The sequence below is a fragment of the Saccostrea cucullata genome, unplaced genomic scaffold, assembly GCF_032062105.1.
Source record: "Saccostrea cucullata isolate Sc308-1 unplaced genomic scaffold, CSIRO_AGI_Scuc_v1 ctg1603, whole genome shotgun sequence".
NCBI lineage: Eukaryota > Metazoa > Mollusca > Bivalvia > Ostreida > Ostreidae > Saccostrea > Saccostrea cuccullata.
The window spans coordinates 246,015-318,103 of NW_026928907.1; the positions used below are offsets into that span (position 1 = coordinate 246,015).

Genomic DNA, 72,089 nt, shown 5'->3' on the forward strand with positions numbered 1-72,089 from the left:
ACTCTTCCCCTCTCGATCATGTCGATTTCACTTGTCGACTTCCTTATGCCTATGTCGTAAATATCGTATTTTTCCACACGTCTTGGTCATCAATACAAATTAGAAAGATTTTTTATTTAAAAATAAGTATAGTTAAACATGTAAATCATAAAAAATTTAAAAACTTGTTTGTAAATTGTTGTCAGTTTGAATTTTACGACACGTTTAAGTACGAAGACCCACTTGTGGTAAAATGATAAGCAGAATTCATCCTTAAAAGGAAACCGCTCGGGTCTAGCAAGATACATACCCATTCATTACACAATTTCATACATCTTCAAGATCATCGAGTTCTTGATCTTTATTTTTATGTAGATTTTCGTAAAATTTTCTAACTTCTTCCTAGTTAGAATAATCTAACTGTGTCTCGGTACAGGCCCTCACCACAGTTAGAATACGTCCCATATACTTGCAATGTAGCAAATCGGAGCGGATCCGCTCCGAAACGATTTTGAAGAATATAAAATGATTTGCACTGGGAATAACTACCAAAATAATCAAAACAAACCTTTTTGAGATTGCTTTTGCCTTTTATCCCATAAAATAATCCATATAAATACGAAAATCCAATTAATTTTCTCAACGTTTTTCTCTCGATTCAAATTACTACATTCGGAACTCTTTAGATTGTTCCTAGTAAATGCACTATGCGAGTTGTCGCCCGTGTTTCTTTCTGCTACATTACGAATACACGGAACGAATTCTATCGTTAAACCGGGTCCGTAGGACAATATCATTTTAACGATAGAACATTCTATCTAACTTCTTCCAAGATCTCTTGTTGTTAGTTTACATATTTGCCATCATTATTAATCAAGTTGTTGATATTCTTATTTACGTTATTTCGTTTTTCTAGGGCACAAAATATGTTGTAGGTTTCCTAATAGAGGAAATACATAAAAATTAAGTTTTCAATTAATTATTTTGGTCTAAGGCTTTGATAACTTGAATTAATTAAAAATCATAGATACAATACAGACTGGAATTTATTTTATTTTATATCGAATAGTAGATGAGTCTAGTTAAGCTGCAAGAACTGTGGCGTTATTGTTTTATATTTTAGTCTCTCACCATAGTGTTATGGTCAAACTCTCAAATATACTAGTAAAACCATAATGCTCATATCATTGGGGGGGGGGGGGGGGGGGAGGGGGGCACAGCCACACATTTTCAGTTTTCAACAACCAAAAATTTCTTGACAACCAAAAACAAAGCAAAAAAAGTCATCAGATGTTTTTAATGAGGGGGCACAAAATTGAGGGGGCACAAGCATATGGTAGTTGTGCTTTCTATAGTATTTTATATACGGCAAAATTATTGGGGGGGGGGGGCACAATATAACGAAAGGTACCCTCATTAGTATTTCATATAAATAATAATTTTCTCCCTCATCAATGCTCTTATTAAAAAAAGGTCAACCGAAGAATTCCGCAATTGAACGATAAGACCATATAATATTCTATATACGTATCTATTGTTTTGTTTAATGAGGAAAAATAAGAATGTATATATATATTTTCCAAAATGTAACCTAAAATTCCTTTTCATTTCGTTTTAATACATATATCTTTTTTTCTTGCATTATCATTTAAGCAAATGACCCATTTCATATGAATATATTCAACGATTTCTTGATAGTAAAACATAATAAAGGGGAGTAATCAAAGTTTACCTTGCCTTTTGATTGGTTAATTTGGATCTTGAATCTCGAAACTCGAATTTCGAATCTCGAATTTCGAATCTCGTATTTCGAATCTCGAATCTCGAATGAGCCTTCTGGGCTTTCGTATGTAACAGATATGTTTGCATCACTGAAGATATTCATAGTAATGATTTGAGGCGACTGTTGTTGAAATCTGAAAATCATGTAATAATTATCAAAGTATGCAATTATGAAAGGCGGTATCTAATATGTTGATGAGACCTTTCAATATAACATCAATAGCAACCAGAAGTAGTTTGCTTAAAATATAAAGCTATATATTCTAAATACACACAATTCTTTCAGTTTCAACCACGCCAAAGAGACAGCCAGCCACAGACGAAACCCCGAGGAGGGGAAAGAAAAGAAAAAACCAAAGTGAAGTTTCAAAACCGGCGGAGCATCCAACCGTGCAGATCGATGATGAAAAACTTGCGGCTGAAATTATAAAGCAACAGGGTAGTAGCCAATCTCCCATCACTAGCGCTGAACAAGTGGCTGCTCAGGACGTGCAAGTTTCAGATAATGCTCCTTCCACCGAATCCAGTGTGCATGATGCTGGTCCTTCTTCAGATGCTACAAGCAACATATCAGCATTACTTAATCAGCTATTGAGTTCAGGTGAGCCAGCAACCCCAAAAGTGGCGAATAGCATATATATCCATCACTGATGGGATTCCCCTTGGTGCAACAGTACATGTAGCACAACGCATAAAACAAAAAATCTGGGAAGATCAGTATTTAGATTTGCGTGTGCTGCTGCAGCAGCGAGATGATCCAGTATCTTTAAATATTGCTACCGGATCAGTTACTATACAACAAAATGCAACAAAGCCAAAAATGCCTCTGTCCATGAATCAGTGGACAGATGCGTTTTTGATATTCACAGCAATCTACTTGGAAAAGTCCCCAAGTGAAGCCCCGCATTTGTTAAAACGTTGCTTTTTCATGAGGGAAATGCACAAAATGCTAGGAGAAAAGGCTTGGAGAGTCTATGATGAAAATTTTAGACAATAAAAAGAAACAGTTAATGTCCCCTGGCAAAAACCCATTCAAGAACTTAGAGTAAAAGATGCTACAGGCACCTATGTTAATAATACTGCCCAACAGCCCTTTCGAAAAATGGCAAGCAGATCGCAAGTCCGTTTCTGCTATCCTTTAACAATGGGGATAAATGCTCGAATGACCAGTGCCTCTTCTCTCATACATGCCAAACATGCAACGGAAACCACGCAAAAACAAGTTGTCAAGGGGGTAAAAGAAATCAATCATCAAATTTTAAACCCAGAGCTTCAACAACCACAGGGGGGCTTCAACTTCCAACACCAGTCAACCCAAACAAATTAAGTGAATTTCTAGCCCATTATGATAGATCTCTTTCAAATTATTTGGTGCAAGGTTTTAAACAAGGTTTTCGCCTGGGTTGTGTCACAGATCCTATCATATCCCATATGTCGAGAAATCATAAATCAACAATGGAGCATCCTAATATTATCAATAAATATATAGAAACAGGTCTAGAAAAAGGTAGAATTGCTGGACCATTCCTTACACCCCCATTAGATCGCTTTATTGTATCACCTCTCGGTTTAGTGCCAAAAGGTAATTCAGGTAATTTCAGAATAATTCATGACCTGTCTTTTCCTAAAGACCAATCCGTGAATACCAACATTCCAATAGAGCTCTCTGCTGTGCACTATGATTCAATTGATAATGTTGTAGGTTTGGTTCAAAAATTTGGTAAAAATAGTTTAATGGCAAAGTCTGACATCGAAGATGCCTTTAGAATAGTTCCAATTCACCCTCTAGATCACCATCTGTTAGGATTTCATTGAAAAAATTCATTCTATTATGACATGTGTAACTTACCAATGGGGGCTAGTAGCAGTTGTCAAATTTTTGAACCATTAAGCTGTGCACTACAATGGATAATGGAAAACGTATTTAAAGCAGCGGGGGTTTCTCATATCCTATACGATTTTTTCTTTGTGGGCCCACCAAATTCATCAAAGTGTAAGGATGATCTAGTTAGTTTCTTTTTCTTGTGTAAGGAAATTGGGATTCCTATTAAGATGCAAAAAACGCAGACACCAACAACTAAAATAATTATCTATGGGATAGAAGTAAATACAGGGACAATGGAATACAGACTTCCATATGAAAAAGTAGTCAAGATTAGAGAAATGTTAGATCACTTAAAAAAGTGCAAAAAAGTCTCGTTGAAAGAATTACAGTCAGCCATAGGTCTTCTTAACTTTGCGTGTGGGGTAGTAGTACCTGGTAGGGTTTTCTAAAGGCGTTTAATCAATCTCACATGTGGTTTCGATGATTGTAAACGATATGTTAAGCTAGAAAAGGAAGCGAGAGCTGACTTAGCTACCTGGTCATATTTCATAGACCACTTTAATGGAAAGTCTGTTTTCCTAAATAAAGAATGGATGTCTTCAGAACACCTAAATCTCCAAACTGATGCGTCAGGGTCTCATGGTCTTGCTGCAGTTTTAGGTTCAAAATGGTTTGCGGATACATGGCCTGATGCCCTTATACAATATCAAATTTGCATCAAAGAACCTTTTCCGATTGTTATTGCATAAGAATTATGGGAGCATGAACTTCAAAACAAAAAAAATACTGTTTTTATCTGACAACATGGCAGTTGTAGAGATCATAAATAAACAGACATCTAAAGAACATAACCTCATAAAATTGCTACGTCGGCTTGTATTAGTAGCAATGCAGTGCAATATACACTTTAGAGCAAAACATGTTTCAGGAAAATCCAATGTACTTGACAGACTCTCTCGTTTAAAATTTCAGGAGGCTTTCAGGGAAGCTCCATTCTTAGACAAACATCCAACCCATGTTCCTTGCCAGCTTTTGCACATTTAACACCAATGGCCCGGAATCTAATACAGGCGTCTATCAACCCTGCAACAAAAAACATACCTACCTACATGGAACATGTTGCAGCATTGGTCACCAACAACACTTGATCTTCCATTAAAGACAAGCACCATTTGTAATTTTTTGGCTCATCTTTATGAAAACAAATATTCACCAAGCACATTGTCATCACGTGTTTCAGCCATTTCATTTGTTCATAAAATTTTGAATTTGCCAGACCCATCTCAGAATTTTCAAAATTGTTAAAAGGGTGTCAAAAATCTGGCCATGGAGCAGACTCGAGGCTCCCTATAACCGGGGAAATTCTTGTAAAACTTATACAGGCTATATGTCATACAAGCGCCACTTGGAGTCACCGAATTCTGTTAAGAGCATTGTTTCTTACAGCATTTTTAGGGTTTTTAGATTGGGAGAGTTAATTGTTAGGACACCGCAATCTATGAATCAAGTGTTGCAAAGGTCAGACATTTATTTTGAAACTGAAAAAGGGATATTAAAAACGTAAGTTTAATTTTGCGTCAAAATTATGCAATCTGGTCGGGCAGTTACCATCTGCCTAGAGGCCTAGTCTGAAAAAGAACTCTGTCCTGTGTTTGCCCTTTTTGATTACCTGCGACAATTCAAACATTCAAAAGGGCCCCCTTTTTCAATTCATTGATGGTACTCCAGTTTCAAATTCATTTGTTTCAAAACATTTAGAAGCAAGTATTACATTCATCGGTTTGAATCCAAAATTGTACAAAGGTCATAGTTTTTGCATTGGGGCAGCAACTCATGCAGCCAGGTTAGGTTTTTCTGAAAATGCAATTCAACGTATGGGTAGATGGAAATCCGATGCAGTCATGAGATACATAAGGACAGGGTCTTTTATACTTTCTATTCAATAGTTTTCTTTTCCCACCTTTGATTGAATTGATATCGGTACAAAATTAAACACCTGCTGATATAGGTTTTTCTGAAATTAATTTTGGATAAACCGGTTTATTCTTGTCATCTTCATGTAGGTTGTCCCTTAATTAGCTTTAAATGGGTCATATTATGTCTGCCATCTTTCTGTTGATTGCCCCGTGATAAGTGGTAAATGGGTCAGATTAGGTCAGTTATGTCCATGTAGGTTGTCCATAGATACACACAGGTCAGATTATGTCTGCCATGTTCATGGGATTGTCCCTAGGTCAGCTAACACTCAGCTTTAGATGGTTCAGATCATGTCTGCCATCCGCCCAGGTTAGATTCTGATGGTTCAGATTAGGTCTGTCATCCCCTCTCCCCCTAACTTTATTACATCTGAGTTATTTTTAGACATGTGCAAGGGATTATAAGAGTGTAAATAACAATTCTGAGTATGGAATAAAGGACTCAGACATTTGGAATGTGTACTGTGAAGTATTTGTATATTATATAAAAAAATACTCTCTGTAATGTAATTAACTGTAATTAACATTTGTTGATATGTTGTTCTGTTACAGTTGTGCAAATATTTCAAACCCATGTTCTGAAAATATTGTTTATCATTTTTGCAATTTAAATGTTAAAAAGGGGTTGCCTTTTTCAGGTATATAGATCTATCATCTGTTCTTACAAAACACAGGTATTAAGGTGTTACTAATATTTTGTCCATGTGTGTCCATGAGTTGTTTCCCTTGTGTGGCGGAAAATCCAATGTAGTTGGATTTTTGTTGGCCTATTATTTGTTGCAACCTTATTTTTCAGCTTAAATGTTTGATAAATTTGTGTTTTTGAGTATTGTCATGATGTTATTTTAACTTTTGGGAGATCCATAACATGGTGTAGATACTAATTGTAGAGAGTCATAGGATCTCCAAAATTTCATGTGTTTCATTTATGTCACCAATAAATGACATATCTTCAACAATACTCATACTTGTTTCTTCATTCAATCTGAACAATAACAGAGCTGCGGGAAAATCAGTTTTAAATTTGCTTTATTATCATATGGAAAGCATAAAATTTTTTTTAGTCTTTTTGATCACAAAGGTTTAAGTTACATACACATCTATCACAATAACAAATAATAACAACAAAATAAAATTTTCAAATACTAAGTACGAGCTCATATTGCTATCATAACCGGGTCAACCTCATTCTGGACTCCAGCCTTAATTGATGTTAAATCCTAACCAGCAAAGGTTTAGGAAGGCAGAGTCCCGAATGACATTGGGCCGATCATGCATATATTTGATATCCACTAGTATCTTATTACGCAGTGAGAGGTTAACCAACTGAATCACTCTTTTACTCCTCTGTTGACCAGTGACCAATTTTTTACGAAAGCTTTTATTTCTCTCCTCTTGGAAACTGGTTTGCCCTCATGTTCTGAGTAATGGCCTGTATAAATACAACAGAGAAGACACAGCTCGTCGGAATTTCTTTTTATTTTTACAATCCATTTTATATTTTAAACAACTTCATTCAACACAATAAATAGTACAAGAAATATTAAACATTATAAAATATCTTTTCCTGTAAAGAAAATGAGCCAACTGAAACTTAACAATCTGAAACTTAGCTTTTATTAGAATTATTTACTATAGCTTGTAAAAAATCTCTTACCTGTATAAATATAACAGAGAAGACACAACTCGTCGGAATTTCTGACGAGGAATCTTTCCCTTTCGCATTTATACTACTCATGTGTAAGAGCTCCGCTCTGACCATATTTGTTATTTTATCAAAATTTTTAAATACAAACATCAATTTGCGACTTGAATTTTTACTTACATTTCTGTACCTCTTTATCCTTTTGAAATACAATTTAAAATTCATGTTAAACGTCTTGCAAAATCTTTACTTTCTTCTCATTTTGTTGATAATTTATTCCAATGGTTGACCTTTCGACTGTTACGAAGGATTGGCTGTCCCTTTCCCTATGACCAAAAATGACCTGACGAAATCAAGTTTCATCACACTCATGCAAACACCCTCACTGCATTTCTCAGGTGATAAGTTCACTCAGCATCTTTGAGTATTTTTATCTGATACTAGGAAATATCGATCCCCTCGTGTCCTATCGTTCTCACACACACTAATTTCTGTTATTTACATGTTTCTAATTCTAAGCAGTTCTTTTTATGATACTAGGAAGTGAATGTCCTCTCGTTTCTCTCACACACTAATCTCTGTTAGGTATCTATTTTTATGCAATGTTTGTTATGATATTGCTTTAAAGGATATTTTTATTTAAATTCATTACCACATGAAAATGTCTAGTTGACTGTCAATTAGTTGTTAATGAGCAATAAGTATAAACTAGTCGTCTGCTCGGTAATATTTGATGGTGGACGGCGGTTTTTAACGATTAACTATTTTGCGTGAAATGGTTAGTTGACTGTGAACTGATTGCTTTTAGATACGTAAATGATTTTTGAATACTAATACTTTGAGTTTGGAACCAATTAAGTATTTTTTTAAATTCTAAATACAGAACCGAGTTCTGTCTTTTCCTAACATGTTGATCATTTGAGCAGATTAAGTACATCACTGAAAGGATCTACTTTCCTTTTTTCCTCTCGATAGAGTAGTAAAAGTTGATGAAACATTGATGTGAACAATTAAAAGATAAGTCAAAATGACCTTCAAATGGACGGGAAAATAAACGGCAGTTGACATTACAAAGCAATTGATCGAAAATCTCGTAACTGTATTTCTTCTGTTACAATACAATTGACCAATACTTCAATAAAAGGGACGGTTTTAGTTACTTTAAGACAAATCAGGATTCGAAATATCAAATGCGCTTAACAAAAATTAAAAATATTAAATAGGGAACGATTTCTGGAACGATCTCTTTTGAAATAAGAAATGCTCTTATGGTGCTAGACGTTCATTAAAAATAAGACCTACAGAATTACTTTTACTTGAAATGAACTTGATTGTCTTTCACCTTTTAAAGTCATAGCTAGTTAATAAAGGATACGAATGTTCAGTAGGTAAAAAAAAGTATTTTGGTATATTTTATACATTTTATAAATACATTACTTATTTCACTTACAATGTTTTTGTTTTTGAAAGAATGGTACATTTAAGAAATGTCAGTTTGGATTGCATATACTTTATTGTTTACAAAATAAAAACTAAGGAAAGGCTGGTGTTCTCTAAATATGTTACTTCCTCTTTTATATGGCAATAATAAGTTCATCTAGTAAGTATTCCAAGAACAAAAGAATGTTTAAAAAATGGGACGAAAGGTCAGTAAGATCATCTGCTTACATACACATGTCAAACTTTTCAAACGAAACATAGGTTAATTATCCATGACTGTCTTCTATCACAGAATGTCATGGTGTGTCAATGTTAAAACTAAAAAGACTTTTCCTTTCCTTCCTTACAGCATATTTATGCGTAAGCAATTGATTAAGATAATAAAATCAACGGCTATATTGGGAACATTTTATCTGTTTCAAATCCATGTGAATTAATTTAAGCATGTCTTTTCAGTGGATATTACGTTACTTTTTAATTTCAAATGTGTACAAAAAGCGTTAAAACAGACAAATTCAGACACTTAATTTTACGATGATATAGTTTTAAACACATTGCCAAGTACGTAGTACCTGTACATGCTTAATCTATTCATGATACAATACGAAATTTTAGTGGACAGAAAGATATCCTCATTATGTTTTTACGTTAACAAAACGAAATCTGTTGTGTTTGCCATGGTACTATTTCTTTCTGATACTTTCTTGTCCGTGTGGGATCCTGTAAACTACTCTTTCGATTGAAGTGAAACCTTTCAGGAGTTGTTAGGATATGCCTGCTGTTTTACGGAAAAATACATTTTTTTTACGCACAGGCATGCATGCAGTTGCGTGTGCGCGAGATGACTAAATAAAGAAATACACTTAGCGTATCTTTTACATTTTCGTTTTTTATGTATTGATATTCATGAAAAGATGGGAAGATTAACATGCACATATACTGACACGTGACCGTGCGTATAACTGAGAGGGCATTTAAAAGAAGCATTTAAAACATTTATATTAATTCTCGGGAACTTTATACTTCTTTCTCGGAAATTTTCATATGATCATATTAATATGACTAAATAATTATCTATTTTTTCCTATCGCCATTACTTTTTTGATATGATTCAATATCTTACTTTGATCAATAGTTTAGAATAGATGTTTTAAGGTTTATAATACTTATAGCAATAAAAACAATTTAAGAAAATAAGCTACATAACATAATGTTAAAACTTTTTAATACAATTCAAAATATGTATATAAATAAAGAGTTATAAGACTTAATATGTTGAAAAGACAAAAAAATGTAAGAAAATATAAAAGTTAAAACAAAACTAGTGTAGAGATTTTCATGCTTCCATTCTTTCACGAATATTTTCAAGTATTCTCTTACTACATGTTTCAAACTTCATTACAAATCATGACCAATTATGAAGTTATTTGTTGAACAATTAAGAGATAATTGGTTTGACATATCAATCTAGTTGACAGATACAGCATAACAGAAACAATAATCCCATGGGTCTTATATACTAGTCAAAATTTCTTAGTCCCCATGCAAGTTTTTGCTTTACTACGCTCTTATACTGAATTATTTTAACAATATAATTTAATAGAAAAAAGTAGCAAAATAATTTTTCTCACTGAATTTATTTTATTGAAGCACTTTAACACAATATGCAGAAACGTTAAGGAACCCTTGAATTAAAAATTCACAACGTTAAATACTAGGGATGTCAACAAATATTCGAGTACTCGACTATCGTTCGATCATACCGATTATCGACTAAAATTTCTTTAGTAGATTATTCGTAAAAAATGTGTTTCATCAAGGTAATTTTGAATTCAAGGCAATAAACTTATATTTGCTCATTTCATTTATTTACAGATCAATATTTTCATATGTAAAATTAAGGGTATGGTATAATTGTTCAACGGAAATTATTTGTACGTCGATGTATGTTCGGCAAACATATCTTCAAAATCTACAGTTTTTGTATAGCTTAGAAATGGTAAACAGTGTTATCACACATATGTGAAATTGAACTGTATTCTGCAGTGTAACATCAAACATGATGTATCATATGCCGATCAGTCAAACAAATACACAGTCTTCAAGTGAAACTTTCCTATAGTAAGTTATCCGCATAAATGACAAAAAAGCAGAATGGGAAAGAAAAACAAACATGTTTATTCATAATTGTCTATCTCTGACTGTTTTAAATGGAGAGGGCAATTGTTTCGTTTTTGAAGATTCAACTAAGATCTGACGTGATACAACTATTAAGAAAGACTATTAATTACTAGTAAACAGCCATAATATTACAAAATTGTAAATGCATGCAAATCGGAGTCAATTAATATGAGAGTAATTAAACCCTGTTTTCTTTTTCTGATATTAATCATTGATTGTTTGCACAAAATTTCATAATTTAAATTTATCCCAAGCTCTCGCTTTCTCTTTGTTTTTATAAGAAACACGCTTTAATTTTTTTCCTGTGAAAGATCTTTGATGGACACGTAATAATTGGCTTCAATTATGGGGTACATGTAATACCGTTATGTAAAGAAAGCCAGAACAAATACGGGCGTTTGATACCCTGCATTTAGATAAAACGTGCACCTAAGATTTTAATTTTGAAATGAAATACATCGGATACAATATTGATGTACAATTTTAATTGCACTACGTACATGTTTACAATTCAGAAATTCGTTATATAATGGTGATAGCGTAGGTTCAATATTGTAAACCAGTCCGTAAAAACAATCAGTGAAACTGGTACAAAAAAATAATTAAAATTAAACGAATATTCGACTATCCTTCGACTAAAGCATCCGACTATTTGACTAAGCTGTCCAAGTAAAATTGATATCCCTATTATATACTGCATTATCCTCCATTCAAACGAATTCACAGCAAGACAACCGTTTCTCAAAGAGTTCACACAATTTAAGAAAAAATCTTTTATTCAATGTTTTTCCATTTGGAGACTAGGTCGTCCTCTTGTTCCGCTTGATTCTGCTGCTGGAAAAGCGGTCTCACACTCCAGTCTATCTTCTTCTATACATGTAAGTTAGGGTTGAGATAAGGATGACAAGTAGGCTTACCAAAAGTGCCTGTGCCTTGCAGACAATAGTTACATAATGTCTCATTGCATGTATTACCCACTCCTCCAGATTGACATTGGGGGAGGGCACTTCCGGTTCCGGTTCCATTGATTTTTCCGGATAAACTCTACGAAGATTTTGTTGTGTTTATTGAAAATCTAGCGATTTCTAATGATTAAAAGGAATTTAGGTATGCTTAGTATGTTTTTCTAGCGGTAATTATAAAGATTTGAAGTAAAATAAAGTCACATAGTGAAAGGAAACAGAATTCTAGTAAGTACGACCAGTTTGGGCCATTTTAACTTCACTTTCACATTGTTGTGTGGACATACACCGCATTTTAATCAAACTTTTTTTCTGTTTTTCGTTATCAATTAAAGATGGAGAACACATGAAAGTAAAAAATATGAAGAATACATTCGAAACACATATGGAACTAGAACTTCATGCTTTTTAACAAAAACGGTCAAAGGTCGAGTAATTTCACATTCGATTACATTTTCTTTGGCCTTGAAAGGTAAGTATTGAAAATTAAAGGAAAAATTGTAAGCAACTAGTACATTGATGTCAGGGTTTTGAACTTTTTGAAAAAATAAAAGTGGGGACTTAGAAATTTTGACAAGTATATATGAGCCTCATATATCACATGGTCACCTGAAAATTTTATGCTTAATTTGACGAATACATGTACGGTGATAATTATAGAGTTTTTTGACTTTTCCTTGGAAAGCCCAATATGAAGGAGTGTGTATTTAGAGGCAAACACATTAGTGCGGGTATTACTGTCTCATGACAGCATCTAGTTTTTTTTATGTCACACTGCAGAACATTTCATTTTATGTACATTTACCATGTGATTTTCAAAACTAATTATATGTGTATTTAACTTCTGATTTGAAAACATTTAAATGGTTGTTTCATTTAAATATAAAATGTGTTATTTTCTTTTGATAGTTCTAATATATATAATGTTTTGAAATAATGCTTACGCCGATAGAAAAGAAAATCATTTTTTGTAAGAAAAGAGGTGATTAATGAATTGATTTACTGTTACATGTAATTGGTATATAATAAGATTTAAGTACATGTGATAGACAGAGAAGTTACTGTAGTAAAATTGCGCTTCCCAAAATTCATATTAATTTTCTGAGGCTTATGACTTTCCTATACAAAAAAACTCCTTCTTGTGTGCTACGTTACATGTTCAATAAAAAGAAAACAACAAAAACTGATTAAAAGTTATTTAACTGTTTGGAGGCCTTTATATAATCCTGAGCTTTGTATTTGTAAGATTTTCTTTGTACGTTGAAATACAAAGTATAATTGGAGCTTGGATAAGTTTTGATCAGATAATGTAATCACAACAGACTTTTACTTTTTTTTTAAATCATCCAGCGAGATACATGTAGGAATCCCCTACATAGACAATTCTTTTGCTTGAATGTGTGTACCTGGGAGATAACTCTTATCTAATATATCTTTAGTTTTCATTCATCTTTCAAAACATTTGACATAGTTTTTTACACCTAAGGATGCTTGGCATGATGTACATTGCATAGATAATACATGACAAATTTTGAAATTATGTTTATTGAAGATTATTATGTTAGTACATTATGTTTTCTTTTCTTTTTGTGGGTATATGTATTTTGGTGAATAAAGCAATATACTTGTATGGTTAAAAGAAAAGTAAAGTTATATATTACTAAAAACCCTCATTGATATATTTATAAGTTAAAAATCTTCACTGATTTGCTGTACATAAGATTACTATTAGAATATACTTTTCCAGTCTATGGATCATTAACTTTATATTTCACATTCATCATTTAATTCAGCTCGGGCAAGATATTATTATATAAACATCAATAATGATTGAATTCAACCATAAATTACCATTTAAAATTGCTAAACTACAGTACAGCAGCAAAATTCACTTCAGATATTTGATTTTCTTCACTTGATTGTTTCCAAATTGAGCAACAAACAGATTGTCATTTGTATCTGTACACAGTCCCCAAGGTTGACTCAGTCCACCGTCTATGTAACAGAGGAACTGTCCATCCTGGTCTATGATGTGAACACAGTCATTGTTATTATCCGCTGTAAGGATGTGACTCTGACTGTCTGTGGTGATTCCTCGCGCATAGAATGGTCTGTTCTTTCGAGGAGGAGTATATCCATTGTACCTGAATCTCAGTTCCCCAGCCTGATTGACCACCACTACTGCATTAGCTCTACAGTCAGACACACAGATGTCCAGGTTCCTGTTTTCAGTTATGTATCTAGAATAATCACCAGGTGAATAGAGAGGTTTGCCTTTATCATCAAACTGAATGGATTGTTTCTCTTTGGAGCCAGAGTAACGGACAACTTTTGTTAGTTTATCATCCCTTTTCATGATAACCAGGAGGTCACCAGAGGAGGTACTACAGACATTGTAAGGGCACCAGTTCTGCAGTCTGATCACCTCCATCCTCTCATTCTTCACAATGTTCAAAGTTCTATCACTGGTATCGGTATAAACTAGATCTCCACTTCTTGTCACTGCTATGTCCCATGGAATGTTCCCTGACTTGGTTATGATTGACTTGAGTAGTAATCCCTGATTGATGCTGTAGAGTTTCATGGTGTAGTCATTTCCTCTTGTCCAGATTTCTTTATCACTCAGACAGACCACATTGCAAAGGTATTTATACCCAGTGTCTATGGTAGTGACAGTCTCTGGTTCATCAAGCAGCTGTCTGACTGGAGGAGAGGGTCCAGCTTTTGATGATTTCTGTGTTGTCTTCATGCTGTAGCCATGTTTAACTGAAGTTAAAGAACTTGATAATAAAGTTTCAAACAGATTACTGAGTTCTTTTCATTGAATTTTACCAGGCAAGAATTGAAGATTTGAAGGCACAATCTTTTGTGGAAGCTTTCTATATCTGTCTAAATTGGATTTAACAGCGAACAGTTTTGACATGTCATTTGTGTCTAAAGCCATTTCAACTGAATTGATTACATCCTTGATTTCAGAGAGGCTGTCGTTTATTTCAACCAAATGTTTTTGTAGAGTTTGTAACTCAAATATGTTGCTTCCCAAAGTAAGGCCTTCCCACAAGAAATACAATTGTAAATATGAATTTTAAAACATGAAAGCCCTTTTACAACCTGTTCAAAAATTATGACCAAGGTTAAAGTTTTTAAAAAGTAGGTGAAACTCCTAAGTCAAAGTCAAGGGGTCAAAGTTGGCGGTATCTTTCAAGTTGTCACAAGGATTGCATATGTAAAGTATGAAAGCCCTTGACCTTACCGTTAAAAGGTGTTGTTGGAATCCAATGAAAGGTATTCTCACACTGATTATATCCGTACTTTCTAAAGAAAGTTCGGGTATATTGTTACTTATGTCCGCCCGTCCGTCTGTCACACTTTTCTTTCTCGAACTCCTACATTTTACACAATAACCTAATCATTATTTGTGAGTTGGTTGGTGATGTCATTTACATGTGCACTAAGGTTTTGGAATTTTGCTTTTGCCCCTGGGGGTAAAATGGGGGTCGAAAAATGAAAAAAATTTATGTAAAAAGCTCCGTCTTCCCTGAACTCCTCCTACATTTTACACAGTAACCCAATCATCTTCTAGGAGATGGGTACATCCCACTAATTATTTTTAGAATTAGCAGGAGAAGAATGTAGTGCAACCTTGCATAAAAAAAATTGTGCAGATGTACTAAACTGAGCCTCACACTTGTTGATAACGAGGATCTTTCCTACCAAAAAAGTTTAGCAAATGTAATTTATCAAGAAGATCAGCCGAATTATTTTTTGTATTATAACTCCAGTGAGAACTCTGAAATTCTCTTACTTTCACTTTCAGTTTTAGAGATTCCCGCAGACAGAGGCATTTTGCCGGAAAACAAATCTGACATGCCACCTCGAGATTTTAACCAAGGAAAGACAACTTGATGTGCTTTGATTTGAGGGGTCACTCACTGCTGAACGAAAATTGGGGACATCGCTGTGAGAAGAAACGTTAAAATTGTCGCAAATGGGAAAACAATTAGTGGACTGTACCCAGATGGTTGGTGGTGTCATGTAGATGTACAGTAAGGTTTCGGAATTTTGATTTTGCCCCAGGGGATCAAATGGGGCTCGAAAAATGACGTTTTACGTGCAAAAACCTCGTCTACCCTGAACCCCTCCTACATTTTACACAGTAGCCTAATCATCTTTTGGGAGATGGTTGGTGGTGTCATGTAGATGTGCATTAAGGTAGGATTCTTCTCATATTTCTAATATTTAAAAATTGATGAAATTTTCACAGAATCAAGAAGACAATATCAGTAAGTGATAGTATCAGTGAAATTAAATTTGTCCGTTTTATATTAGAGGAAAGGTCAGGTCAAGGTCATTATCTTTTTTCCTTGACATAAGAATAAAAAATAACTGTTGCCAATCATGTGATACGTACTTCTATTTCAAACGTTTAATGATTTTTCTTTTGCATAAAAACATATTACTATATCGGGTCTATAGCATGATATCATCAAATTTACATAAATGATTTAACTTAACTGGATATTGGCTAATCCGAATTTTCTCCGTTTTTCTTAATTTTTTAGGATATATTAGTTATTTTCATATGCTTCCTATATTTAACTTTTTCTTATTTTCACATATAATAAAATAGGCTTATAAATGTACAAAATGATACAAAAACAAAAAGTTTTGATCGTTTACTAAGAGAGGAAAAAATACTTTTTATGGTTTTTTGGCTCAGATCTGCACTGTGATAGGAAGCGTTTAAAAGCTAATAAAGTTTTAGTTTGTTTGAAAAATCATATTTATTTCATATATTTTGAAAGTTTAGTCCCTCATTATTAATCTAACTTACATTTGAAAATTTCTCCAAGTCTTCGATTGTGTAAAAATTATAACTTAATTCATTGTTCTATTATAATTTTGAGATGCAGAAAAGAAGATATTTTCATACGCCACCATTCCGCCAAAAATATAGTCCCTGGTAGTTTTCAAACGCAGTTTACCATTTCTATTTAAAGTTGTACAATTGTGATGAGGAAAGAAAAATATGGTCTTTTAAATTCCTTACACTTCAATATATAAAACATATAAGCAAATATACTCTGAATGTTTCATCTAGTCAGAAACCAGAGAAGAATCCTACCTTAAGGTATTGGAATTTTGATTTTGCCCCGGGGGTCAAATGAGGCTCGAAAAATGACGTTTTTAATGCAAAATCTTCGTCTTCCCTGAACCCCTCCTATAGTGTACATTTTACACAGTAGCCTAATCATCTTTTGGGAGAGTTAATTTTTTTTTAAAATAAATTAGATAAAACATCAACATCAAGGGGTAAAAATCATAGCATGCTTGGAAACATCTTTAATTCTTAAGAATAATGTACATGTCAAATGTGAAAGTCATACCGGGTATCTCTCTCAGTCAAAAGTTATAAGCAAATGAAAGATTTTTGAAAAGTAGGTTAAGCTTCAAGGTCACTGAGTTAAAAGTCATGATTATTTGAAAAGATCTTATCACAGGTAATAATATATGCATGTATAATATGAACGCCCTAACCTACACACGGAAATCTCGAAACCGGAAGTGATGTCATCAAAGCAAAAAAATATATATCTAGTTTTTTTCATGCTCCAATGGAAACGGAAGACCTTAGTAAAAATAGTGGAAAAGAAACCTAAGAATAACAGCAAGGTCTTCCAATGAAGACGAAAGACCTTAATAACAAGAGCAAAGCTCGTTGCAAAGCAACGAGTAGGTTTCTGTCCTGTTTGACCGGAAGTAACTTTAATTTGAAAAATAAAGTGAAATGACCTTTCCAATGATTTACATCTTCAGAATCTATGTTGATTATTGCAAAATTAAGCCATTTCTTGCTACTTCCGGTTCCCACCAGAAGTGATCTCGACGGACGGAAAATTAAGTTTTATGCTCCCATTGACAAATATTTCCCTAAAACATGTCAATATGGACAGAAATATGCATTTTCTGACTACTTCCTCTTTGACCAGAAGTGACGGTACCGGACGTATTTTGATGATGTCAGTAGATTCTACCTGAAATTTTGAACAATTTTGCTTTTTTGCTATATCACAAATTTTCAATACCTTTTTGAGATATCGGGGAAATTGTTTTGGCCCTTCTAGACCCTTAAGATTAGGGGCCAGCCCTTTTTTCGACATATCATTTGCAAGATCCCTTAATTCTGCACAAGTTTTGTTCAATATATTTAAACAAAATATTTACAAGTAAAAAGATATAAAAGAGAAAGTGTTAGAAATTTTGAAAATCTCAGTATGACTTTTTTCAGACCATACCGAGCGTTGACGTGCAGTACTTTCGGTAAAAGTTAACAACACAATGCAAATCTTTATATGTTGTTCTATCTTCCCTAGAAGTTCCATCTTCCTGTAATGAGTCGTTTTAAAGAATAGTGACGGACAAACTGACCCTATAAAATCACTAAATCTTCGAACCGGATGTGAGGTCATCAAAATAAAAAAAAAAGTATCAAGATTTTTATCAGACAAGTTTCATAAAAATTTACCGAGCCGTTTTCGAGAAATCGCATGCACAAAATCGGTAAGAAAAAAAAAAGAACTAGATGAGATCTCATTGCGAGCAACAAGTAGGTCATTCGTCCGATTCTTGATGAGATGAGATGAGATTTTGATTGAGATCTTTTTTACAATGATAATAGTGTTAAGAAAAGCAATTTTGCTGCCGTTATGTTTAAAAAATATATTGAACGTTAAATAGTCATAAATTCGAATTCTAGCCCCTCTCGGCCCTTGATATGAAGGCCCAGAACTTTTTTTATCAGATCATCTTATTGATCTCATGCTTTTAAACACTTTTTGTCTGACAAGTGTTCAGAGATTTTTTTTTGTTTTCGAGTTATTTGCAAAGAAATATTTAGGGGCCAGCCCTTCAACTCGTTAATGGGAACGTTTAGCGAAAAATGAAAGGTTGTGTATTGTTCAGAACATTATTTTGAACATCTTTTATTCAATGTTACTTATCAAAATATTTCTCACTTTCAAGATATAAAGCGTCAAAGATTGAGCATTCTTGCCCCTTATGGCCCCTAATTATGTACCATACGACATAAGAATCATAATATATAGTTGTAAATGGTTGAGATAAACATCTTTGCTTCAGTAATGTATTACAAAATATTAACTGAAAAAGAGTTATCGATTGTAGACTTTTGGCCCCTTTCGGCCCCTGATTTGAGTGTCTAAACCCTTTTTCTTTAGTTTACCTGCAAGCTCTTAGGATTTTGAACACTTTTTGTTCAACAACTATTCAGAGATTCTTCTTCGTTTTCGAGTTATTTGCAAAAGAAATATTTAGGGGCCAACCCTTCAACTCCCTAATGGGGGCGTTTAGCGAAAAACAAAAGGTTGCATGTTGTTCAGAACATGATTTTGAACATCTTTTGTTCAATATTACTTATGAAAATTTTTCTCACTTTCGAGATATAAAGCGTCAAAGATTTAGTATTCTGGCCCCTTGTGATCCCTAATTATGTACCATACGACATAAAAATTATAATATGTAGTTGTAGATTGTTGAGATAAATTTTTTGCTTCAGTAATGTATACAAAATATTGACCGTTAAAGAGTTATCGAATAAAGACTTTTGGCCCCTCTCGCCCCCTAATCTAATGAGTCAGCACTTTTTTCTTGAGGTCATATTAAAGAGCAAAAATATTGCTCAAAATGTTTTAACAAAATTATTATACTTTAAAAGAAATGACGCAAATTGTCTCAAAAAATCACTCATAAATCGTATGCTTAATTTTGACCCCTACCGAACTTCCGTACTAGGCGCTTCCGGAAAATAACCTGACCATGTTGCAACATGACAAAATGTCCTCTATCATCATTGAAAATTTCAACGTATTAGCTCAAGCCGTTTATTAGTTCCATCACAGATATGGAGGTCCTCTGAATTTCAATAAAAGCTTTATAACTCTCGATCAAAAGGAAATATCCCTAAAAGGACTTGCCGGAATTAACTTCACATATCAACGCATAAACTATGAAAAATTGGATAAAATTGAACGAGCCATCTCGGAGAAATCGCCTGCACAAATTTTGTAAGAAGAAAAAAGTTAAAAAAATAAAGATGAGATCTCGTTGAGAGCAACAAGTGGGCCTTCCGTCCGATTCTTGATGAGATGAGATAAGATTTTGATTGAGATTTTCATTCTAAAATAATGATAAAGATTGTGAAGAAGAACAATTTTGCCTCCATAATCTGTAAAAGACATTGAACATTAAGGACTTAAAAATTCGACTTTTGGCCCCTCACGGCCCCTAATATTAGGGATCAGCCCTTTTTTCTTCATATTATCTTAAAGGTCTCAGGATTTTGATCACTTTTTGTTCAACAATTATTCAGAGATTCTCTTTCGTTTTCGAGTTATTTGCATAAGTAATATATAGGAGCCAACCCATCAACTCTTTAATTGGGATGTTTAGAGAAAAATGAAAGGTTGCATATTGTTCAGAATATTATTTTAAACATCTTTTCTTCAATATTACTTTTCAAAATATTTCTCACTTTTGAGATATAAAGCGCCAAAGATTGAGCATCTTAGGCCTCTTATGGCTCCTTATTATGTATCATACGACATGAAAATCATAATGTATAACAAAATATTGACTGCTATAGAGTTATCGAGTTTTGACCCCTCTCAGCCCCTAATGTGAGTGTCAGCCCCTTTTTCTGAATTTTACCTGAAAGCATTTAGGATTTTCAACATTTTGTTTTCAACAAATGTTCAAAGATTCATTTTTGTTTTCATGTTATTTGCAAAAGAAGTATTTAGGGGTCAACCCTTCAACTCCTTAATGGTGACGTTTAGCGAAAAATGAAAGGTTGCATATTGTTTAGAACATTATTTTAAACATCTTTTCTTCAATATTACTTATCAAAATATTTCTCACTTTTGAGATATAAAGCGTCAAAGATTGAGCATCTTGGCCCCTTGTGGCCCCTAACTATCTACCATACGACAGAAAAATCATAATATATAGTTGTAGATTGTTGAGATTAACATTTTTGCTTCAGTAATGTACAACAAAATATTGACTGTGAAAGAGTTATCAATTAAAGACTTTTGGTCCCTTTTTGTCCCTAATTTGATGAGTAGGCGCTTTTTTCTTGGTATTATATGAAAGATCTTGTTGTTCTGCTAAAATGGTGTTCAGTATGTTTTAACAAAATAATTATACTTTAAAAGATATGATACAAAATGTTTCTAAAATTCACTTTTGATTTGTGCCCTAAATTTCGACCCCTACCGAGCTTCCATACTAGACACTTCCGGAAGATTTGAAAGTATAGGTACAAAACTGCAACTTGCCAACTATATTCGCTGAAAATTCCGGCACTAACTTTTGCCGTTTTTGAGTTTTTGTCCGGACAAAATGGTCACTAAAATGCTATTAAAGGGCGATAATTCCCGACTGGAAGTGAACTTCCAAAGAAAATGTATCAAGTTCAGATCATGATACATCATCCCTGAAAATTTCATATAAATCCGTCCAAGCATCTCTGAGAAATCGTCTGCACAAAATAAGGACAGAAAAAAAATAATAAAAGTGAAAAAGAAACAATAGAATAATAGAAGGCTCTTCCGTTGGAGACGGAAAACCCTAATAAAAGTGAAAAAGAAACAAAACAATAATAGAAGGGTCTTCCGTGGAAGAATAAAGGTAAAAAAACACCCCGAAGAATAATGGAATGGTCTCCCGCTGAAGACGGAAGACCCTAAAAACAGTGGAAAAGAAACCGAAAAATAACAAGAAGGTCTTCCGCTAAAGACCTTAATAATAATAATAAGAAACAGAGTAAAAACAATATGTTCCCAAACTCCGTTTGGAGAACATAATTATTTTTAAAATATGTATATCATCATTTCTGATTAAAGGGAGAACAAGAGATATGACCAACATGTTCATTTACTTTTAGTAATTTGTTTTTGTTGTGAAAACATCTCTCTCGGGAATTTTTCCCTCATATTGAGACACCACTTAAAAATAATGAAGACAAGATGTGTTTGAGAAACACTGATGCCCCCGTATGGCAACTTATGGTTAAGATTGAAGTTTGTCAAATGTATGTCAAACTCAAAGGTCAAGGTCAGAGGGTTAAAATTGTTGGTATCAAAAGAAAAAAGTCTTGCCACAAGGAATACAAATGTGAAATAAGTTGTGTGCCGAGGTTTAAGTTTTTTTTAAGTAGGTCAAACTCTAGGGTCAACGACAAACATATTTATATCTGTTGAAAGTTCACAATGAATACACGTTAAGCATGAAAGCCCTAGCAACTACTGTCAGATCAAAGTTTAGGCCGAGATTAAAGTTTGGTATTTTCCATGTAAAAATGGGTAAAAAGCCAAGGTCAAGAGATAATAAATGAGTTCAAAATTCGTGGTACCCAAAGAAAAGGTCTTGTCACAAGGAATTAACACTTTACAACTTACAAAATTGTTATGCAAAATAAACTGAATCCTCACGTCATAGAAATACTACGTTACCATTTCCCCGCAAGCACTTTCTAGTGGGGTACAAGTTTCTCTAAAGTTTAGCGTAAATAATATCATGACGTAATATTTTAATTAGAAAATAATTTTTTCTTATTTTATGAGATTAAGCAAGTATGAAATAGTTGGAATTTGGCAATAAATTGAAGATTTAATGAACTTTTTAAAGTGCGTGAAAACGCATGATTGCGGGGAAACGGTAAATGCGTGATTTTGCGCCAGAAATAGGAAATGGTATATTCGTTAAGATGCGTGACTGCGGGGAAGGGGGTTAACCTACGAAATATGGAAGCCATGGGTATAGCCCACCCTACTTGAAACTTATGGGCAATGTTAAAGTTTCTGCAGACAAATAGAAACACATAAAATAAACACAAGAAAAAAAATATGTATATACTCAAATGGAAAAAAAAATCTACTATTTTGGAGTCACAAGATAAATTGTAATTTCAGGTGCAGGGAATGGCTAGGAAGATTAGACTCACCCCTTGGACTTTGCTTTCTTATTTAAATATAAGACTATATACTGAAACAAATGACTTCGGACATCCTCCCCTTCACATTGACCCCACCACCCCTCTATTATTGTTTTTATTTTGTGCATTTGTTTTCATTTTTTTATTGGTCGTCAGGAAATTCTGGGCTGAAATTTTTTTGACTGAGGTGTGAACCCCCCTCCCCCCCCCAAAAAAAAAAAAAAATTCTGGATCTGCACCAGTAACTGAATATCATATCGACAACGGGAGATAACTTCACAAGACGCTTGGGTCAAGGATACTGTATTTTTTCTACATAATGTATTGTCGAGGAAATTCGAACTTACTCGTAACTTTTTTTCAGTGTGCAGTGTTGCAACCACTATTGAAACTAGTTCTAATTGTAACGGCGACCGTTACAGATGTTCCCCAAACGCTCCCCAACTCCCTTTTTGTGCAGATTTCCTTTAAAACGTTTTTTCAATATGCTTAGTATCGCAGGATTTCATAAAAGAATTTTAAAAGCTACAATTATATCACTTTTTTGTCATTTAACGCATTGTTCGCAAACGCACGTGCATGCACATGCAAGGTGATCATGACATGTTGTCTAAACCATTAACATATCCTTATATTCCAGAAATCAATAAAAAGTCATACAAATATAAATTTTACCGTTTTTCAAACATATTGTTCATTTTACGCATTGCGTGTGCACATGTGCATGCAAACACGTCCTTGCATTCAATTTTGATAGCAATATCATGTAGGAATCCATAATACCTATTCATATTCTAAACTTCATCCTGTTTTTTTGTGAAACAAGAAAGATATAGGCATGTAAAGTTTCAGCCAATCAGATTGCAGCACACGTTGATTTATGTGCTTTCATGAAAATTCTTATATATCATGCGTTAGATCTTCATAATATGTGACTAAGTTCAAAATTTCAAAGGATTATGACGTGAAACAAGAGAGATATTGAGACTTTAGTTTCAGCCAATCAGAGCAAAGCGCACGTGCATGCGCGTAAGATCTTGCAATTTTGACCATGTCATCTTGTCCATACTACTACTTTATTCATGCATTGTGAGTTTCAAAAAATTCCATCAAGAAATAGAAAAGTTACGGCTTCATCCATTATCTTGGTAGTTTCACATGTTGCACGTGCGCGCTCTTGCCAGCACACACGCATGTACGTGCTTTCATGAAAATTATTATATATCATGCTGTAGATCTTTATATTGTGTGACTAAGTTCAAAATTTCAAAGGATTATGACGAAAAACAAGAAAGATATTGAGACTTTAGTTTCAGCCAATCAGAGCGAAGCGCACGTGCATGCGCGTGAGATCTTGCTATTTTGACCATGTCAACACGTCTATACTACTAATATATACTTATATTATGAGTATCAAAGCATATAATCAAAAAATAGAAAAGTTACGGCTGTATCTATTATTTTGGTCATTTCACTCGTTGCACGTGCGCGCTCTTGCAAGCACGTGCGCGCAAAATGACCTTCGTTCCGCAAATCTACATAACATGCCTACTGACCCTAAAAAGGTTTCACCTAAGTCGGACGTGTAGTTTACAAGATCATTCGCGGAAAAGATTTTCCCAGGAAGAAGAAAAAAAATAATAAGACGAAGAAGATACAGAGTAAAAACAATATGTTCCCCAACTTCGTTTGGGGAACATAATAACGACCACTATTGAAATAATTATATCAATAGTGGTTGAGAGTGCATTTCAATAACAAACATAAATAGTAACCACTATTGAAATACGACCACTATTGAAATAATTATATCAATAGTGGTTGAGAGTGCATTTCAATAACAGACATAGTTAGTAACCATTATTGAAATACGACCACTATTGAAATAAATATTTCAATAGTGGGTGAGAGTGCATTTCAGTAACAAACATAAATAGTAACCACTATTGAAATACGACCACTATTGAAATAATTATATCAATAGTGGTTGAGAGTGCATTTCATTAACAAACATAAATAGTAACCACATTTGAAATACGACCACTATTGAAATAATTATATCAATAGTGGGTGAGAGTGCATTTCTATATATAAACCATAGGTTCCAACAACTATTGAAATACGAGCGCTACTGAAATAATTATTTAATAATGGGTGAGAGTACTTTTCTATATAATAACCATAGGTTTCAACTTTCATTGAAATACGAGCACTACTGAAATAATTATTAAATAGTTGGTGAGAGTGCAATTCAATATGGTAACCATAGGTGTCAGCCAGTATTGAAATATATTGAAAGAAAAGTTTCACCATGTCAGCAACGTTTGAAATAATTATTTCAATATATATTGGATTCATTGTTCAAAGCAATACTGAAATCAATGATTTTATCCATATTAAAATCTTTATTTCAAAAGTAAACATTATTTCAATTGTGGTTGCAACCTATGTTTGTTATTGAAATGAATCTCAAACACTATTGAGATGAGATAATTATTTCAAGCGTACTCGTATTTCAATAGTGGTTACTAACTATGTTTGCTATTGAAATGCACTCTCAACCAGTATTGAAATAATTATTTCAATAGAAATCGTATTTCAATAGTGGTTTTTATACCTATACTTGTTATTGAAGTCCACTCTCAACCACTATTAATATAATTATTTCAATAGTGGTCGTATTTCAATAGTGGTTATTACATATGTTTGTTATTGAAATGCACTCTCAACCACTATTGATAAAATTATTTCAATAGTGGTTGTATTTCAATAGTGGTTATTACCTATGTTTGTTATTGAAATGCACTCTCAACCACTATTGAAATAATTATTTCAATAGTGGTTGTATTTCAATAGTAGTTATTACCTATGTTTGTTATTGAAATGCACTCTCAACCAATATTGATATAATTATTTCAATAGTGGTTGTATTTCAATAGTGGTTACTAACTATGTTTGTTATTGAAATGCACTCTCAACCACTATTGATATAATTATTTCAATAGTGGTCGTTATTTCAATAGTGGTTGCAACAGTGCAGTGTTAATTTCTAGTTTTTTGTAAACCTTTCTGCTTTATATACACTAGAATGTCACAGAAATTCGATTTTATGCACGCTTTAAAAATGACATATCCCACTGTATACTAAAAAGAAACAAGGCTTGCAACTTCATTTGCCCCTTTCTGTGCCCCAGACTCGATTTTTTCCTGTTAAAAGTTATATGCACCGCTTACCAGCTGAATTACGAATCCCCATCTCTGCAAATAATTCTTATACAATGATAAAAATCCTCATGTATAAACTTTTCATCCATCTTATATTTTTAAATAATTATTTTCTCTCCAGTGTCGGCATTTTTCTCTCGTTTAATTCTGTAATCACGGAAGTCCCCGGAATTACAACGTCCACAACCCAAAACGGACGTACAGAAATTTATTTCACAGCTCTAAAAATCGCAAGGATCAGAGAATTCGCCGATTTACAGTGGCTGGAACGTTATTGTTGACAAACCAATCGTGTAGAATCGTTCGTGTATCGAGAGTGATCGTTCGTTTAACGTGAAAGATCGTTCGTGTATCAGACTCAATCGTGTGCGTTTTTAACCGTGCGAGATCGTGCGTTTAGAATCGTGTAAATTTCGTTTTGTAAGTTTTTATCGGAATGTTATTTCTAAGCATTTCCCTTGTTTGTTTTTCTTATTTTATTAATTAAAATCCAAATAAAATGAAAAAGCGCAATTTATATAATAGAATGCAGAACGAACTAATTATCGCCCGTAAACAAGCAATATAGTAAGTCGTACAATATTAAGTTCTCGTCAAATAGCGCGATCAATATTGTGATAAACCGTACTTAGATCTCTTACGCCTTTTAGAAAAATCTGATTTAATTATTATTAACTTCTTATTGTGGTCAAGATAATCTTGAAATCAATTCATTTTTACAAAGAACTAAACATTTCTCAATGCTTACATAACTAGTTAGTCGACAAATATACATGCACACGGCATGATTTTCGGGAGTTTTGATTATTTGTGTTTATCTCTTGAGCTTATTTGTAATTAATTAATTTTAAATTTCTGCAAATGAAAAAGTTGAATAATTAGCAAGTTTATCAGACATTGAATCAATAGAAACATAAGGATAAAATTTGTAATTATAATTTAAGTCATTCCATGCTGCCATTTTTGTTGAATCGTATCCCCCTTTCTGCATATCATGATATCCAAATCAATCAAATTATACGACCCACATACATGTACATCGCCTAATAGAACGTACAAAATCCGTTTTCTTTGATCGGAGAATTACCTTAGAAATAATTATTTTTAATCTGAAATATTAAGCCTTGCATATATTTAGTTACAAAAATATCATTTTCCTTTTTTTTTTTCAAAGTCTATGAAATAATATTGATAATTCTTTGAAATCTTAAATAAGTATTAAGCTTTATTTCGTTTTGAAAATATTGATTCCTAAATATTTTGAACGATTTTGAGTGAAGAAACGTGCGTTTGCGTTAACAATCGTGTAACGTGTAGAATCGTGAACGTGAAAGATCGTTCGTGTAACAGGTTTAATCGTGCGTTAATCGTGCGGAATCGTTCGTGTAACGTGATCGTTCGTGTAAGTTGTCAACAATAACGTTCCAGCCACTGTAAACTGTCTAAAACTTCTTACCTAATCACTGACAATATGATACTACATTTCTATTGTAAAACATTGACTGTGACCTGTTTATTATGAAATAAAACTGATCATGACGGTTGTGTGTACTTGATCCCGCTGCATTCAAGAGAATTCAAACACTACGTTTATGACGTCACTGACGCCAGACTGCAGGGTAAAGAGAAACAAATGTGCGGATTAGGCAACTTCACAATATCTAAATGATGGCAAGATCTTTTAAAGAATTTATCAATAATAATTTCTAAAATTAAATGTTTGAAAAACAATTTTAGAATTTAGAATAAAATTACACAAGAACTGTTGATTTTAATAACGTTAAACATGTATATCATCACCGTTTATGAAAAATCATGCAAAAGGTGATTCACTCAGGTTCTCAGAATTCAATGATTTTCAACACATAGATTTCTCTTGACCTATGATCCATGTATGTAAAATAAAAAAATGTGTTGGATCATGGTTACTATGGAAACCTGATCAAAGTAATTTCCTTAGCAACAAGCCAATTTTTCTATTTGAAGGCACTGAAAATCACTAATCTTTAAAGCCTGAAATTATAAATAAAAACTTTTACAATAATTCTCATTTACTGGTATGATAAAGACACACACTTTATTTGTTGAAAACACACAAGACATTGCTATTTTATCTGAAGCTAGTACTATGGTAGACATTAAAATATGTGTATGTTTTTGCATTTATGCTGATTCAGCATTTTCCTTGTTTTCGACAATATTAAAGGTCAATTTAAAAAAAAATACCAAGCTAATACAGATTTTGCATGAATTTCACATAAAAGTAGACAACTTTCTCTTTTACAGATTGACTTTGAAAGCATGGTTTTTTTTTAAAAATCCTATTTGTTGCCTAGCAACAAAATTGGATGTTTTGATAACTAAAAAGTGAAAAATGGTAAAGGGTTGGGTCAAAAATCTTATAATTTTTTATCTTTTTGTGGCAGATACAATTTCTCAAGTAATAGAAAATAACTCTCAAAAATTTTTTTAAATGAAAGAATAATTTATAATCATTTATCTCCATGGCAACAGGATTTTTTCCCTAGCAACAATGCAAAAACAGTTATTTTTTAGCCCTTTTAAAATATGTATTTTAAAATAAATCGACAATTATTCTAAAAATTGTAATTGGGCAAATTGTCAATTTAACATGGGTTTGAAATAAGTAAATTTTACTTTATTAACCCCTGGCAACAATTCTGAATACCTAGCAACCAATTTTGTAACTACCTTTTTACGTACAGTAATTTATCTTGTAAGTTTAAATGAGATTTTCCAAAAATGGCCTTCTGAATGAAAAATAAAAACAAATAGATACAAGTATTATATATAAAAATATCTCTGTTGATGAAAAGATTCCATAGAGTAACTAATTCTTGGGTTGCCATGGTAATAAGTTGCACACTGGCCAAAAAACAAACTTTTTGTTTGCAAAGTACACTACAGCTGTACTTGGCCCCCATCCAGTTTTTGCTTAATGGGCTAAACTAACTGGCTATTCAAGTACCTTTAGCATTTGTTTTTCTACAGAAATTATATTTTTTATGATTACCATGGATATAATAACGTGATATTGAATTATTGTAGCTTAGGTACTATTCTATTAGCTGCAGAACTGTAGCTCTCTGCTTGAGAAAATTCGGACAGATAAAGCAGAGAGCTACAGATCTAACGTTGTAAAAGCCTTCGATTTACGCCGACGATTTTTTGTCGCTCACGTCGGGTATTTTTGCTTCTATTTTATACTTCCCTCGGTTTTAAAATGTAACTATAATTATAATCATACATTTAACTTAAATTCTTGATAATTTACTTACCATTCAACGCTAACAAATTGCTGTTTTTGGTTACGGACGTCAAAACGGAACTCTTTTAAACCGACAAACTATGAAACTACAAAACTATATACAGGATTGTTCGGACTGTTAAAAAGTAAATAAACTTTAATAAATTATTTTTAAAAAAAAAGAGTTAAATATATACATGTAATTAATTATAGGATACAATTCTAAAAGCCAGAGAAAGTTTAAACTTCACGAAATAAATTACCTGAAGTAGCGACAAAAAATCGGCAGCGTAAATTTAAAGGTTTTTACAACGCTAGGATCAGTAGCTCTCTGCTTTATCAGTCCGACTCCGAATTTTCTCAAGCAGAGAGCTGCACTTCTGTAGCTACTATTCTATGTGAAAGATAAAGGCTCTCATAAAGCTTTGTTAAATTTTACAGGCAAGAACCTCTAGGAATTTTTGTGAAACCTCGTAAAGATTTTTCTAAAGGTTGAAACTTATTTAAGACATTTTTTTGTAAAAAGGTCTATTGGTTTTGAAAGTATCTGGAAATCAATCGCTGTACTTTGAAATGGAAGATTGATTGATTGATTGATTGATTGATTGATTGATTGTATGTTGTTTAACGTTCCTCTCGAGTATTTTTCATTTTTATGAAGACGCCACCACTTGCCGGTGGAGAGCTGCAAATTGCATTCTATACTACGGCACTTACGGAACCTATTGTAGGAAATTTTGTGAAACCTACGTAAAGATTTCTCTAAAGGTTGGAAAAAGAAACCATATTATTTTTAAGTACTTACAAACATTTTTTAAAAAGAGAGGCGAGTTAGCGCTCTAGCCATCATAAAAAAGGTCTTTAATTTGCTGGTTTTGAAAGTATCTGGAACATCAATCGCATGTGTATAAGCACTGAATTGTTAAATGGAAAAACTGACCAATGTGAGTGCGCTACCTTGGGTCTTTCCAGCAGGCTTAGGTTATACTAGTAATTTTGAACTTGTATGTTGTTTAATTGTTCCTCTCGAGAATTTTTCATTTTTATGAAGACGCCACCACTTGCTGTCTGTTTGCCTGTTTGTCCGCAAAAACTTTAACCTTGCCCATAACGTTTGTTTTAGTGGAGCTATGACTTTCATATTTCACAGGTGTGTTCCTTGTGATAAGACCTTTCTTTGAGTACCACCAAATTTGACCTTGGAGTTTGACCCGCTTTTACACAAAAATTTCAAACTTTTACTTTGGCCATATCTTTTGAACAATAGATACCAGGACTTTTATACTTCAAATATGTATTTTTTGTGGAAAAACCTTTCATTTCATTGGATACGAACACCTTGGCATTTTGACCATGACCCAAAACATTTTCACAAACACATCTTGTTGTACATGGTATAACAGGTAAAACAACAAAACAGGGAACTTCAGATAATGTGTATTTTCTGATGATATAACAGAATTTACATAATACAGTTTATTGTAAAGTAGTATTATCAGAATGCAGTATTGTGATGCTGAGGATGTGTATCCTTTTAAAAAAGACTATTGTAATTGCTAGTGCTTGCTTGAGAGGGCTAGCAACTGAAAAGATGGCTCTTTATATAGCGAGGCAATAGAAGTTCCTTGCTGCACATCTGTAGCTTGCTGGCCTGAAGAAAATTGGGATTGATGACTCCATTTTTTTTATGCCCCTGTAAACAAAGTTTCGGGGATATATAGTTTTTGTTGTGTCTGTCCGTCTGTCTAGCTGTCCCTCTGTCTAGCTGTTTATGTATTTGTCCACAAAACTTTAACCTTGCCCATAACTTTTGATTTAGTGGAGCTATGACTTTCATATATCACATGTGTATTCCTTGTGACAAGACCTTTCTTTGGGTATCACCAAATTTGTCCTTTTGGCCTTGACCTTGGAGTTTGACCCACTTTTACCAAAAATTCTAAACTTTTACTTTGACCATATCTTTTTAACAGTAGGCACCAGGACTTCTATACGTTATTATATGCATTTTTGTGGCAAGACCTTTCAATGAGTACCAACAACTTTGACCTTTTGACTTTGACCATGGAGATTTCCGTACTTATGAAAAATCTTTAACCTTGGTCATAACATTTGAACAGTAAGAGATTTTATACTTCACATACATGTATGTTATCCTTGTGATAAGGCGCTACATTGGATATCAAGAACTTTGACCCTTTGACCTTGGAGTTTGACCTACTTTTCAAATACAACTTTGAACATTATTTTTGAAAGGTTAGAACAAGGGCTTTCATAATTCAAGTATTCAATCCTTGTGACAAGACCTATCATTTGATGTCAAGATTCTTGACCCCTTTACCTTGGAGTTTGACCTTATTTTACACAAAAAAATCCAAACTTTTACTTTGACTGTAATTTTTAAAAGGTAGTTACATGTACTAAGAATTTCATATTTCAAATATCAACTCTTTGTGGCAACACTTTTCATTTCAAACCAACAATTTTGACCTTGACCTTGGACATTTCCATACTTACGAAAAAACATTAGACATAACAATTGAACAGTAAGAGCTAGGTCTTTCATACTTTAAATATGTAATCCTTGTGGTAAGACCTTTTATTGAATACTAAAAACTTTGACCCTTTGACCTTGGCCTTGGATTTTGACCTACTTTTTACAAACTTTAACCTTGGGCATAACTTTTGAACAGTAAGGGCTAGAGCTTTCATTCTGAACATATGTAATCCTTGTGACAAGACCTTTTGTCAAAAAGAAACAAATTTGACCTTGACCTTGGAGTTTGACCTACTTTTTACAAACTTTAACCTTGGCCATAACTTTTGAACGGTAAGGGCCAGCACTTGCATTCTTACCATATATGTAATCTTTGGAACAAGGCCTTTCTCCAAAAACCAACAATCTTGACCCTTCGACCTTGACCCTGTATTTTGTCTTACCTTTAAAAATATTAACCTTGATCATAACCTTTGAACAGGTGGTGCTAGGGTTTATATTTCACAATTGTATTTTTTTTTTATATTTTACCCAGAGAACTACATTAGTTCAATATGCACTAATTACTCTCTGTGTCTTTGTAAAAGAAACATAGAAAGATATGTTTGATTATTTCTTAATTTGATAATTATATAAAATTAATTCATCTAATCATTTGTGTGATTATTATTGAAAGCGATACTCAAGATATCTATTCATACACTGTCATTTTCAATATGCATTTTGATTTCATATTAATTTCTTCATTTTTAGGAGAGAGAAGTGTGTTATTTTGTAGAAAAAGGAGCCAATAGACCCACATTACTCACTTAAGCACATTTGCCTTGAAAGAACAGAAATCAGATATCAGTTTGAAATGTCTATTGGGGAGAATTTTGAATTTACACTACCTGAAGATGCTTCCATTTCAATATTACTAATCACAGTTTTGTTGTTCATGAGGGGAAGACTTTTCAAAAATACTTTTTCCCAATATATTCTTTCGTAAACTTTCACCCCTTGTTGTGTCCCTGAACTACCCTCGGGTGTCATTAAATCTACACTACGTAAGGATACTTCTGTATTAATATGACTAACAATGGTTTTGCTGTTCTAAAGAAGAAATAAGATATTTCTTAGATATTCCTATGTAAAACTTTGGGCCCCTGTTGTGTCTGTGCCCAACCCCAGGGTCATGTTTTGAAGAAACTTGATTTTACACTACCTGATGATACTTCTCTAATTATGGCTTAGCGGTTCTTGAGAAGATTTTTTAAGATACATGTATTTCCTATATATTTCAATTATATACTTTAACCACCTGTTGTGGCCCTGCCCTACCCACAGGAGTCATGATTTGAATAACATTGAATATCCATAACCCGAGGATACTTCTATGCCTAATCATGGTTTTGCTGTTCTCGAAAAGAAGACTTAAAAAACATTTACTATACATTCATACGTTAAACTACCGTTCACGGTAGCTCAGTCGGTAGAGCGCTTGCTCCGTGATCATGAGGTCGTGAGTTCGTATCTCGGCCGCGACTGACCTAGTCGTTAAAAAGGGTAGCAACTGTTCCTTCGCCATGCGCTCGGCACTTTGAAGTGAAAATTGCAGGTCCTTCGGATGAGACCTTAAAAACCGAGGCCCCTTGTCAGCGGCAGGCGTTGGCACGATAAAGATCCCTCAATGCTCAATGGCCCTGAGTGCCGAGTAAAGGTCAAAATTTGAGTCCCTTAACCGGCATACGGTGACGTCTCCATATGAGTGAAAAATTCTCGAGAGGGACGTTAAACAATATACAATCAATCAATCAATCAATCATACGTTAAACTTTGAACTCCTCTTGTGGAAAGTTATGATGAAATGGTTCTTAAGAAGTAACAAATGTAAAAAAGTCTACAGACAAACAGACAGGCAGATACCAAACAAAATGTTAACAGAAAAGCATTTATACGCTAATGAAGTTTTTCTAGAATGTAAAGCTGTAGAATTTTTTAAATAAGAATTTTTAAATGATAAATTGACCTCAGTGATAATAATTTTTTTTAACCTGAATTATTAGAAAATTTCAAAATTTGGTTATATTACGCAGTTGCTAAGCAACACTAGCTTGTAAGCGTACTCATGGTAACCATAGAAATATACAGTTTCTTAAATTATGAATTTTAAAGCTTTTTGAGTGTTTGCTTATTGCAATGCTAGCAAAAGTATTACTAGTAATTTTTATAGAAGCTAAAATTTCAAATATTTTGGCCACATATAGTTTGCTTTCTGGTCATTGTGCATTAAGTTGCCAGGGCAACCCAAGCATAATTTGATTATGGGATCTTGTCACCCATCATACAAATGTTTTGTTACATAATAATATTGTATCTGAAGTTATTTATTTTTCATTTATAACGTCTTTTGTGGAAGATCTCATTTCAGCCCTAAAAATTTACCGAAAAAATGCCTTAAAATGCCTGAATGAAAAAGTAAATTGTAGATACAAAGTGGTTGTTAAGTGTTCAGAATTGCACCCATGGGTTAATAAAGTACCAAAATAACTTGATCAGACCCATATTAAATTGAAATTTATGCCCAATCGCATATTTAAGAAAAAAATATCTATGCGTATCTATCAAAATCTATACCAAAAAGGCCAAAAAATAACTGTTTTTGCATTGTTGCTAGGGAAAAAATCCTGTTGCCATGGAGATAAATGATTATAAATTATTCTTTCATTTTAAAATTATATGAGAGTTATTTTCTATTACTTGAAAAATTGTATCTGCCACAAAAAGATAAAAAATTATAAGATTTTTACCCAACCCTTTACCATTTTTCACTCTTTAGTTATCAAAACATCCAATTTTGTTGCTAGACAACAAATAGGATTTTTCCAAAAACCCACGCTTTCAAAGTCAATCTGTAAAAGAGAAAGTTGTCTACTTTTATGTGAAAGTCATGCAAAATCTGTATTAGCTTGGTATTTTTTTTAAATTGACCTTGAATATTGTCGAAAACAAGGAAAATGCTGAATCAGCAAAAATGCAAAAACATACATATATTCTAATGTCTACCATAGTACTAGCTTCAGATAAAACAGCAATGTCTTGTGTGTTTTCAACAAATAATGTGTGTGTTTTTATCATACCAGTAAATGAGAATTATTGTTAAAGTTTTTATATATAATTTCAGGCTTTAAAGGTCAGTGATTTTCAGTGCCTTCAAATAGAAAAACTGGCTTGTTGCTAAGGAAATTACTTTGATCAGGTTTCCATAGTAACCATGATCCAACACATTTTTTATTTTACATACATGGATCATAGGTCAAGAGAAATCTATGTGTGGAAAATCATTGAATTCTGAGAACCTGAGTGTATCACTCAAATATCACTTTTGCATGTGACTGCCAATCGAAGAAGGGGCAAAAATTTGCCTATACTTTTCAGAACGAAATCAATCCTCATCACTAAAAACAGGTGAAATTTAATTACACGTATTTTCTAGGTTTTTTAAAATTATCATCATCATTATCATAATTGTTTGGTTGTTTTATATTTGAAGCTCGTGTATTCACATTGTTTTGCTGGCTAATAAATTGTGAAATGCATTTTAAAATCAAATTTATACGAACACCTGGACTGTAAGACCAGTCCTATAAGACACTGTAAACAATTTACAAGTATCATTTTTTTCTGTATAATTTTTTTTATAACAAAAGCTCAAAGTGTAAAAGCTAAATGCAAGTGTTCTCCATTTTGGGTATTGAAATTCAAACAAATGTTTGAGATTTAGGGACATATACTATAGCTTGCGACTAACATAGAAAGAACGTTGCAGGTACTCTCCCTCCCCTCCCCCGGTTATTTCCTCAGTATCGGGATGTTTTTCTTACCGTTTTCGAAGAAAGTGATCAAATTTTTATGTCATGCCTGAAATCGTATTGATCATGAATTTCCTTTTTAAATAAAGGTACAAATATTTTATCACTCGCGTTGTTGTCGCTGTATGTTAATTCTCATGCACGAGGAATGTTTATTCCGTCAATTCTGACTTTGTGATCAGGGTATGAATTTCACAAAACTAGTGAAAATACCGTATAGCGGGTTTTCTTGGCCGGTGTAAAATTTGGCGTTATGCGTGCTCAAAGGTATGCCAATAATTTTAGCGTAATTTATTTTAGCTGACACAGAGTTTCAGCGGTTTGCAGATTAACACTAAAATGAGTATTGACTATTTTTCGCGATTAAAATTTTAGCGGTCTACCATCAAAACGCCAAAATAAGCTAAAATTAGCACCCCGCTAAAATAACCCGCTGTACGGTAAGTTGCTATTCATCCTAATATGTCTCTGCAATAAATAAAATGATAAATAAAATGAAACTTTGTATCTATGTCACTTTTTAAATCTTGCATATTCCAAAGGTCAAGATATTTATACTCGTACTGTAAATGTGACTACGTTCAACTGCAACAGATGACGTTGTAGATATAAATAAAGCCATAAACGCAACATTTTAGCAGTATAAAAGAAAACTTTGAAATTATTTAGCAAAAAATCTAGCGAGAAGACATATTGATTTTTTCATATTAATAGTTTTGATTTTACCTCATCTTGATATTTTGAAATTCCTGACTAATTCGTCTACATCCAACCTTTTTAAAAGAAACTATTTTTACAAAAATGGCTTAAAACGTCATTTTCCCATACATTTCAATAGTAAAACGTAAAAAAAGTACTAACAACAATACCGTGTTTACAGTAATATAGCATTAAAACTACGTAGGCAAATTTAATAAAAATTGCAGAATATACGCTGTGAATTCTAAGGAACATTTTATAAAATTTTCAGGATATGTTTTCTCGTAAGAATTTTTATGCATTAAACCCGCGACCTACCTTAAATATATCAATGATTTTCTTGATCTACCTATAATTATATTGAAACCATGCGCATGTAGCTCTTCAGAATTTAGACCAAAAATATTCACAATGACAGATGTAGATGTGTCGGGCCTGGAAGAGATTTTGTCGACATTTATAAATTTTGTTTAACGCCCATGGCACGCAGATTTTTTTAATGTAAAAAATAGGAGAAGGGGTAAATTGTACGTTTCACTTATGAAAGGGGAGGATTAGTCGTCAACTCGCCCCTCTTTAAAATATCCTAGTTCTCCGTTTGCCAATATCCCAGGAGGACCCATGCATGGATAATGCCTAATATAACACGTTCGTGTATTAATGAAGTTAGTGGGAAAAAAATCATCGCAAAAATTAAAACATGAATTGTAAAAAGTTGCTTGTATTTGTATGCTAATATTTATTAACGGCTTTACAAATCACCTGTTATAATTTTACTCGAGACACTCCCCCCTCTCCCCCCTCTGTGTAAAAGATTTGACATTCTTACTTATATAAGTTTTTGCCTTTTAATCTTGCTAACATTTATTTCAAAGAAAACCCGGCGTAATATTTATTAAATCTCCGAAATACGGGTGAAATTTAACCAACTCGGCCTTAAACAATCAATCAATCAATATTGAATTTAAAACATTTAATCATATGAACAACGAAGAGAAAAATAAGACCAAAAAAAAGAATGAATCAGTTAACTTTAACTTCATATAAACGCGTGTTTGTATTAGTATTCGCCAATAAATTGAATGAATAACAGAGACAAGTAACTGCATTCAGTATGACCGAATTATGACATTATTAGCACCATTATCAATCTCTCACCAGAAGGCGTTTTACGCGTCCGCTCCAACACATCACTAGTGAGAGATTGGCACCATTATGGCGTCAAATCATGTGATCCAAACATGGCGGCGCCCATGAATAAGGTCAGAGAATAGAGTATAGCGGCGTAAAGAGCAAGACCGGGGGGGGGGGGCAGTATGATTATTTTGTTTAAAATGCGACAGCTTATTAAGATTTTACACTGTACAAAATTCTTGTTGATAGCTTTAATATAGGATTAAACGTTTTTTCAGTATTTATCGATGTGTAAACTCTTGCCTTTTTTACTCACAAACTGAATAAAAGTGCGAGGCACGAGTTTACACATCGATAAATTCTGAAAAAAACAACGTTTAATTCTAAAAATTCCAATTACGAGTTTTTAAAATTATTAAAATTATTTCACTTTGAGGCCCCCATAGGAATATACAATGCGTTCTTTATGTTGCGCTAAGGAATACTTATGCCGTAAAGAAATGTAATCGAGATGAATATCGATAAAATTCAACTAAAATTGTCAAAACAATCAATAAATGAACTTATAAAAACTCATCGAATGTTGTTTAAGTCAACAAATATCGTAAATAAGAGTATATTCCAGAATAAATCGTCCTTGAGCATGGCCATGTTGACATTAACAACAATGCTCAGAGCGAAAGTTGCAGACTGAAAACGCCATCGATTTTCTCTGGGTTTTTTTTTCAAGGATTGAGGAAGAATATAGGCCTAGGATGTAAAAATATGAATTTGGTGCTAATAAGGCAAGAGTCTGAGGTACGTTTCTTTTTCGTATAATGACAATTAATAATACCAACTGAGCTCATTTGCATCGTACGTATTAGATGAAACATCGAGCGATTTTTAGAATTCACACTCGTGATCCGGCGGTGACATAAGCACAATATAATCGTTTTTTCGGTCCTATTTGTCGACGGTTTTGCTTTATTTAATTTCAAGTTTCCTGTAATCATAATTTAGCCGAAACAGACTAGAAGTAAATGATTAGATTTTTTCATTTTTTTACAATAGCCTAGAAGCTTGGTCAAAAAGAGATCTGATCTGATTGAAAAATTTATCGGTGTGTAAAGTTAAGATTGGAATTATCGAGAAATATTCTATGTTAAACTGTTAGCAATATGGCAAAAATATATATATTTACGCCTAATTCATTTACTTGTTAAACGGCAAATATATGTTTTCTTTTGTAATTTGTTTGTAAAATCTAGTATTTTGAACAGATAGGTGTGTTGAAAATAAAATTAAAAACCCTTTGAAAATTGTAGGTGACCAAAATTGTATATAAAGCTTTTGTTTCGGATTGGAGCATTTGCTTACGTGGAGACTGGCTCCATTCAGGAATATGGTGGACCGGAACGGAAAATATGGTGGAGAACACATTGTTACGTGGTTTGAACTGTGAATGGGTTCAGTGATAAGCATGATTGAACTTTTGGCCATTTTCTTGTCCATTGTACATATGTAGATAATTTTATTGTTAATTTTTATACATCTTGTTGTTTCTTGGTACACAGGAGGTCGTCCAAAATATTATTTGTTTTAGTTTGTCAATACGAATTTAAAGATCCCATCACAACTTGTGGGCAGATGTGATAATCTCGTCGAAAAATTTTTACCTATCTGTTCTTAGAGAAAATTATCAAGTGTTTAACAAAAAATCATTTTAAAATGTTTTATTTTATGTTTCTAGCAATAGTCATTTATCCGGAAATTGTTTTTATATTGTATTCATGATCCAATTTGCAAACATTTTTTTTACTGATGTAAATATATTGTAACAATTAGTTTGTTTCCAAATGAAGGCAATAAAGCTTGAATAGATTCAAGAAAATATTATTTAGGTTTATTTACAAACTTGAACAAAATATTAGAAATTAAAAAAAGTTTCTTTCGATTTGTAAAAAATACATGCACATTGACTTTAATTATGATGGCGAATTGAAATAATTGTTTCTGAATTTAACAGTAAATATATTCACTTTAATGATGAAACACCTTAATCGAATAAGTAAAGGTTTTAGATTCGGAAAATAGCATTTCGCAAGTTTATCAAATGTGATTTACTACTTAGAAGCGAATACACTTTGGACATGCTGATGCCGACACGAACATATTTTCCTGCAATCGTACCGTCTAAAACATATTGCATCATTAGGTACACTTTTGATTTGTAATCCTTTAAAGGTATTAGTGCAGGGCTACCTGATAAATATTGAAAGTAATCAGATTCAGAGCTTAGAAACAACACTTTCCCAGGAAATACACAATCATGGTCATATCGGTATGGGTCCAATTCCGGTTTTTCTAGCAATGAATGGAATGTATTCTTTTTATAAGTCAAAGGGCACGATGACACACAAACACCACTTGAATCACCAACAAAGAAAACAGATTTTGGAGCAATCTCTGAAATTTCCAGGGCAAAAGGTAAACGTGCAAAATTTGTCGAATCAACTTCAAGTATAGCAATGTCTTCGGACTTGCTGTTGAATGGTATATCAATCTTCAAAGGATATTTCTTATCCTTTAAAACTACATACACGTGACTTAAAGGCGAGTATATACTGTAGTTCATAGGTTGAATACCGAGGAGCAGAAAAGAATATTTTGAAAGAATTTAAGCATTTTCACTACATAATTAATAGAGCCCCACCCAAACTCCAGAATCCCATCACCCACGGGCCATGAAATTTACAATTTTGGAAGAGAGAGTGGTAAGTTTATTAAAGATCCAGGAGCAGAGAAGAAGATTTCTAAAGATAGAATGTAAATTCACTATATATAATTAATGGAACCTCACCCTAACACCACAACCCCTTAACCACGGGCCATAAAAATCACCCTTTTGGAAGATGCGCTATTGTTCATCATAACTATATACTTAAATAGTTTGTTAAATACCTAGGAGTAAATTAAAGAAGATTTCTTAAAAATTAAAGTACATGTATTTTCACTATATAATCAAAAAAGCCCACTTCATTACACCAAAACCCCAGATCCAGGGCCATGAATTTCACAATTCTGGAAGAGGCACTCTTGGTCTTCATAACTATGTAATTAGTTATTTTGTTTAATACCAAGGAGAAAAGGAGAAATTTTTCAAAGAATTTATGTATTTTCACTATATAACCAATAGAGCCCCGCCCAAACACTAGAACCCCTGACCCAGAAGCCATAAAATTCACAATTTGCGAAGAGGCACTCTTGGTCATCATAACTATTTATTTAGGTTTTTTTAACCTAGGAGCAGAGAAGATTTTCAAAGAAATAATGCATTTTTACTATATGATTTATATAGCCACACCCTAACACAAGATTCCCTGAACCTTAGGCCATGAATTTCACAATTTTAGTGGAGAGTTAACTGTTTATTGCAGTCAAGCCAACAGTTTGACTGATTGACGTCCAAAAGTATAAAAAAAAGATTTTTATAGACTGCATAATTTTGGTGGTTTTAGTCCCACCACTAGGTCACCAAGGGGGAGGGGGGCAGGGACCATGAAATTCACAAATTATATCCCCACCCATCCAAAAATTTTGGATACCAAAATCGGCTGAAATTGGTTCAGTTGTTCTAGAGAAGAAGCTAAAGTGTTCAAAAGTTTACGACCGTCGAACGACGTACGACGGCGAACGAAAACAGAGAGCAATCGGTCACCTGAGTTTATTCAGGTGTCTTAAAAAGAAAACCGATATCTACAAAATTTCTCATGAAAATATGGTTATTTTAAAAAAAAATACACAATTGAACTAAATTCCCGCATACATATATATTCATGGGCATACGCCACAACTTAATGTATGAATAATAGTGGTAGTTCCAACGTTTATCCATCAAGACATTGAAAAAACAAAACGTAAAGGGAAGGTAATATAAGTATTACTGACAATCTGATTTTAAAATATCAGATCCTTTGATCCGCTCACATAGATCGCTACACAGGGATCCGAAGAAAACCCGTTCAGGGTCATCTCCTGGTGACCTTATCCGATCAAATGTTCACTTTGAAGAATTGGAAAGTATCTCGGAATTCAGTTACAGAGGGAAAAGGCCCGATGATACACAAATGGAAAAATCGTGACCTAGTTTCTGTAGCCTGTCAAGAGAAGGACCACAGTCTATTCTGTACAGTTATATAATAAGTATCTTGCTTTTGTTTTGTTTTATAGCTCTTTGTTTTGTACGAAACGATAAGATCTTCTCCACAGCTACTTTCACTTCTATATTCGTTTTCCCGAATGTCGCTTAAGTACGATCTCCCTGATTGGTCAAAATTTTCATGAATATTTTTATTCAAAAGGTCACCAGGAGATGACCCTGACTAGGGTTCCTTTAGATGCTCGTGTAGCGATCTATGTTAGCGGATCAAAGGGTCTGATTTTAATCAGATTGGTATTACTGATTACTGATGATTCTGGTTACACACACAAGTGCTCTGAAATTGACATCAAAGAGATGCTTGAGTTTCTGATTGACAATATCTATAAAGTTTTTGGAGACCAGGTATTCCAGCAACTTATGGGAATTCCCATGGGTAACAAATGCGCTCCGTTATAAAGAGACTTATTTTTATATTCATATGAAGCAGAATTCTTGCAAAATCTTATGAGTGAAAAAAAGAAAACATTCGCTGTGGCTTTCTACTCGACATTTAAATATATCGACGACATATTGTCAATTAACAATGGTAATTTCCATTCCTACGTCGGATCGATATATCCTGGTGAGCTTGAGATAAAAGATAGCAAAGAGTCTGACACATCTGTTTCATACTTGGATATTTTATTTTAAAAAGACGTTAATGGTAATCTAACAACCAAGCTATATGATAAAGGTGATGACTTTAACTTATCTATCGTCAACTTCCCTTACTTATGCAGCAATATATCTTAATCGCCTGCATACGGAGTCTATATATCTCAGTTGATTCGATACGCAAGAGCATGCTCTACGTATGAACAATTTCTAACGAGGTAAATTATTGACAAGCAAGTTGATGAAACAAGAATATCAGCAGTCTCGTTTAAAGTCATCATTTCGTAAGTGCTATGGTTGATACAATGACCTCGTCAGCAAATGCAGTTTTTCATTGAGTCAAATGCTGACTGACGTTTTTCATACTAATTGTTAGTCCATTATTTAAACACTGAATTGACGACGGATTTTTTCGTTATTTCCCGATCATGACAAGGAGCACACGTCGGGTGTGACCTTTCGTCAGGTGATGCTCGCTCCTCCATGGCACTTGATTCCATTTCTGGTGTTTCGGAAAACCGTGTTTGCTCTGCTCCTATTTTGTATTGTTTTAAGGACTTTGATATTGAATACTGTTCGTTATCTTCATATCCTTCTTGCATTACAACACTTGGTGTTATTTCAATAGTGATCAAATACATAAAACCGGCATTGAAATAATGTCTGCTAATGAACATAATTTTAATAGTAGTTGCGACCTGGTTAAGGATTTGAAATGCATTCAAAACCTCTATTGAAACATTGTTTCAATGGTAAACGTTATTCCAACAGTGGTTACAGCCTGGGTTGGTTTTGAAATGTAACTCTCAACCACTATCGAAATAGTGGTCGTTATTTCAAAAGTGTTTGCAACAAGGCTTTCTATTTTCAGAAGCAGTAATTGTGAACTTCAGTAAATAAAAAGTCTATAAAATGAATAGTAGGTAATTCATTAAAAATGCACGTATCATTAGAAAGTACGCGTATGGCGCATTGACAATAAATAAAATTTTATTGTAAAATTATATTATATTGTGTATATTATCAATCCATATTAGATAAGTGTATCATAAAAAAATTCTCAATAATTTCTGGGAACATTTTTATAAATACGAGTATATATTCTCCATATTTACCTCCTTCCCACTTTATATCTGTAACAGAAATTTTTCGACTAAATCCACACTCAGAACAGCTGATACCGTCCTCTTCAGTATCTTCCAAATCGGACCCTGCTATAAAATGGGAGAGAGAGATGTTTGATTTTCCAAAAACGTTTTTCTCGCACATGTATCCTACCTCGTATGCGCAATGCACTAATTTCTCTGTCAGTTCATCAATTAACTTTCTAATTTTTTCACGAATGCCTAAATAATCAGCACTTTTAGACTCTGGAAGATCAAGGTATTGGATAAGTATCTTATCGTTACTGTGCATGCCTATTAAGACTTTGCTTTTTTTAATATCGAAAACTGTCGCTGTTTGGTAGACACAAAGAAATTTCAATTTAACGATTTTCCATTTTAACTTGTTGCTACAAGCAGCAATTAACCGATGGAATAGGTCTTTTGGGAGAAAATTGAACTTGAAACAAAAAAGAGAGGAATTCCGAAGTTTTTCAAACTCTGCTGTAGGGAATGTTTGTTTGTTCATACACGGACAATACCACATATCTGACATCGTTGTACCTATAGATGGTGTTACCTCTGTCAAAACATTCAGTTTTATCATCATAGCAATAATTTCAGTTTTCTTTGCATTGTACAGATCGTTTTGTTCACATTTGTTCCAGATTGAAGACAATAGGGAACCAGTCAAAAGTCCATTATTATTAAACATCTTCCATTTCTCGTACAGGTCCTGGGGTATATCCCGTTTTGCGTGATTTTCATCCGTGATAATATTTTTGAATGCGTCAACAAACCACTGTACATCTAGAATGATAAAATCTCTGAGATTCTCTTCGTCAAAAAATAAAACAACCCCAGTGTTATGCAGAAAGAGTAATGGAGTAATAAGATCATCTTTCCTCTCAACTTTAACACCACTTGTTCCACACCTTTGTAGCAATTGATCGGTTTTGATTATCTTCCAACTCGAAATCTTTCTTAATAAAGTTTCTATGTAAAACCATGACAAAGGAATCCTTTTCCCCCAATTTGGAAGCGTCTTAACAACTTTTATAATACCGTTCTTAATTTCGTCGAGGTTTGAATTTTGTCCCCAATAACCAGTGCAAAATGCATTGGTATAATCAATGTGGACACTCATTGTTGGAAACTTGTCCCGGAGATCCCGAAAATAGTCTTCAACATCCTAGAATATACGGAACTACATTAACTAAATTGATAATACATTTATTATCATTTACAAATTCCCTAGAATATTTAAGTAATAGTATAGTTTTTATATAAATTGATAATAAGATAAAATATTTACATTCGCTATGTTTTTCTACTAAACCAATTGTGATATTGATTTGAAAACCATTTTCGTGTATACTCACGCGTACAAATATACACGGTGAAACGTGTGTTAACGTGACGTCACAATGAGACTGCAGCGACGATAGTAAAAATGCAACAATGTTGGGCCAAGGAGACATTCAAATATTGAGTATATTTTAGTAGTTTCCAAACATGTAAAATGTAAATATAAGGAATGTTTTTCAGTTTAATGTGAATTATTGGTGTGAGAATCACGCAGACTTGCACGTAAGCATATATGCACATATGCCTACGTGACAAGTCTCTGTGATTCACACACCAATAACTCACACAAAACTTGAAAACATTCTTTAAGTATTTGCATTTGCAAGACGTTTACTAGTCAACAGTCATCTGCGTGAAAGTACTCTTAATACTTGTTTATAGAATTTTCAATGCTTTTTTTTCCTTAAGTGATATTGATTTAAGGTATTCAATCCCTAATAGCAACAGATTCAATGAAATTGAATACATAACAGATGTATAGGTGTTCAATACTAGTACTCAGTATATTTATACATAAATCTCATTTATTACTATTAACATTAAGGGCGGGATGTGTCCTAATTTATGACCTTGAATTTTGATAAGAGTAATCTCCCTTTATTTTTAATTGATAAAACAAAACAATTTCAAAACGTGTATGAGCAAAAAATTATTTAAAATTGTCATTCTATTTCTAATGTTTCAATGCATCTTTCCACCACAGTATTAAATGATATTCTTATTATTTGAATTTCTATTTTCAAAAAATGCTTTTCCCCATAGACTTCAATACAATCTTTGAAAATTTCTCGCGGACAATCTTTTTCTACCATAAAATGCTTTCATTTATTATCAAAGTATTATGTACTTGATGGACATTTAAGGGTAGAAAATTTGATCCACTTAGGGATGGAAATCCTTAGTGCTCATCTCATTTTAGTTTTAAAAAAAAATAAATAAACTTGGTTAACCTTTTTTGTTTTTTCTTCCGCATGAGTGGCTATAAGAATAAGAGGTGCCTGTTCAGAAGGTTTGTTGTCATTTTTCATCGCTGCTGGCGTTATCCCAACAGAATTTGTCAAAATGGATTGAAGCCAATATTCTGTATATTCTTAAGAAAATAAATTATAAATGATAATTTTTTTAAACAAACATTAATGATGACGTAATAACAAACCGCAAAAACATAATCTCTCGTGACCTATTTTATAAGAATAGTGAACAAATTGAGACGTAAAAATGCATTGAATAGCTAGGTTATTAATTTTTTCCATGTTGTTTTTTACTATTTTTACAAGAACAATTTTATGAACTTCAAATTCACGAGATGTTTGCCTGCTCAATTTAAAAAAAGAAGAAAAAAATGACGAGAAAACGCATAAGAGGAGCCTGAAAAAAAAAACGGGGAAAAAAATTAATTACCTAGATAAGTCCAACTGTCATAGATAGATCTTTCAATCTTACACCGACCATCACTTATGTTGTCATGTGGATCTCCTTGATTGTGTATTTGTGTTGTTTTGTCTAAAGTTACTCGATCATTCAGTCTCTTTGTAATGTCCATTACTAAAATGTAGAAATCATTAGGAGAAAAATAAAGGTGATGACAGGCATAGTATGCAAACTGTCCAGCAAAGTCAAAGATTGTAACTATTTTCCCCCGATCTGCAAAAGACTCTGACAATATTTCCTCCATGGAAATTTTATGGGGGATATCAGTATCATCGGATGTAGGGATACTGAAATCCAAAGAAAGTATATTTTCAGTCACAATCTCGTCTTCTTCACTATAATTCGTGTTATCGTTTACACTAGAATCCCCATTTTCCTTGTTTTCTCTTTGATATCTTTGATGTATTGTCGTTGTAACTCGTTTGCTATTTATTTCGTACGACGTTTGGGGTTTTTTTGTCGAAATTTTTTCGTCCTCGATTTTTTCGTCCTTGAAATCAAAACTTCCAGATAGCTGGTTTGCAGAAGCATTCGTGGTTTGATTTTGAACATCAGTTCGATCATTTTGATTTAAAGTTGAGCGGAGACATGCTTTATTTGGATTGGTTGTAACTGAAATAAAAATGAAGAAAATGTTTCTGAAATAGATATTTTCTAATCAGTATCATCAAACCTGTGTTTGAAAACACAAGAACAAATGTTTATAAATTCGTACTGCAATTCAGTAAAATAAGTTGACCAATTTTTTTTTTTATATTTTTGAAACTGTTAATTTACTTTTTGTTATTTATCATACAATGTACATATATCCCATAATTTATGACACAATTACTGTGTTGAAAGGAAGCATTGTCGTTACTGAGTTTATATTAGTTAGAAAAAATGAAAATTTGCAAAGTTACCCTCAAGTTTTCCCCCATCCACTGTGAATACATTAACATTGACGTCTATTCCTCTAGTTGATGTAGGATTTGGGTTATCGTCCCCTCTAAGTCTGCGCAGAAGGCTTGTTTTTCCTGCTCCCTCACATCCAACTAACATTCCCCTTGCAACAAAGACTACATGATCGCCGTGGGTGAGTTCTTCTAGATATTTGGATATCCCCTCACTCCCTAAACTAAGAATTCCCTTTGGAATATTCACTGTAAACAATAAACATAGTTTTGTATTAGTCTCCACTTGTTTTTCTCGATCTGCTTTTAACTTTACCATTAAATTAAGAAATTTTGTGAATCTTTCAAAATTATACTTTGATTTGTATCTTTATCCAACGACAATGTTGTGTAAAGTATGTAATGTATGGAAATATTGGGCGACTAGGAGAGAAATTATTATAAAGAAAGATAAACATGTTCTCATCCTGTTGTCTGGCATAAAAACATTCAACGACACTGAACATCTTTAACACAAGATTATTTTATTTTTTGAATTGTCCCTCTCGAGAATATTTTATCGATATGGAGACGCCACCACTTCCCGGTGGAGAGCTGCAAATTTTGTCCTATTCTCGGCACTTTCGGCCATTAAACTTTGGGTTTCTTTTTCGTGCCAATAACTTCTGGGACAGGGATCTCGGTTTATACAGACTCATCCGAAAAACCGGTCTCGGTCTCTACGTCCCAATGTGAGATTCGAAGCCGCAACATAAGGATTGACTCTAAAGCAGACGCTCTAACCACAGCCCAATGCAGGCAACTATGTAAAGTGTGAGCAATAGGGCCAAGGGAAGATTAAACATGGATATGAAAAGCATTTATAGAGATGAACAATATTTTGTTTTCATTTACATTTGAACCAAGAAAATTCATTTCATTTGTGCTTAATTCTTAAACGATTATTTGAAAAATAATAATAATTTAGAGGTACTTTTCCCACGTAGTATTAATTTACGCTATGTACGCGGTCATAAGTTTTCCCAATCTCCAATGCAGAACTGTCGCTCGTTCCTCTCTCAGACACCTCTGCAATGGGGCTCACGTCATATTTTTGACATAACGTACAAATTGTGATATATGCAGGATTGTTTCAAATTAAAATAATAGTTCTGGATTAATCTAGAAAACATCTATCTCAAAAGTCAGACATCAACATAGAAATTAAATCATATTGAATTAAACAAACGCACTATTTCTTGTGTTTATCACTGTGATATGTATACACGAGCCATCGACAGAGGTAAATGTATGAGCCGATAGTAGAGAGTGAAATTTTCCGCAAAAATTTGTTCAAGCGTTCTTAATATAAAAGTAAGGCATGTAGTGACGGTCTTAGAAATCCGCGTTATTTTCTACCCGCGGATTAAACAGAAATTGAGATTCCGCGGAATTATGACCCCGTGGAAAAAAGTACGTCCATTATATTATTTTATATAGTATTCGTACATGTATGTATAACTTCCAGCATGCAACTTACGAGCTTCTTCGATGATTGGATGACATGCTTTGTCCTTGATTGAATTATTAGTCAGGATGTCGAAATTGAGCCGCTGTACGACGACCTTGAACTGCTCGGGAGTGACATTGCAGCAAGTTTCACATGGATCCTTTTTGTACCCAGCTGATCGACAGTAGATACTTATGTTTCGTGAACAAGCGTGCTGAAGGAAGAAGTCTACAAAACCACTCTTTCGTAGAAATGACTGAAATACTACATCGGGTGATAGCAATTTGTACTCATTATTTTCACAATTAATGTGATCTTCAAATTTTCCATCTGATATAACGGTTAGGACACGCTTTGTGATATTTTTGTCGTCATCCCCACAGCAAAATTTCCAGGATATTTTAAGCTTTTCTTCCCAGTCATCTGGTTTATTTTTACTGGGTTGACATTTATCTAGGAGCAAACAGCAGAGAAGGAAACTTTGACATTCCCTAGAACGGCACTGTATGTCATCTACAAAATAATGCACTATTTTATTTCCAGTGTCTGAAACAGAAATCAACGATAGAAAAAGGTTTATTAGCCATGCTTTATATCAGAATGTTTTCTTTCTTATTGACTTACTAAAGCTAATCAAAAATTATCCAACCCCAATATATTGTTTAATTCAATATTTTTTATTGCATGTGTCAGATCCGAAAGAGTGACATCACATGTTCGTTACGCATTTCGTTCGTTCCGTTCCGTTTTGTGAACACGTATTTAGTTCAATTTTTTGATTCATTATTAACTAGTTTCGATTCATTTTTAGCATATGTCAGTTTATGCATCATCTTACCTTCGCAAATGAGTTAATGAAAGGTATATGCGTCGTTTCCTTGAAGTAATTAAGATGCAAAAGTGCTTTATCGTTTATGTCTAATATTAAAGGTGAAAACGCACATATTAAAAAAATACTTGGCAACCATGACATCTGATAGCAAGTCCATTAAGACCCCATAGTTCTTTGTTAGACAACATTAAAACATCAACTTAATAGTCTCGGCATATATGAGGGTATATAGTAATTTATTTCAGAAGAAAACATATCATTAGATTGCTAAAATGCATCGAATGATTCAAATAACACTCTTTTATAAAAAGATGAAAAAATATTTGGCATCTTTCGCAAACTGGTCCCTCTGTTTTAAAAAGTAAATTTGTATCCATTTTCAATCAGGTATTAACACTATAATAAAAATTGAAAAGGTAGAGTTCTAAAGTGCGTTTGAGTGCAAGTTATACATGTATATCCTAATATAAAACATGTGCTCCTTGATCATAATTATAATGATAACGCAATCTTCTTAGCCTGTAAAGGGGATGAACACATGGTGACAGTCAATAACGCAGCACAGTTAAGGTAACAATAAGGGGGCGGAGCATAATTTGTACAGGAATACAGTACTATAACGTAATACAAGCTATATGAACGCCGAATTTTGTGTGAAACAAAATGATTAATGATTTGAAACACATGAAGTGTAATGTAAAATAATAATTTACACAAAGTTTTACTACAGACGTCGTTGTAATAACGAAACAATTAAGCAAGATCTGACAATTAAGAATTCAGTCTTTTCATGAATATTGATGAAGGAAAGGAGAAAACAGTAGGCCTATATGTAGACACGCATGTCCACGGAAAATCACAGAAAACGAGGTATGTTGCATTTTGACAACAATTATTAATAAATGGTTAATATGCATCATAAAAGAGAAGATGGTTGACACTATAACATTAAAAGATATATAAATACCATTAAAAGTAACACACTTGTCATCCACGTCAAAAGTGAGTAGTATCTCAAACGGCCTACCTCGCTTTGTTCACGACATATTTGTTTGTCAATATAAAAGTAGCGACGGCGACACGTGATGGATTTATTTAACCAGAAGTCTCTGTCGAGACTGAAGCTCTACTGGTTTGTACTTATAGCAAAAGAAGAGAAAAGTACTTAAGCAGTTGGGAATTGAAACTTTACAACAGCAATAAATAGAATAATGATCCTTGATAAAGTCTCTTTATGTTCTTAGTGTAGTCTTCTTGCATGCCACATTATATTATAATCAGACAAAAACTGTATTTGGAATAGTATTTGTGGAAAAATTTCACAGAAATTTCTATTTTTAGTTACCAAGGCAATAATGTTTATCGAAGTCAAAATCCGATATACAGAATTATATATCTTAGTATAGTCTACTTGTGTGCTAAGTTACACTGAAATCAGACCAAAACTGTAGGAGGAGTAGCATTTTGAAAGAATTTCACAGAAATACCATTAATCAAAATCAAAGACCGATAAACAGAATTATGTATCTTAGTGTAGTCTACTTGTGTGCCAAGTAATACTGAAATCAGACCAAAACTGTAAGAGGAGTAGCATTTTGAAAGAATTTCACATATTTTATTTTAGTAACCACGGCAACACTGTTCATAAAAATCAAAAACCGATACACAGAATTATGTATCTTAGTATAGTCTTAGTATAGTCTACTTGTGTGCCAAGTAATATTGAAATCAGACCAAAACTGTAGGAGGAGTAGCATTTTGAAAGAATTTCACAGAAATTTCTTTTTTAGTAACTACGGCAACACCGTTCATCGAAATAAAAAACCAATACACAGAATTTAATATGCATCTTAGTGTAGTCTACTTGTGTGCCAAGTAATATTGAAATCAGACCAAAACTGTAGTAGGAGTAGCATTTTGAAAGAATTTCAAAGAAATTTCTATTTTTAGTAACACGACAACACCGTTCATCGAAATCAAAAACCGATACATATCTTATCTATCTTAGTATAATCTTCTTGTGTGCTACACTGTACGTTATATTGAAATCAGACCAAAACTGTAGGAGGAGTAGCATTTTGAAAAATGGCAGACGGACATACAGACGGACGGACGCCCGACGCATTGCTATCGCATAAGCTCTTCTAGTCTCTGACCAGTAGAGTAAAAATAGCCATTTCTCTCCTAGCAGGGTTATAAATAATTATAATTTGATAACTTTATAATGTGTTTAATTTTAATGGTTTAATTTACAGTATTTTCGTAACTTTCATTGATAAACAAAATTTATAAATTTCAAATCTTCTTTAAACTGGCGCAAGTTATAGCATGTATACTTTTAACTTTGACATCATACAAAACTAAGAATTCTTAAAATACCACACAATGGGCGTTTTTTTCTATTTCATCCCGTATGAAACCACTAAACTTCATCAAACTTACTACAACAAGCTGTTTTGTCGTTAGTTAAATCCCACATAAAAAGTTTTAAACAAGTCACTGATCGAAAATCACTTGTCGATGTGATGTCATTTTGTAAAATGTGACGCAGTTTGTATGAGGCAAAATCAAGTAATATTTAATTCTCAACAAAAAACGTATGCTATGTTTAAATAAAATGTTATTTACAGATATTCTATTGGCCATTAACTTGGATTCAATGTATTCTTCACCCATTTATGAATATATTTTCTGTATATTTTGTATTTAATCGATACTGTCTTTTGCAATTGTATCAAAGGGTGATGTGGGGGCCTTAATAAATCGATCCAGTGCAAGGGCTTACACTTAATGGATCATAGTAAGCTCTAAAAAATCAACTCAAGAAGTATTAAAGTATCTGAAAAATGCTGCGATCGTGAGGAAATCTTGAAAATAATTTCATTATATCAATATTCCCTGCCGTTGACCAGCAAAACATACAGCATTTGGTCATACAAATATGATTTTAACAATAAAACTTGGTTATGCCTTGCACTAGTAAAAAAAAAAATAAAGGTAACTTCAATACTGCAGCTAAATGTTCTAACGGCACGTGATTTTCGCAGGACGTGACAAGTCTAAATATAAAATTTGATAATCCTGAATACTGTATACAGGGCTATTTTCGCCCCGTGTAATTTTCGCCCTTTTGCACTTGCGAACAGTTTTGCCCCGTTTTTAATTCGCCCAATCATAGTTCCGTTTAAGAAATTATGCTGTGTAATTTCAATTCGCTCCGTCTTAAATTCGCCCATTCAAGAAGAGGGTGAAAAGGGCGAAAATAAAACGGGGGCGAAAATTTCCCTGTATACAGTATGTAGCTAAAAACCACAATTACAGTTATTCTATATAAATAATGTACTAAAAATAATACTGTAAGTTCCTAAAGATACGCGTGGAATTAATTATCGCGTAATTTCACGAGAAGCACCACACGCGAAATTACATTACTCGCCATTATTTCTTTGGTGCTGAAATCTATGTTAAAACTCTTGATCAACCATCTATTCGCGAATTCTTATTCTCGTGATTTGCTGTTGAGAAGCACATTAGCAATAAAAAGTACTCGCGAAAAATAAGGAATCTATATTAGCCATACCAATTATGAATACATTTTTATTACATAAAATTGTCAGTATTTCAGTTGCGCACTTTAGCTGTACTGTGTAACTCATTTAACATGTAACAACGTCATGGTTCATTAACATATACGAGGGCTATTCAAAAATTACGCGGACTGTGCTATTATTTATTCTTACAGACGTGTTGATATCGCTGATGGAGAGGTACGGAGCATGACAAAAAAAATTTAAGCAAAAGCATGCGGAATCCAAAATTTAACTCATTTTCTATAATTCGCGATATTTTTCGACAATTTTCTCAAATGTATCTTTAAAATGTTTTATTATTATGCATTTAGATTTCTGATGTGATATTTGAAGTACTAACAGAAATATCGTGATTTTTCTCTGATGCGATTCCCGTGATAACGACTGTGAATATGACATGTCCTGAATTGAGGGCGCACCATACTTTTGTTAAATTATGTGTAATGCTCGAGATATCGCCAACATATGGATCCAAAATATGCATAATCAAACATGTAGTAGACTAGGGTATTCGTGACATTCGTCCACAAAAAGCAAATTGAAATTTTAGACCGTTAGACCTCTGTAAAAAGGCTATACGAGAGGACGGGAAGAAAATTATCGACAAAAACTTTATCCGGACTGTAAAGAACGTGAATGAGAGTCACCAATATAACACTATATCTCATAAATACCTGCAGTTTTTGGTTTTAAAACAAAAAAGAATATTCTTTACTTGTTTAATAGATTTTAAGCTTGGTGTTTAGCTGTTGAGTAGATAGGGTAACTCAAACTGTACAGTTACTCAGTCTCTTGGGAAAATGTTGAAAAAATGAAAGCTCAATAACGTATTTTTATATAATGCTGTGACGTCAAAGATTTTGCTGCTCTGTGACTTAATGATATGTCTTGTAAAATCGCTCAACATTGATACCAATTTACAACATTTTGATATGAAATTTCAAAGACTATATATTAAGTAAAGATTTTTTTTATATTATGTGTGACAATTCGCCCGATTATGTCGTCAAATATTTTTTCTTTGCAACAAGTCCTCGTAATTTTTGAACGGCCCTCGTAATTAAATTTTGGTTGCAACACGTCGTTTGATTGGATGTAAAATTCATTTTCATCGTGAAACATGTGTTGCCTACGTCACAATAACTCACGTCAAATATATAGCAATCCCCTTGACTTTACACTTAAAATCTGCTAAATTTAAGGAATTTTGGAAGATAATTTAAATGCTCCATAATGGAAAATTCCATGGAAATAATAATGCAAGAATTTAATATCTACCCAAATTATACTAATATAACCTGTGTAGAACAGTTCTTTGAAAGTAACTGTCTTTTTTTATAATTAATTTTACTTTTACATCTTATATACAGTAAATATTTTTAATATCTTTTGTAGGCATATTAAATTTAGCTATCGTGTGACGTCACAGATGGTTTTCCCCGTATTAGAGAAATGTAAACAACACTAATTTTTTCCATGTTTATCTTTAGTTTTACTGGATTACTGTGCAATATTGATGTAAGCTTCACCAATCAAATTTTTAAAAGTTGATCAACAAAATGAAGTACTTCAGTCTCAATTTATATTTTCATAAAATAAATGAAAGATTTTTTTCCTGATATTCAGAGTTTTGTTCTTTAAGTCACCTGCAAAATACGATCCTATCCAGATGCAAAGTGATTCATTTTTTTTTTATTTAAAAATACTCATTTTCTGAAATATTTAATAAAGAGATGCATGTCCACTAGAACAAGCACATTTTATCTATGATAAAAAAAATCAAATTTAATCCATTTACCTAATGTGAAGTGAATTGTCATTTCCCCAAATACATTTCGAACTGTGCATTCGTATGTACCGAAACAGTCGTTTTTAATATGGTTAATTCTTAGGCAGAAGTCATCTAGTGTTCCCCCAGAATAATTTTCGGATTCGTCGGACAATATCAAATCACAGCCATTTCTTTTCCAAGATATAGATGTCATTGGTTTACAGTCTTCAGACACAGATACGGCGTACTCAACTTCAACATCTTCCCCATCAGCTTTGATTTCTCCAAGAGTGATGCTTGGACATTCTGAAATTTAAACAATTGCTTTGAAATGATCAGTTTATAAATGAGTGCATTGTTAATGACTTAAATTTCTCTTCAGATGCAGATTTTGTTTTATCTTTTGAGGTACCCAAAACACCGGGTTTCATTTTTCACGAAGTCATGCCTGCTTCTAAATTGTTTAAAAATATATAAAATGCTGTCATATGCAATGATATTCACCTCTCGTTGGAGCTAAAAGTGAAGCATGCTTTACTCAGCTATTGTAGAATATGAAATTCTACACTTGTAAATTTCAAACATTTACTATACAGTAAAATACGAATATTAGGATTTCACGGGTATTACAAAGTTATCTTGGATCCCCAGATAAATAAATTTTCAGAATTTCTTATACAGATATAACTATTTATATTTATGGAAATAGCGAAGTAATTCATATGTCAGAAGACTTCATTATAACCTCTTTTTTTCTGAAGTACTATTGTATCTCATCAGGTATACTGAAATTCCAATTTTTTAGCTTTGGGTTGTCAAAGTTTCAGTTTTCAATGAAACAAATTGAAATTTCCATAGCTGCAATGTAAAGAAAAAAAATGGATTTTTATTCACAGACTAATGCATAGTTTCATTGCATATGCATTTACTTTTATACCCCAAATTTATATTGTTATAGTTTCCTTTACTGTTGCACACTTAATTGAATTTAGTTTAGCATTCAAATACATATGTACTACAGTTAACCTTGGTAAAGCAAAAATATTGTTCACAAAAGCAAAACTCAAGCATCAGTTAAGAGATGTAAGTCAAAGTCTAAAAATCTTTTACTACAGGGAATACATGTATAAACTCCATGGAATTAATTCTATAAATATAGAAATGGATTTTTATTCACAGACTAATGCATAGTTTCATTGCATATGTATTTACTTACATGTATTGAAAATCTTTTACTACAGGGAATACATGTATAAACTCCATGGAATTAATTCTATAAATATAGAAATACAAACGTGTTACCTAATGTAAAATGAATTGTCATTTCCCCAAATACATTTCGAACTGTGCATTCGTATGTACCGAAACAGTCGTTTTTAATATGGCTAATTCTTAGGAAGAAATCATCTGGTGTTCCCCCAGAATAATTTTCGGATTCGTCAGACAATATCAAATCACAGCCATTTCTTTTCCAAGATATTGAAGTCATTGGTTTACAGTCTTCAGACACAGATACGGTGTACTCAATTATGACGTCCTCTCCATCAGTTTTGATTTCTCCAAGAGTGAAGCTTGGACATTCTGAAATTTGAACAGTTGTTTTTGAAATGATCAGCTTATAAATGAGTGCATTGTTTATGATTGATAATTTTATTAGAGACAGATTTTATTCTGTCTTTTGAGGTACCCTGACCATTGGGTTTCATTTTCTCGAAGTCATGCATGCTTCTATATTATTTACAAATATATCACATACTTTCATGGGCAATGATATTCTCCTCCTATTGGAGCAAAATGTGAGGAAAGCTTTACTTGGCTATTGTAGACTATGGAATACTACACTTGATAAAACAAGGTAAATTTCAAATATTTACTATGCAGTATAACTCGTCCAGTACGAAGACGGATATTGCGATTTCAAGAATAATGCATAGTTATCTTGGATCCCCAGCTCTATGAATTTAAAGAATTCCTTATACGGATATAAAGAATAATGGATTTTATCGAAGTAATTTCAGAAGTCTAGCAGGTGACTTCATTATGACCGAGTTTTACTGTAATACAATTCATTCCATTCAAGTAAATTAAAGTTTTAATTTTTAAATTATGGTTTGTCAAAATTTCACTTTTCAATGAAATAAATTTAAATTTCTGTAGCTGCCATGCAGTGAGAAAAATTATTTTTTTTCATAGACTTATTCAAAGTTTGATTGCACATCTATTTCTTTTTATAGTCAAAGTATATATTTTCATAGTTTCCTTTACTATTGCACACTTGAATGAACATAGTTTAGCATTTGAAAACCTATGTTCTACAGTTACTTATGGAAAAGCAAAAATAATTTTCACAAAAGCTGAACTCAAGTATCAATTAACCAAAGTATTTCAAAGTCTTGAAGTTGTACTACAGGGAATACAAAAATGAACTCCATGGAATTAATTCTATTATAGAAACACAAAAGTTTTACCTAATGTGATGTGAATTGTCATTTCCCCAAATACATTTCGAGCTGTGCATTCGTATGTACCGAAACAGTTGTCTTTAACATGGCTAATTCTTAGGCAGAAATCATCTAGTGTTCCCCCAGAATAATTTTCGGATTCGTCGGACAATATCAAATCACAGCCATTTCTTTTCCAAGATATTGAAGTCATCGGTTTACTGTCTTCAGACACAGATACGGTGAAATGATGAGCTTATAAATGAGTGCATTGTTTGTGATTGATAATTTTATGAGATACAGATTTTATTCTATTTTTTGAGATACCCTGACCATTGCGTTTATTCTACTCGAAGTCATGCATGCTTCTAAATTGGAAAAAATATATATGATATACTAGTACATGCATGTTGTCGTGGATAATGGCATTCTCCTTAGAGCAAAATATGCTTAGAGAAGACTAAAATACTATTCTTAATAAAAAGACGTAAATTTCAATTTTTTACTTAAGTACCATTGTATTTCTAAAAGTAAATCAATGTTTCAGTTTTTGAACTATTCTTAGTCAAATTTCCAGTTTTCAATCACATGAATTGAAACTTCCATGCTTTGCAATGAAGTAAAAAAAATGGATTTTTTTTCAAATATTAATTCAAAGATGCATGTTTTTTTCTCTTAAACTCAAAATGTATATTTTCATAATTCCTTTACTATATATCACAATCTTAAATAAGTTTAGTGTAGCATTTAGAAAATGTTTACTATAGTTAACTTTATGATAAAGCTATGATAAAGCAAAAATTCAATGTGTTCACAAAGACAGAACAAAAGTATCAATTAATGAAACTGAATCAAAGTCTCGAGCTTTTACTACATGAAATGATGAAAGGTGTTATAATACGAGTACATGTATCAAATGTATCAACACATACTAAAGCGACCAAACGATGGCCTATATGTTCTGCAGACCGATCGACAAATGATGCTTATTGCTCTATGGCTCCTGACTAATCCTCATATTTAAGACATCTGTATTGGCCATGCTTATGAGACTATGGTAACTGTATATTTCAAGGAGGATAAAATGCATATCTGTTAATAGTGCTGATATAAAAATACAGGTTAACCTTTTCTATGGTGAGGTGTTACCTAAGTTTGATTTAGGAACAGCAACTTTATATACAACACAGTTGTAATTTTTTTTTCTTCAAATAAATTGTATACTGACGTGACAAACTGGCTCCGTATCTAGCCTTTTCAATCCTAAATGTTCTAGAGCTACTTAATCTTATACATTATTTGACGAATCCTACTATGATGCAAGCATAAAATAGAAATACCTAGTTTGAATGTAACATTCTCATCCATCCCCATACAATTGCATGTGTATTTGATACAACAAACATATTCCCCGATATCAAGACGATCTGCATTTTCAATGACAAAGGTCTGTCTTTTCTCTGCAAAACTGTATTTTTCTGTTGCGTTTTTTAAGTTGATTATCTGACCATCTTTTGACCATGTAATAATCCGTGCTTGAATGATCCTGTGATTTATAGGAAGCAAACATCGCAACACAACATTTTCTCCAACTGCTTCTACCTTATGTACTGAACGAAAAGCAATTAAAATTAAAACGAAAGTGATATTATGAACTATATACAATGCAGTCAGGGCATATTTTTAATCAATAAAACAAAATTAATGTCTCTTTTTATTTTTATTCTACTTAACGTGTTTAATTTTTAAATAAGTTTTTTACCATCGTGAACGTATTGGAAAAATTATAAATTAACATCTAATAAAACGTATTTATAATAAATGGTAGCAGTGCTTTTGAATATTTGTAAAATACATTCATTCAGAAAAGTGAATTACATGTAACAAGTTATAGTTGCAATACAGAATGATATATCAAAGATTGTATAAATACCCGAAAGCAAAGGTAATTCTTCATCAGGACTACCCTCCTGCCTTTTACAAACTGTAATTTAAAGGAAAAAAATAATAAAAAGATTGAAGTCATAAAAAATACTTGAACCGATTTGTTGCACCCAAACAAAGGATGTTTTCTATCTACGAATCTTTCTTTCAATCATCCATATATCTAGTATCTTTAATATGCTATTATATACCTCTAAATTTCTTTATTACAAATGTTGCAGCCATAATGATGATGACAACAATTAAAGCACCAGAAATCATCACCCCAATGAATATTTTTGAAGAAGTAGATGGTGTAGTTGTCACTTTTCTAAAGAAACAGAAAAATAGACAAGATGTACGTACCCATTCATCTGATCATAAACATAAAATAATTTAATTAATTTGCATTTTTTACCCAAGGCTTGGGCATTTTGGGTCGGCCAAATAACATCCTTCCAACTTGTTTAGCTGTAGACATTGTTGATCTGGAAGAAATTAAAAGAACAGAAAGTATAATCCTATTTACAACCAAAGATATTTACTTCTTAAATTATAATTATACCTTTATATATATATATATTTTGTACGGAATCAGTATAACATAGAATAACGTATGCAAAGCTTCAATACTAACATACACAAAGTTTGAGTATAGGAATGCCCATTAAACCTGATTTTATGATATGAAATTCATCTTATTCATGAACAAAACAAAGTACCGTTTGCAAAATATGAAAGATCAATTTACATACAGTCACTTGATTCAAGATTAAAAAATTGCTTATTTTGGTCACATTATTGAACAAACATAATTTAGTATTCTGAACCACTAAAAATTCATACAAACATTTATATAGTTCATTGCTTCTGTAGGTAATATTTGGACACCCATCTTTGAATCCGGAACAGCTGTAGGTATCCGTGAAATAGGAATCCGATATGATCCAGCAATAACCTAAAATACAATCAATAAAATTTTCAAAATAAAATCTATAATATGTGATATGCATTTTTGCATTTTAATGAAAGGAGTATATATGATAAATGTCAATTTTGGCCCCCTAAAAATCAACATTTTAGAATGACATTCGGATATGTTTTATTTAAATTTATTTTGTAGAAGAGATTATATAAGAAATATTTCCAATATATTTTTCACATTTATATGCACTCACTAGCTGTAAATGACGTGATAAATAATGGTATTTTTGCTATCTAACAAAAAAGCCAAAAATATGCCTTTTTCTTGATGTTTTTTCTAATGGGAAACATAGAGCGCAGTGTAGAACATACATAATTTTTCTGTCACTAATTAGTATTGAATAGATAAATCTTTGGTAAAAATATAAATCTTGTTCTAGGCTGCGCTCTATATTTTCTGAAAAAAAAAACTGCTTGAAAATAAGCAGTTTTATACAAGATATGCTAAAATGGCGGGAAACGTGATTTTTATGATGTCATATTTCTAAAATAACGGCATTTTGATCAAAATGAAAATGACCAATAAATGTCGCATATATAGCTGTACAAATTAAAGCTATACACTGGACAAAATTGCTAACGCACCACCAAATGAAAGTAATATTTTACTTTTCGAAACTTGTTTAAGTGGTATTTGATATATTATTATGCTACAAAATCAAAAAATAAAGTATTTAAATGTCTTAATTTATAAATAACCACAATGTTCACTGATGTGTGACCATTTCATAGAAAACGTGGAAATCGTGTCTACACTAATTTGAAGGGATATATTTCTAATTTTTTCTTTGCATTTTTGTTCTTTATGTTTGTACTAATTAGAAAATCAGAAATACAATTATACCGTATGCGGCATTTGATCCCAGAAGAGCGTGATAAAACAGACAGTATGTTGCCTGCAGGGGGTTCCTTTGGAAAGATATGTAAAAAATTTAAACAATGAAAACAATATTTATTCTTCTGGTGAGAAATTGTTGAAAATAGATTAGTAGACATAAAAATGTTCACTCTAGATAGCCAAGCCATAAAGTAAACACCACACCATAATTTCAATGTCGTTCCACAAAATTGGTGCAACCGGAAGTTGAGTGGACTGGTCATGGAAACCTAGGCATTGGATGACTAGCAGGCGATATAATAGTCAAATGCTGCATATTATTTGAATTTTTTTAACTGGGAGACTGTTTCTGATGTAACCCCAAGGACCATCATCGGTAATTAGCAATACACATATCTGGGCAAAAAAGAGGTACGCGATGCATGTCGGGATATTGGTTTCGGGCAAGAAGGTCATTCTAAGGTTTTGTTCTGACACCAAGACATTTCCCAATCTCATTGTATTGGAAAATATGGCGTTTTATATATACTCATACCGATAAGGCAAATGTTCAATTCACAAAGAAGAATTTTAAGTGGTGCGTTAGCAATTTTGTCTAGTGTATATACAGTAAAATTAAGATATCCATTTTAAGGGGCCAATTGAGACACTTACCATATATCGCTCTTTAAAATATAAGACGTAAACGGGGCTTAAAAACGCTTGGAGCAGGTCCTGTAAAAGACCTTATCTAAAAAAAGGCTCTTTTTTACAAAATGTACCCAGGTAAAGATTCCCATATAGCAAGCAGATTAGAGTCTTCAAGGTTTTTCTTTTTTTTATTTAGAAAACGTTTAATTTTTTTTTTAAAAAAAGATGTAAACTGTGTGTACATCTTCAATCCACATTCTTTATCAAACAGAAAAAAATATAATATTGAAATTAATATGTTCAAATGATTAAGACGTAGTTAGTATTTTTTATCATTTTGATTCCATGCAATAGAATTCAAATGTTGGCACTTTTTAAATTTAAAATTCTCAGTTGAAATGGCAAAAGAACGTGTACTTCAATTAAGCCCTGCATAAAACTAAAGATGCAAATGAATATCAAATATATTAGTATCTAAATAAGAAACTAGCTTCAAGTTGTTGAGAATATAAATATAAGGGGTGTGAAAGGTTCCCAATGACCTGTTTCAGTTTTTATGCATGTGCCACATATTCTAGCGCTTCAATGAAGACACACAGGGAGGTTTGTATTTTTGCTTTGTAATATGTTACATGTGAACAATAGTGTACCTTTTGTGATTAACGTCACAAAAAGGTTGGTAAAAAGATATGTTGAAAAATTCTTATACAATGTATCAAGCTTTTATGACCAAGAAAAACATGAAAATTTCAAAATTAATCAAACTATGCAATTTTCAGGAGAAAAACAATGTAAATTCCATAATATTGACTACTTGAGCATCATACATTCACTGTTTTTTACTTAACAAAGTCTGTTAAAAGATGGTTAAAACATTGGTTTAAATATATAAGTTGAAACTTATTATATTCCTTTTATATACCATGTAAACCCCCCCCCCCAAAAAAAAAAAACAAAAAAAACAAAACAAACAAACAAACAAACAAACAAACAAATTCAAATAAAAATATTTAGAGTTCGAAGTTATTTTTTTCAAACAAGTGTGTAGATTCGCAGAACTTTCTTCTTACATGTCTTTAAACAACAAGAAATGATATCCCCCATAATTGTTGTTTCTTTAATTCTGGTAGAAATATTTTTTTTGATTATTTACAAGTAAGTTTTGCACTGTTATATTACATTAAAATGTGTGTCAAAATAATTGAATTTTAACCGTCTATGATTACGAAGTTATGACCAAACTTTTCTCAAGAACTAAGGAGTGACATATCTTAACTTTTTACAATTATATTATGACCTAAATAATAGTGAAACATTGTTAACAGTTTTGAAAACAACCGAAGTACTTCATTCAAACCATGTTTATCGATTGTGTTCATTTGGAAAAAAGTAAAATGAATATTGGGTACTTAAATGATATTAAAATAAGTGTCCCTTTAGTAAATACCTTTCTCAACGAAAGTAGGTGGCTGATGATAACAGTATTCCAGTAAAGCTGTTAGGTTTTCATTGGGGGTACACTGGTACCTGTCTGGAGTAGTGCAGTTTAAGTCACGTGATGCCTTCTCCCATGACGTTAGGTTTGTTGGGCAATTTTCAACTTCTTTTATTCGAAGCTTCCTCGTTCCATCCTGTTAATGTTTCAACTCAACTTTTTACTTTAAACAACTACAGGTTATGGTACATAATTAAAAGAATCATGTGGAAAAGAGATTTTCTGGAGGTATTTTACACAAAACAAATATTAATGTGGTGATGTCACAAAGTTTCAGAATTTAATTGACCTAATTCTTTCTTCAAGAAGTTTATACATGTATATTACATTATAAAAAAATATTAATTGAATAATTTCTCCATAGTTACACACATTTTAAATTCATAACTGATTCATTATCAAAATCAGCAGCAATTTGGTACCCTGATAAACCCTTGCCATTCATTGACCTTAAAAAGTCTACCGGAAGGTCACTAAATGGATGCGTAGTACCATTCAGTCTCCCCAGACCTTTCAGAGACCCTTTATTGGAATGAATGTTGTGGGTTCATACCGTGAAATGTTACAGAAATGAAAACTTTGCTTTTAGTAAATAAGTCTCAACTTCGTAAGATACATGGAACTAGCACCAACTTTCAAAAGTCATGACCAATGTTAAGTTTTTCAAAGTTGGCAAACTACAAAGTCAAGGTCAAAAGATTAGAACTTTGGTGTCCGAACGAAGGCATTGTCACAAAAAATACATTAGGCATAGTGAAATATAAAAACTACATACCCATATGAAGTTTGAACAGAAATGAATCGAAATAAACAAATATCAAAGCCTGATTTGTTCCAGTAAGCTAATTGTTAATTGAAGTGAGATTGTAAAATGTTTCTCCAATTCCTACTTTCGTTTTGAATAAAGAAGAAAAACTTTGAATAAAGAAGAAAAACTTCAAATAAACTAAAAAAAAAGAGAACTTACCGATGTTACATGTACACAATAGCTCCACAGAAACAGGACAGACCAGAGGACAGTCATTTCGATTAATATTCTATTTACATTTTACATTTTTATTAAAAACACTACAGCCACATTCTGTAAGACTTGCAGATCAAATATGGCGTAGGTAATCATCGGTAATTAGGTATGACCTTTTTGGATCAATTAACAGGTTAAATTAAAGTTCCTTTGCATAATATTAGCTGTCTGATATAAGCAATCGTATGAAGAAAGAAATAATATGGGTCATTTCATCTAAATTGTGTTCTGACTCTCCAGTTTCCAAATGCATATTACTTGCAAATTTAAAATTGAGTGTTTATAGGAAAATCTCAACAACAACAAAAAAAAAAAAATAAAGATTGAGAAACAACCTATATGTTTAGTCTATGTTCCGTTAGAATTTTAAAGTTCATCTTGTCGTCTATTTGATATACCTTTATTTTTTAATTATATACATGTATGCTGCAAAATTCGAACATATTGCAGGTGTGTGCTATATTTTACAAGCTAGGATTTGCATTTTCCTTGGTGTAAAGGAAAATGACAGAGATGCGGCCCTTTTCAGGCTGGAACAGGAGGGTTTGGAGGGATTTTGTCATCAGATTATAGACGACAGCGCTGATACTGTGCATTGCAAATGATTTCTTCAGAAAGGTTGTAAGATTTCATTGTTGCAACCTCTATACAATTGAAATAACGAATGCTATTCAAATAATTGTTTGAAAAAAAGTTGAGAATGCATTTCAAAATCAGAAACTTAGTAATCATTATTGAAATACCAATCACTAATGAAAATAATATTAAAAAGCGTTTGAGAATGAATTTCGAATCAAACACCACTACATAACTACTTATGAAACTAGAGGTACCGTGAACACTGAAATCAGTAGATAATACCCCCGAATACCATAAGATTATTATGACAAAGTGCATATTTTCTCTTTGAGACCAGAAATAGGATAAGTGTCAGTTTAAAAAATAAAATAGGAGGCTACAATCATTGTATTATGTAATTTATTTTTTCAGTGGTAAGGGAGGGGTTGCAGGTAAGAGAGTTGAATACTGTAGATTACTAAATTTTCTCGACACCTTATTTTCGCAAGATAGTCATTGACTCATTATATATAAGCAAGACATAATTTTCACGAATTGTGAATATTTCTCTATATAATCTTAAGGAATACTATTTTACGCGAGATAAAATTTTCGCGTGCTAACTGTCTTGCGTAATTGCGCAAAAATAAAGTTCTCGCGAATAAAAAGTGATTTACAGTACCTTTCAAAAAAAGGAAAAAGCGACAATGTCCATGTATTGCTCTAGGAAACCCAAAATTCATATGTCTGATTAAAATGTTAAATAAGAGGTCACAAAAGTAATACGTAACAAAGATTCTGTGCAAGTCTCATCAAATTTCATTCAGTGGTACAGGAGTTGCAAACAACAGATGGGTAACCCAAAGAGTAACAGACAGACGGACGAAAAGAAGGACGAACAAACATCTCGATTACCATATACCCTCCTACTTTTCCAATATAGATATCTATTGGGAATCACATTGTAGAGTGTTGGGCATGACGGGGCATTATATGTAACGGTAGTTGGAAACGTAGGATAATTTGCATTATGGGCGAAGTAAAAAGTACGCTGAAGTAATTTAGCAGATAAAAAAATAATAAAACCTTTAACCAAATAAATCATCTCTATAATTCATATTTTAAAGTTTTTCATTTATTTTTTTTTCTAAAAAAATATCTTAAGAATCTGGGGGGATAAGGCGAGTCATATGCCCACACGGATTTTGTCGCTCTGTAAGCATTTCGGATTTTCACAGTTGTACGATTTACCTAGACATTTAAACTTTGTACAGCGCTGTCCAAATGACAATACTAGTATCTATTTTTAAAACCTTACGGTTATCGTTACTTGATGCTTTTCATATGCATGTTAGTTGTTCTATCAAATATGTTATAGGGTTTGGGAGATAGTACGCTCTACCTTTCTTTATAACTGTTTTTTGCATACAGAACAGCCATAGCACGCTGGTCTACCCATGACAGTTTACATTTCAATCGTGTAATGTAGTCTTGAACTGAATGCATTCAAAATGTTATAAACACATGTAGCTAGAAAACTTGTTTATTAAAGGAAATATTATAATTGATCGTAAATAAATTCATCATCATTTCTTTTCATTCTGTTTTTAATCAAAAAAATAAATTTATGTAAATTTCAACCTAAAATTAAAAAAAATTGTGATTCGAACACTCGCGACAAATAACTGGGTGCTTCAACACCGCAGCTATGACTACTGAGCCACGTAGTCGCACATACATTGCCCTTTAAATAGCATATAGTTCTATATGTATAGTAAACACACATTTTGACTTGGAGTTTTTGAGAATATGTTGCGAAACTTAAGTAGGAAAACTAACTTTTTTATATAGAGTGGGTCTTCGTACCATTTTTTTGAAAATGGCGAAAGATATATCCCTCAATACACTTTCAATATTTGTTTACAAAAAAATGGTACGGAGACCCACTCTATATAAAAAACAGAGTTTTAACATTCAATTTCTATCATTTGTATGTTACTAAAGCGTGTTACCATTTTGGTAGGTTAATTACAATCAATTTGTAAGTAATTTGATTCAGGTTTTATCTTTACTGTATGCATATGGATATAAATAACTCCCAAATTTAACAAAAAGTGGAATTTGCAAGAATCTTTTTAATCGATATTTTACCTACCCTTGTGTAGGCATATGACTCGCCTAATCCACCCAGATTCTTTCTGTATTTTTGTAATTTCATTATGCAATGTCTATTTCTATGACACTGTAACAGTCTTTACAAAAGGGAGACAACCTCAAAATCCATACAAATCTAGACACAAACTTAGCTATGATTCTGAGAATTCTTACTTAAATTTATAGCTTTCAAAGTTACATCTATTTTCCTAAAAAAGAAATGGATTCTAACCTTTATCAACAGTTCAATACATATTTAACACGAGGTGAATCTTTTAGTTTGACAGGTTATAATATTTGAAATGAAATTTATGCGTATCAGATACCTCATTATCATACAAGTATTTGACGAAGTCCTACGCAATTTATGTGTATGCTTGGTATATAACATTTATAATGTAAATATGTATGATTCTTATAATTTTGTTTCATATATTTTCATGAAAGGCGATACATATATGGAACATATGTAGCAAAATTGCATATTAGTATATAGTATAATTCTTGTATTCATACGATTCTAGCAGCGTTTCCCAAAAACTATAGAATAAAAACTTCCGACAGTAACATATATTTTTTTTTCGATCTTATGTACAAAATGTAAAGGTTTTGGTAAGTTTTCATCCGAAAGTTTTGAATAATTATTTCTGTGGTAGGACAGTAGGATTCTAGCAATACTCTTCATGGTACATAATTATTACTACCAATAGAAAAAAAAATTGTCCATTTAGGCACTTTTTCGTATTAAAGACGTCACGTGATGACCTCGTGGTGGAGTGCTTCCTTTATTACACGACCCATTGAAGTCTATAGAATGGATAATGATAGAAATTGTTTTATTCATGACTGTTTCGATTTATCAGAACTACATATATATTACAAAAAAGTATAAATCAATTCTGCTCTTTGTGCTACGTTTAACATACCTGCGATTACTGAGGCTTTGAATTCATATTTTTTTATGTCTTCGGTCCTATAACACACCTGGTCGTGCCGACAAATTGAATACCGCGCGTAAGCGCAGTATGATAAATTTTGGATATATTATGTAAACTTCTTTGAAATGTCACATATCTCAAAATCTTTGTGGGCAACGATGGCAGAGTACGTTTTCTGAAAGCAAATTCCACTGAAAATTGATGTCTTCTGCATCTTTTTAAGAAAAAACGGGGAAAGGCACAAATTAATGATGTCACAATTAGCATTTAGGAGGTCATATGAGAAAAAAAAATTCCTGATTCATTAATTCACAATCGTGATTTAGATGAACTTTCTCACGTCAGAGTACATTTATATAAATCGAATAAAGAAAGACAAGATTCTCAAATACGCAAAGACTGGACATAGACAGTCAATGTACTTTTTTGAGGGTCATGATATTTGCAGTGATTCTAGAGCATTTTGCTTTGGAGTTAAGACGTAAGTGGCTAATTTTAAGTCGCAGGTTCAAATACCAATGAGGAACGTTGAAAACGGTCCTTCAAAAGGGACCTTAAAAACGTATGTCCAGTGTCGCCGAAGATGCTGTCTTAAAAAAGATCCCCACTGCTTAATGGCAAAAAAGTGCTTAGTACGTCTAAATTTGGAGTAATGGGGAAATGTTCAAATGTCGTCCCAACAAATCTCGTCGGAATTTAAAAAAAAACAATCTTCAAGGGCCTAATTAAAGAAAAATACAGTGGACGTCTCAGGAAGCTGAATTATGATTTCATGTAATTGTCTATGTCGATACAATGACTTTGTCAGCAAATACAATTTATTATTGATTCAAATGCTGACTAACGTTTTTCATACCAATTGTTAGTTCATTATTCATATACTTAATTGACGACGGATTTTTTCGTTATTTCCTGATTATGACAAGGAGCACACTGTCGGTGTCACCGGTCGGCAGGGGATGTTCACTCCTCCATGGTACCTGATCCCACCTCTGATGTTTCGGGGGTCCTTGTTTGCTCTGCTCTTATTTTGTATAGTTTTATGGACTTAGAGATTGAATACTGTACGTAATCTCCATATCTTTCTTCAAAAACATTTGGAAAGAGTATTTAAACAATATTTAAATGAACCAAACCGAATCTACAAATGATAAAAATGCTGGATATAAAACAATGTCATAGTCCCGAAGTTTAACCCGTGAATAAAGGCATGAAAAAGTACAATTGAATTATATTTATCAGGATGAATTTGCAGACATATTTACAACAATTTCTACGATTCCATAATGGCATATAGTAAACATGGGAACATAGATAAATTGTTTATTAGATCAAAACTCAAATTTAATAGAATGCACTGAAATTGAATGATGTGTTCACTAAGTGGGCCTCTCATCTGCTCATGAGACTGGCCTTTCCTATTACATACCTGAAATTCAAGAGACAGATTTGTTTGTTCGTTGTTTACCGTCCCTTTCGAAAATTTATTCACTCACATGGAGACGTCAAGACACCTCCGAAACACTCTTAATATAGTCATGGTAAATTTTTATTATCAAATTGTTTCAAGAGTGAAGAATTCTAGTTAGCTAATGGCATAAGATTGAGACAGCGCCGTTCTTATATGAAGAACTACTTCTCTGTTATCACATCTGGGCGCTATTTTGTTTCCATCAAATGCTTGAAAATCACAGTAGAACAATTTTTGCCGTTCTAATAAAAGCTGATTTTAATGAAATTGTATTTTATAAAACTTGGTTGACAATAAAAAAAAATTTGATTCATCGCATTTAAAAAAATCTTTTCAGTCGGCGGGATTTAATTGGGTCGGTCGCGTTAGGGGAAACAAAGGTATTTTTTATTTTGGCCTCATATATCACTTTTATATTCTAGAAAAATACAGGGTTTAATTTGTATTGAAAACTGTACCTTTTTCTTTATTATTGCTTAATTGATAATTGTATTATTGTTCTTTGTTATTCATTATTTTCATCATAATAAATTTGATTAATTTAAAACCTGACTTTTTATTCAGAGTTAAAGGGTAAATTTCAGAAACAAGAGACCCACAATAATTTATTTCATCGTAAAAGAAACCCCTAAACAGGCGTTACATAAATATAACGTATTATTACATTTTTACCCGTGAAATACTGTAATTTATTCATTGAAAAAAATGATATCCTGTCACAGTGTGAAAGGATATCAAAATGATATCCTGTCACAGTGTGACGAATATCAAAAGTGCGGGAAAACTCGATTTCCTTTCTCATAACGAAGATTGCTTTAAAAATATCTTCCTTGACCTAAGATAACATAGGTGGAAATAAATAAACCAATCTGACAGTGAATAAAACTGTCAAAATTACCAAAAATATGTCAAATTCATGTTCACAGTGTTTTCACCTCACTAAGCTATGACGTCTCAACCGCTCAACTATGACGTCACGAGTCCATGAATGTATTACAAAAATGACAGAGGCAAAGGAAAAAAAAAAAGATTTTTTAAATGTAATAAACAGAAAATTCAATGTTTTGTAGTTAAAAACAATTGAGAGACACATTTTATGCTTCGCACTCGTAAAAATATCAAAAATCCTGTCCCACTCGTGAAATAAATTGCATATTCAACTACAAAACATTGAATATCCTCTATGTATTTCTTCCGCGTAGTTGCATCTCAGCCAATCAGAAATATAGGGATTATTCAATCATATAATAATAGGTTTTATAAACCAATATCAAAATGTTACAAAACAAAAAGCAGATGGGTCACAGCGCTCACCAGAGTAACTTTAACCATGCAGTCCTTCACTAGATTACCCCCTTATAATACCAATTATAGCCTCATCCTACGTCCGGGTGTCATGATTTGGACGATTTAGAATCTACACTTTTCCAGCATACGTCTAAATGAGTTTCAGGTTTTCTGGCCCGGTGGTTCTTGAGAAGAAGATTTTAAAAGATTTTTTTCTATATATTTTAATGTAAAATTTGAACCTATTTTGGTCGTGCCCCATACCGGACGTCATGATCTTAACAATTTACACTGCCCCAGGATGCTTCTTTGGAAGTTTCAGCTTAACAGGATCTGTGGTTCTTAAAATTATATTTTATTTCTCCTATACTTTTCAATGTTAAACTTGAATAACCAAATATGGCTCCCTCCTAACGCGGATTTCATGATTTGAACAATTTAGAATGGACACTACCCCACAATATTTCCACTTGAGTGTCAGTTTCCTGGCCCAGTGGTTCTTAAGAAGATTTTTACTATATAATTCAATGTAAAACTTTTATTCCCTATCCTCCCCCAAGGATCATGATCTTAACAACTTAGAATTAACACTTCCCAGAATGTTTTCACATAAGTTTAGACTTTTCTGTTCCAGTGTATCTTGAGAAGAAGATTTTTTAATGACCCCACCCTGTTTTGGTCTGTTCTTGATTATCTACCCTTGTAAGGATACTTGGCCAATTATTTTAACAAAGTAAAGTCAACTTTATCCAGGGATGTTTTGTAGCTAGTTTGGTTAAATTTGGCTCAGTGGTTCTTGATAAGAACTTGAAAATGTGAAAAGACTGCAAAGGAACGGACAACAGGTGATCAGAAAATCTTACGTAAGCTTTGAGCTCATGTGAGTTAAAAAGGGACAGTTTTTACAAAAAATACCTTATCAAATTCCTTAGGTAGACCGTAAAATCAAATATTTATACTATAACAACATACCAGTACTTAATGTTCAATGAATTGAGGCACAGACAGCGCAAGTTTACAAATTCAATTATGCATGAAACAATACCAATGTACATATAGAGAATTCAAATTAAAGTTTAATGCGTCATTGTAAACAATTTGCATTACCAGCTGTCAGAAGAAGACTGAAGACATAAAAAATGGTTAAGGTTAGTCGTCTGCCAAAAAAAAACAAAAAAAAAACAAAATTTTCAATTGCCTTTTCGTGTTATTTCAAACATAGATTACAGTGAGGACCCTTTTAGAAAAGGCTTGCTTGATTTTAAACACTTCTATTGAATATGAAGATTAAAAGAAGCAGTTCCATAAAGCAATGATCAAGTGTTTTTTCCCAAAAGCTATTGACAATATGTATTATTAAAAATTTTGGGGAAATTCACCTTCAATACAAAATTCAAAGCTATTAATTTCATTATAATTGATATTCTCTATAATCATTTTAAACAATAAAGAAGACATACTACGTACGAAAATGTATCACAGCCGGCTTAATCAGTATAAGTGAAAAAATAATTTCTAAAATAGCAAAGCAAAAGTGAAATTCGATTAAAAAAATATAATAAATCACAAAATAAAGAGCTATTCATAAAGCGT

At 32.7% G+C, this 72,089-nt stretch overlaps 2 protein-coding genes across 2 annotated transcripts in view; both read right to left on the reverse strand.

The window, feature by feature from the left end:
• Positions 1 to 13,678: 13,678 nt before the first annotated feature.
• On the reverse strand, positions 13,679 to 57,410 carry LOC134279152 (uncharacterized). Its single transcript, XM_062761513.1, has 9 exons — positions 57,222 to 57,410; positions 56,056 to 56,334; positions 54,781 to 55,059; positions 48,591 to 49,073; positions 47,081 to 47,320; positions 46,149 to 46,790; positions 45,698 to 45,837; positions 43,392 to 44,571; positions 13,679 to 14,556 (listed from the first exon to the last, which is right to left on the reverse strand). Exons 1-9 carry the CDS (start codon positions 57,406 to 57,408, stop codon positions 13,679 to 13,681), a joined length of 4,308 nt encoding a protein of 1,435 aa, XP_062617497.1. The 5' UTR covers positions 57,409 to 57,410.
• A 14,096-nt stretch (positions 57,411 to 71,506) lies between these two features.
• LOC134279156 (uncharacterized) overlaps positions 71,507 to 72,089 on the reverse strand; it is a 10,251-nt gene continuing 9,668 nt past the window's right edge. Inside the window, exon 7 of the mRNA XM_062761514.1 lies at positions 71,507 to 72,089. This exon is cut by the window's right edge and continues 2,396 nt beyond it. The gene's annotated coding sequence lies outside the window, so the exon portion shown is untranslated.

Excerpts from the sequence above, each read along its gene's own strand:
- LOC134279152 (XM_062761513.1), bottom strand. The coding sequence starts at position 57,408 with ATGACTTCAATATCTTGGAAAAGAAATGGCTGTGATTTGATATTGTCC. Across the intron at positions 46,791-47,080 it reads GGATGGGGGAAAACTTGAGG|TTACAACCAATCCAAATAAA; the intron begins GTAACTTTGCAA and ends TTTTTATTTCAG. Across the intron at positions 45,838-46,148 it reads TGACAGTTGGACTTATCTAG|AATATACAGAATATTGGCTT; the intron begins GTAATTAATTTT and ends TATTTTCTTAAG.